Here is a 72089-nt window from a genome sequence, read left to right as displayed (position 1 = left end):
GAAATATATTAAACCATATAATTAAAGAGACCTAATACCATCCATCTACCTAGTCTACCTTGGAGAGAGTAGGTGGTAGAACTTCGAGTGGCCACAATATATACATGTTTTATCTGTATATCTGTTTTTAATTAATTGTGAGAGTAAGGCGTCTCACTGGTCCTTAGTCCTTGGGATGTAGAGGGCTAGATCCCATGCCTAATGCAGTAGTTAGCACATGTATTCCAATATTTATGCTTTTGGAGGTTTTTCTTCTCTGTCACGGATTATGTGCTTTGGCTTAGTGACTCGTTAATCTTATAAATAATTTAAAATACATAGCATAACAAATACCCATAGTGCTCTCTACTGGTATTTGATCCCATGTATACCCAATGAGATTCTAACAAGAGAAACAAAAACCTCACTTGACACAATTATGAAGAAAATATATCATAATTATTCAAATAGTTAAGGATGAACATGATCATGTATCGGTTACCAATATGCATTTACTTATGTATGAACTCTTGTAGCATGTCTATCATGTGAGCTTGATGTTTAAAGCATGATATTATGATGTAAGGAATATAAGTTTATGTGATGCGAAGCATGACTTAGGTGATTTAATGCATGATTATATATATAGGTTTGTAAATGTATGTATCATGTTCATTTAATAATCTGATTTAAATGATTATTTGTTATTCTATGTTTTAATTCTTTGTAAACATATAAGGTAATTACAGTTCTACCAAACTCGATGAGTCGAACCTCATATTTAATAACACTGTAGATGAGGAGTAGTTGCGATGGCGGGATGCATAGATTGGGAGGCCACTAAACCAAGCTCTTAGTAGTAGTAATGGTTGCATCATAAGGCTATATATAGATGTGCCTTTGAGCACGCAGCCGATCGAGTCATGAGACGTCTTGAAAAAGGATAGATAAGGATTCGTACATCAACATCTATGTGTACAAGTCTTTGGTCACTTTGTAGTACCCAATTTTTTAATGATGAAGTGGTAGGGTCTCCCTATTTGACCAAAGAATGATCGTATCAAAATGTAACATAAAAAACAAACAAGGTCTTTCACATCCAAGAAAATTAATATACGAAATAAGCAATGCTGACCTCATCCTCAACGTGCGTGCACGAGAAAGTTCATTGATACCATACGCACCTTTGCAGCAAAGACTTATCTACAGACACAATATCGGGTTAATATTTGATACTAATGAAGATGCAGAATTATTGACTAGAAATCTCCTTCTTTTCATGTTTTTTAGATCAAACCCATGGATGTAATCTACAAGGTTTGTTTAGTAGAAAAAAGTTTTGAATCAAAGTACCAAAATTTTGGGTCTCATAGCAAACACGCCATACTAAAAACATCTATATGATTTGCGTCTTTCTCTCTCTTTATATATATATATATATATATATATATATATATATATATATATATATATATATATATATATATATATATATTTGTGCGTGCCCCGGGGCACAAAAAGAATAGAAAATAAAAATAATTAAAGTTTTTCTATTTGTATGTCATTGTATTTTTCCCTCTCTAATTATTATTTCCAACATGCTACCCTTTTTTGGTTTGACAACGCAGAGGGTGAAGTGATCGTCTCCAATCCTCTCATTTGTACAGCCCCGAGTTGTCATGTCAAACAGTCCCAGTGATGCTTAAGTGGAATTAACGTATGAGGATGTTCTATTGAGAAGACAAAAAATCACATCTTATCTGTTAGATTAGACCGATTTTTTAGTGATTAATCGCAATCCAAACGCCGAGCTATAATAGTGCAGATAAGGTGATATGCCAAATCACTTTGAAAAAAATGATTCGGCATCTTCATTGTCAGAGCCGTACCTGTGTTTTATGGGGCCTGAGGCGGAGGGAAAAAATGAGCCCCTATTAATAGTAGGAGTTGGGGGCAGCGCCTCCCAATTTTTTTTTAAAGAATCAAAATAACAATAAAGAAATATAGACTTGAAGGCAGGTCATCTGTAACCTGGGGAGAATGATGCTGGAGCGAAGCTGATTGACCCGAGATCCATTGGATCATTTGAGTTCCATGTTTTTAGTTGGATATCTTGTTTCAGATCATTTGTAAAGGATATTAGATCTTGATCGGTATCCTATTTTAACAGTTTATTAGAATTAAGATGCTTTTCTAGTTAGGTGCATAACAAGATATGGATTCTGAATCATCAAGTTTGTCATCCCTTATCTATATATTAATGAGGTAGGTAGAATTTGAGGATCATAGTAGAGATGAATTAAACCCAATTAATTTCTTTCTTTCCTAGTTACTTCAATTTCTCGTTATTTTTAGTTTTCTTAAATAATTTTATAAATTCTTAGATAATTCATAGTTTGGCAGCTTTCTTCATAAATCCAGAGAATGGGTTTACCTCACAAATCCTGTTTATTTAGAGGTCATACCTATGATGAAAGACACGAGATTTACTAATATTTTGGATTTCATACCTTGAGTTAGAAGGATGAGGTTTTTTTGAGACAGCCATTAAGGGAGGGTGTGCTATTTGTCTAGGTAAGTGATCCTATGATCACCATCTTGATTTGAATTGAGGGGCATTTTTTTTAATTGCCTGGTCCGTGAGGACAGGTCGTTGATCTAGTGTAAATAAATGTTTCATTTGGCATGGGGCCAACAGAATTTTTTATTTTGTTGACGCGGCCAACATAAAATTATAAATTAGAATCCTATATCACATTCAAATTTAAGCTTACATTATATTTGTTTTCTAGAATACAAAGAAAAAAAACTCATGTTTTACACCATCTAAGCAAGATTAGAAGCCCAACCTGCTACATTCAGAGTAATGGAAATTTTTTTATTGGTTCAGAAATTCTACTACAGAACTGTAAAGTTCAACACGTCGGACTACCATGAAGCAATATTAGAACTTCAGCTGCCAAAAATGTCTAGAATTCTGCTCACTTTGGGAAACCGAACTCAATCACGTCTGAACATAGAATATTTCTTTTTATATCTATTTGTGCCCTGAGTATTGCTTGCTCATTAGAGGAGGCCTAACATAACAGAGATGGAGAAACCGAAAAGAAAGCCAGCCATGGGTGATTGGGCACCGGCGCTGCTGCAACCATTGCCTGCAAACAAACCATAAAGAGAAGCCTTCAGATGCAACTTAAGGGTAGGGTCCATGCTGTTTCAACATAGTTGGATCTTCGTCAGGCAAAACCAAGTTGGGTCAAAATGGTCCACCGAGATTTTGTAACCCTACTTGTGGTAAGTTCAGCCCCTCAACTCGCACTCTGATTTGTCATCAGGGTGATTTGATAAAGTTTTGGTAAAGTATGGCTTTTAGATAAAGGAAGAGATTTATGCATGTTTTTGCTCCACAAGAATTCGTATCCAAATTAAGATTTTGAATTAGTAAAATATGAGTTGACTTCTTTTCCATCAATTATTATAGTTTGCAGATTCACTTAAGTTTCCTATGATTTTCACTATTTTTATGAACCTTTTTATTATAATGTTCTTTACGAACTTATTAAGATACGTTTCTAAGAAGTTGCCATCTTTTTTTTTCCAACAATTGGTATCAGATATTCATTCTGCTCAATGGATAAAAAATTTGCAATCTTCATGATGATGCCTATAGATGTCAACTTTTTACTGTTGTTGAGCTAAAAGACGTTCAATAACTAATTATGTAACGATTAGTAACTTCTATTCAACAACTACAACCACAAAAATGTAAACATAGTAGTCCTTATGAGCATGTCATCGGCTGATCGATCATGAACATGTACCTCTTTGAGCACTACACCAAATAACTCCAACTTATAGCTTATCACATCGATTCAATGACTCTTTCATATTAAAAAACAAAAAAGAAAAAACACATAATAGTTAATGCAGTGGCAATTATCTTAAAACTACAGTAGCAAAAGGCAAAAAAGTGAGTGTTTGGGTGTTGCCTTGACACCTGAAGTGCGAAGCACCAATAAAGCATTAAGGTAGAAAGAAAGAAATGACGATGGAAATCAGTAGGAAATGATGAAAAAAGAACTTAAAATAATGCATTTTCTAAATGCATCATCTAGCGTTCACGTGTGGAGGTTTTCTAAGAAAAATTTAAAGTTTAAGAAAAGCACATCTTTAATATCAATCTAAAAGCAACTTCTCACAAAACTTTTAGTATATATTCGAAAAAAAAAATCTCCTTAAACTTAGAGAATTTGTGATTTCATGCTTGCAAAGCTTCTTAAGAATTGGGGTTCCGAGATTGTAGGAAGCTTCTGGTTGGAAAATATGTAAATCGTGTTCTTTTAAAGTACTTTAACATCTATGAAACGTTTATATATTTTACATTATTTCAATTAGTAGATGAAGGCACCAAATCAAACCTCACTGGCACACGGCTGTGTTCATAGCTTTCAGAGGTGGGCCACATAACGCAGGTTGGTCTTGAGACCTCACCGGGGTTTTCCTCGCTTCGGCGAGGGTTCCTCATCATGGAAAAATGCCTTACTTTACACGTTAAATTTAATAGCTAGAAAAAAAGAGCGTGTTGATCCAGCCCTGTTTGATAAGGTTCCAAGTCAATAGACTAGAGACCAGTGATTTTCAACGCTTAAATGGGGTCTGTGGTCTTCGCCGTGATACGCAAATTCTACACTAGCGTGGAAAACTTGTTGTATATACCTTCTTTTTTGTTTTGTTTTAAAGAAAAAAGTAACATCTCGGTTTTGTATGAAACTAGTACTGGCTTTTGTCTATCCCCGCCACCAACTTGCTCAATCGGATATCTGAACTGAAAGCACACCACGTCTAAGGGATGTTGGATGGATCAGTGTAGGGGTGTCAATGGGTCGTGTTTACCCAGACCAAACCCTATAAGGTCTGGGTATGGTGATAAATAAGAAAACCCTATTAAGACCCGGATCTGAACCTGAAAGTCCAATTAATACATGGATCCATGTATAGTTTGTGAAATTTAATATCAGACCCGGGCCCTGACCCGAGTTTTGATTAAGACCTGCAAATTTTCAATGTAAAAATAATAAAAATATTGAAAAAATTATACTCAGTTTCTCATAAAATGCCTAACCTTTCAAGAAACTGCTCCTATGACCGTCTAAGTTGCTTTTGGTATCTAAAATCATCTATTTACCCTTAAATTTAGTTACAAAAGCAGAGGGCCACAAAAAGTGATTTTCAATTATTTAAGGAACAAGATTCAAATTGTCATTTTTTAAAATTTGCTGGGTTAGGTAAGCAATTTTGTAAATGTTAGTCGTCTATCTAAAATATTTTGAGTTTTAGGCACCTGTTTGTAAACTACACAAACTTGCAGAGATACACTAAAGAATATCTCTCATGTCTATTCATGGAGTTACAAGTTGGGTGCAGGCATTTTCTTGACATGAATGTGATGGTTGGTGCTTTAATTTCTTCCCTAGAAGACTTCAATCAACGGACTTGGGTTATAATTTTTTAGACACTAGTCTTCCGTTCACGTGCAGTGGGCCTCAACATAGATGATGGGATGCCTTTGCCGGGTATTGACCAAGTCAACTAAAAGTCTCCACCGTGTTGTTCAGTAACAGTTTTTCATAAAATTTTAAGACAATAACGTTGATGGCACTAATTTTTATTACAATTATAATAACTAAACGCAATCTAAAAAATATAACACACTTGGCCATTTTAATGTTTTCTTGACAGTTTTTCCTTTTTGTTTGTTCGAAATTATGACACCTGATTTTTTCATGAAACAATATATCCGTCACATGATTTTTTTTTGCGACAACTTAGTTGACGCTTGATTTTTTTGAACTACGACGTACATAACACCTAATTTTTCAGTTGGCAGCTTGTACCAGTATAACTTTTCTGAGTTTTGCAGGTAATCACATTACATAAATTCAGATTGGTGTATGACCATGGGCACCAAAACGAGGTATGAATTGTATTCTTATATCATGTGTATGATTATAAAAATCTATTGTGTTATTTTGCTTGTAATGAATGGAATGAAGCATGCTGTTATTATATGTGACCATGATGTATACGCTGTCATGACATGTTGGCAATATGTGGCTATGATGTTAAGCATGATATATATATTGTTATGATATGTTGAAATGAAGCATAGTATTGATATATGTGGTCATAATGTTAAGCATGCTGTATATGCTAGTATGTTAGGATTGAATAAAACATGTTACATGTTGTTATGATGCCTAAATGCTTATAAACATGTGATGTATGTTTGTATTTGTTATCATCGCAAAATTTTACTTTTGCAAGTCAAACTGACATTTGAAAAAGATTTTGAAAATAACTCACCTATATTTTAAAATGCAAGATAATTTCGAAGAATGAGACTCGCCTGTCGGTACGAGATTCAACCGTTTCTAGCATCTTTACCAGGGGTAATCGAACCAAGGATCAAAAGTGTGCTTAGCTTTGCTCAACTTGTCTAAATCATGTTCTATTTTCTAAATGCACAAAGAATAAGACATGTGCTATGAATTTCTGAAAATACAGGCTGAAAACATGATGTTTGCTTTGAGTATTTGAAATACTTGAAAAATTCTTGGAAAATATGACTCTTTGAGAATCATGAGCCTTGTTGAGAGAACATTTCTGAGGAAAATGAAAATCGATTTATGAAGAATCTAAGTGTTTTGAGAAAATCGATTTCTAAGGAATTTTAAATAACTTTGGAAAAACTTGATTTCTCTGAGTTCAAACTTTGAAATTGAAGATATTGTGACTTGGACAATCATGATTTAAAGTTGAGAAATACTTGAAATACCACTTGAAAGCTTTTGAGTTTTAGGCACCTGTTTGTAAACTATACAAACTTGCAGAGATAAAATAAAGAATATCTATCATGTATGTTCATGGAGTTACAACTTGGGTGCAGGCATTTTCTTGACATGAATGCGATGGTTGGTGCTTTAATTTCTTCATCATCATTCTTGGAGGGTTGCTAGAAGACTTCAAGCAACGGACTTAGGTTATAATTTTTAAGAGACTAGCTAGTCTTCCGTTCACGTGTGGGCCTCAACATAGATGATGGGCTGCCTTTGCCTACTGTTGACCAAGTCAACTAAAAGTCTCCATCGTGTTGTTCAGTAACATTTTTTCATAAAATTTTAAGACAATAATTTTTATTACAATTATCATAACTAAACACGATCTAAAAAATATAACACACATTTTCTTTACAGTTTTTCCTTTTTGTTTGCTCGAAATTATGACACCTGATTTTTTTATGAAATAATTTATATGTCACGTGATTTTTTTTGGCGACAACTTAGATGATGCTTTATTTTTTTGAACTACGCTTACATAACACCTAACTTTTCAGTTGGCAACTTGTACAAGCGGTTTGACCAGTATAACTTTTCTGATTTTTGCAGGTAATCACATTACATAAATTTAGATTGGTGTATGATCATGGGAACCAAAATGAGGTATGAATTTTATTCTCATATCGTGTGTATGATTATAAAAATCTAATGTGTTATCTTGCTTGTTATGAATGAAATGAAGCATGATGTTATTATATGTGACCATGATGTATATGCTGTCATGACATGTTGAAATAAAGTATAATATTGCAATATGTGGCTATGATATGATATATATGTTGTCATGATATGTTGAAATGAAGTGTAATATTGATATATGTGGTCATAATGTTAAGCATGATGTATATGCTAGTATGTTAGGATTGAATAAAACATGTTACATGTTGTTATGGTGGCTAAATGCTTATAAACATGTGATGTATGTTCGTATTGTAAAGCATTCAAGACATGCATGTACATGTGAGGGCTCTTGAATAAGCCTTGGGTTGATGAACTCATGGGATGCGAAACATGCATCATGATATGATACATACATACATAATTTGTTGATTCATCTTCATCAATTAGAAGCTCAATTCATTTAAAGACACCAAAGCACTGATTGATGGATTATGAAATATATTAAACCATATAATTAAAGAAACTTAATACCATCCATCTACCTAGTCTACCTTGAAGAGAGTATGTGGTCGAACTTCGAGTGATCACGATATATACAGGTTTTATTTGTATATCTATTTTTAATTAATTGTAATAACAAGGCGTCTCACTGGTCCTCAGTCCTTGGAATGTAGAGGGCTAGATCCCATGCCTAATTCACATGCCTACTACAGTAGTTAGCAGATGTATTCCAATATTTATGCTTCTGCAGGTTTTTCTTCTCAGTTACGGATTATATGCTTTGGCTTAGTGAACTGTTAATCTTATGAATAATTTAAAATATGTAGCATATAAACACCCATAGTGCTCTCTCCTGGTATTTGATCCCATGTGTACCCATTGAGATTCTAACAAGAGAAACAAAAACCTCACTTGACACAATTATGAAGAAAATATATCATAATTATTCAAATACTTAAGGATGAACATGATCATGTATCGATTACCAGCATGCATTTACTTATGTATGAACTCTTGTAGCATGTCTATCATGTGATTTTGATGTTTAAAGCATGATATTATGATGTAAGGAATATAAGTTTATGTTATGTGAAGCATGACTTAGGTGATTTAATGCATGATTATATAGGTTTGTAAATGTATGTATCATGTTCATTTAATAATCTAATTTAAATGATTATTTGTTATTCTATATTTTAATTCTTTGCAAACATATGAGGTAATTACAGTCCTACCAAACTCGATGAGTCGAACCCCATATTTAATAACACTACAGATGCGGAGTAGTTGTGATGGCGGGATGCATAGATAGGGAGGCCACTGAACCACGCTCTTATTAGAGCCCACAATAGTTTTAGTTTTTTGAAGATCTTAGACTCTAAAACATTAAACATTTGATGGATATGACACTTGATGTTTTCCAATAACACTTATATGATGCTTAATTTTTTAGGGGACAACTTAGACAAGTGGTTTAACCAAGACATCTCTTTTTAAGCGACAAAAGGTAAAACCATAAAAAAAATTAGTGGCCAAATTTATGAGGTATTGAGTAGTGAATTGACCATGTTTGACATATTTCTCTAGTCTCGGCCAAAACAAAGAATTGTGCCAAAAGTGAGTGTCATTTATGTCATTGCCAGTAAAATCTTTAAGACCTTCATATACAAAGTAACTATTCATATATGCAATTTTTCCCTGAAAAAGGTCACCTCTTCATTAAAAAACAATTCTAGAAGAGAAAAAGGAATCATCACTAGCCCAAACAACTGTCAATATACGGAAGATCTAATAAAGTGTAATATTCCTCTCTTTATAGAGCAGATTTTTGTCCAAGTTAAGCTGTCAATCTCATAGCATTAAGAATTTTATACAAGTAAGATATATGAGGGTTAAATGTCCTATTTATGATGCCAATGATTGCAAAGGTGCTTTATAATAGAAATTAGAGGAGCAAAAGCAATAATATAAGTTTTTACCTGTCATATTGACAATAACCATCTCAACATTTACTGTGCTTATAACTAGCCCTAATGCACAATATAGTCACCACCTCCCACACATCAAGGGTTCATGCCATGCTACCCATGAGCATTATGGCAACCCATGTGTATAATCATCACCAACTGTTGTATAGCAAATAAGCCCATGATGTATGGCAAGTTTTCCTAGTCATTACACTTGTTTTTTATATGTATAGTAGAAACACATTCAAAGAGATATACAATTTCTGGATAATTGTGTATCAAGAATTCAGGTTGATCTAGATTGATTTTGGACTTAGATGGTGAGCTCAACAATCTCATTGGGTTGGAGCATGGTTACCACAAGCTTTTATTTATCTTTGGAAGCTCACTTCTTAGAAAGCCATTTCAAAAGCTGGAAAATAAGTGCTTCCAAAACTCAGTTCCTTTATCATGAAAACACGCTTACAAGGACATTAGATTTTTAACATGAGAAATTATTTTTTACTGAAAAAACATTATCATAGTTTGACTTATTTAAATTTAATTGAAGGGTACACTTTAATTACAATATTTTTTTTTATGAAGTCTCAAAATGTCATGAAATTATGAAAAGTTTCTTAATTCACTACTTTGATGCTTCCCACTTTATATATGTTTATAAATCCTTCATTTCTCGCTTCTGCTTTCCACACTGCTTCTTGATTCCACCTCTTTGGAAAATAGATCTTAAGGGTGCACTGTACGGTAGAGGCCCCTAACGTGTATTTATTCAATGCTTGCCTTGGTTGTGGCAGCACCTAATAAGATAAACACCAGCTCACTAATCCCCCATGATAAATCTTGGAGTTACCAGAGTTAAACTAGTCAATCTCTTAGATTGAGTTGGTTGATCTCTATAATGTAGTTATTGTGTTAACCACATGCTGAAAAATAGTTATCTGTTATGGTGTAAGCATGAAACAAAAATGCATATTTCCTTGTTTATATTTACCAGTTATAACTAACATATTACTGGATCTTTTTTAGCTTTGTAAAATGGGTAACATTTAGTTACCATCTTTATATTTAACCAATCATGCACTCACAATATACGTGAGAGAAAAAGCAAGTTTAATTTCCCTGTGTGCTGTCATCTTTTCATGGTATTGGAGCACAAATCTCCTTCGAGCTTTTCAATGGTTTCCAGTATCGTTGTAACCTAGTGGAATGTTGTCGCAAGTCTCGTATCAATCAAGTTGAATAGAGAAAACTACATTCTCTAAAGATCTCAACTAGAATGAGTTATGATAAGCCAAGTCCTTCTCAGGTTTGTTGATGGCTTATCTTCTGAACCACTTGAGTTTGTTTTTACAGAAGGCAAAAAACAAAAAGCAAATCAAGCCTTCTATATTTGGTGCAAGTTTGACCAACTTGTCTTAAGCTGGTTCAAAGCTACAGTTTTTAAATCAATGCTTAGCCAAATTATGAGAAGCAAAACAACACGAGAAGCAAAACAACACGAGAAGCCTAGGTCATGCTAGAGAAGTTCCACAGTTCTCAATTGCTACTGAGGATAATGATCCTAAAGAAGGATCATACCTTTATAAAGAAAGAAAGCATGGACATGGACACCTATCTAAACAAAATCAAATTTCTAGTTGATTTCTTAGCTACTGTAAATAATCCAGTTGAAGACATTGATCTTGTGCAAATCACTCTCAACAGCTTGCCCATTAAATATGAGAGCTTTGTTACTTCAATCACCACTGAAGCCACCTTTTACTCCTTTGATGATCTGTATGATCTCCTAATTAATCAGGAAAAAAGAGTCATCATGCATCATCCCAAATAGGTAGAGAACCAAGAATATTCTTAAACTGCCTTTATGACTTCTAGGGAAAGAGGTTGCAAGTGTGGATCCTATAGGGGTCTTTGGAATCAAGGTCAGGATCAAGGTTGTGGTCCCTCAGAAAACTTCAATCAACCTCTCACAAATCAAAACAATCAACGGGGCCCTCCCACCTATCAGTACTACGGAAAGCATGGCCATATTGCAAAAAACTGATGGAATATTCTCAAGGCATTTTTTGATATGTCATTACAACAAACTACTAATGATCATTGGTATCCTGGCATTGGTGCAACCAATCATCTGACTATGGATGACTAGTAGTTCACCAACAAATCCTCTTATCAAGGCAGTGAATCTATCACGATCAAGAATGGTAAGAAATTACCTATTTCTCACATTGGTGATTTGGTTTTATCTTCTAAAGGCTCTACATTTGGTTTAAAGAATGTCCTTCACGTGTCTGACATTGCTAAAAATTTATTATCTGTGGGTAAATTCATGAAGGATAATGATTGTGTTATGTTTGAATTTATTGTCAAGGATCGATAGACAGGCAGGATTCATCTTCAGATACCGAAAATCAACACAGGACTCTACCAATTAAAACAAAGTCTATGCTTGTATTTGGACTCTCATGGCTTTGTTATTTCTCAATCATATGCTTCTCCGTTTATTTTTCAATAGGGTGGTCTCATCATCAATATATTAGTTTATATAGACGACATCATAATCATTGGCAACTCCTCAATGGAGATCACTTGTCTGATTTCCAGTCTTGGTGTGGCCTTTTCCATTAAAGATCTTCAGCGGCAAAGTTATTTTCTTAGCATTGGGGTGTTATATTCTTCAGCTGGCGTGACTCTCTCTCAATGGTTTTACACTCTTAATCTGCTGCAGAGAGCTTGCATGGTCAACGCCAAACATGTTTATACTTCTATGAGTTCCTACTCCAAGTTATCCAAAGCGGGATTGACTTTGTTGTAGGATCCCACATTATATCGCAGCATTGTTGGTGGCTTGCAATATCTCTCTCTTACACGTCTCGACATAGCATTTACTGTCAACAAGGTATGTCAGTACATGCATCAACCAACTGATGATCACTGATTTGCAGTCAAATAAATTTTATGCTACTTGAAGGTAACTTTGCATCATGGCCTCCTACTTCAATCATCATCTTCTCTTCAGCTCAACACCTACTTTGATGCAGACTGGGTTAGCTGCCTCGATGATAGAAAATCTACAAGTGTGAAGCATTAAGCATGCCCCTTAGATTAGTTGTTAAATCCCAGTTGGGTGCGGCTGTGTGCCAAATAATGGCAAAGCATCCCCTCACAAATGTGCACCCCAGAATAGGTGCACAATCGGCTCCTCCTCTCTCTGACAAAGTGATCCCTTATTGAGGAGGATAAAACCGTGCTTTTTGAGAGTGTGTTCTGTGATCAACCTATCCAGCAAGTTGTAATCGATCCTCTAATGGGGAAAGCTTGATACCATAAATCCCGATCGGGGAGCCATTAAACATTAGTAGGCCCTAACATTATGTAACAAAAGGCGATGGTGAATTGACCAGTGAGAGAGTGTTTCCAGCAGGGGGTGTCAGGACTATTTTTAGCCTTAAGTGAAGAAAGCTTCTGCATAAACTCCATCCATTGCTCAAACGACAAAGGTGAGGTATTTCTACATTGTTTTTCTAAACCAGCCTGTGAATCCCAAAACAAGTAAATCTTCCCCTCCTTGCACGTAGCAACCTGATAAAGTGTAGGAAACTGGTCCCTTAAGCACCCATTTACATGCCAAATGTCCTTCCAAAATAGAGTTCTTGACCCGTCACCTAAGAAAACACCACATCCATGTTGCCCCTCCAATCCATCCTAAGGGGCAACTATGAAGGTTGTATTTCTGCTTGACAACGACAACCACAACCACAGTTTGTCAAGTGAGATGATCCTCCATAACCATTTGATTAGAAAAGCCTTGTTCCAATGACCCACCTTTTGAATTCCAAGATTGCCTTCGTCCTCCTTTTGCTATTTATCAGACCAAACAAAAATTTGAAAGGCTCTATTGATTAGTTTTCTTGTGTTGAATGAATTTTAAAATATTTGCACAAAATGAAATAGAAAACTTGTAAGAACGTGCTTCACAAGTGTCACCCTCCCTGCAATTGCAAGGTTGAACCTGGTGCATGAGTTTATTTTTGTTGCAACCTTGTCCTCTAAGTCCTTTCAATAGCGATCTCTAGAGACCCCATGATGGAGGAGGAGTCTCAAATACTTGAGAGGAAGCTCCTTTATCCAACAATCAAAGAGGATAGATGCGAAGGTTGCCATTACGCCCACCTCGTTAAAGGGAACAAATGATTTTTAGCCATTGATTGATAGTCCCAAAATCTCTTAAAAAATATGTAGCAATACCCACAAATTGGTGATGTTGGGCTCGGTTGCCCTACCAAAGATAAGGATATCGTCGACAAAAGGATGTGGGAGAAAGTCGAGGGTCCTGGTAAATCCACATCAAATGACAGGCCTCCTGAAATCACCGAATCAAGCATGCGGGTTAGGGCCTCCATGACAATGATGAAGAGAAGTGGTGATAGAGGGTGGCCTTGGCACAAACCCCTATGCAAGTTAAAGAACATACCTTGGCTCCCGTTATGGTAGATCATAGTTGATGTGATTTTGATGAGAGATTTAATCCAATTGCACTATTTGTCACCAAAATTCATCCTCTCCATGCAAGCAAGTAGGAAGTCCCATAAGATTGAATTGAATGGTTTGGTGAGGTCCAATTTGACTAGGAACACATTGGCTTGTGAGGAGCACATATAGTGCACAACTTCATGGGCTAGGACGAAGCCCTTGTGAAGGTTCCTACCTAAAATGAATGCAAATTGATTGTTGAAGATAATTCCATCTACCACCATTTGCAACGGCAGGGCAAACACCTTTGAGATAATCTTGTAGATGATACCACTTAGTGCAATAGGCTGAAATTATCGAGCGAGTTCCTCAAATCATTCTTTGGAATAAGCACCATAATTGATCTTCCAATCACTCCAGGGAAGGTGGCATGCATGTGGAATTCCTAAAGGAGCAAACACAAATCATCTTTGCACGCTTCCCAAAATTTTCTAAATACTTCAATAAGGAACCCATCCACATTTGGAGCCTTGCCTGAAGGCAAGGACCAAACCACCTTCTTTACTTCTCTCAGGTCGAATAGCTTGTACATGAGACTCACTTTTGCCAATTCCAGCCCCCAAAATTGCATGCTTGATAAATCTAGCATCAGCCTATCATTGCACTTTCAAATTGGTGTGTTATAGATATTAATAAATCAGCCCTTTGTGTGGTGATACTATTGTGTGATAAGGAAGAGATATAATTAAATCTTTTATAAGAGGAACTAAAAGCTTGAAAATAACATGTATTTATATCGCCTTCCCTGAGCCATTGAACCTAGACCTTTGCCTCCACCACACCTCTTGTCGAATGCCCCATTCCCTAAACTTAGATGCCAACTAGTCATGGTCCAATTTCAGCTTGGCTGCCACCTCATTGTCATTAAGGAGGGTCATCGATTCTTCAAGATATGCAAGATCACTCTCCCAAGCGCTAAGTTCTTGAAATTTTGTTTTGACCTCATTTTTTGACCATAAGTTAGGTTCTTGAAGTCAAGCTTCCTTAGTATTCTTTGTGCGATACATTTACCTTCTTGTTGGGTGATCCACTAAGATGCAATCAAAATTGGTTGTGAAGGGATGCATAACCACCACAGTTCGAACCAGAAGTGCTTCTTTAATTGTTGCTCATTGGTGTTCCAAGAAATAGTGATGGGGGCATGATCTGACACTGTAAAGTTTCCAATTGATGCATGACCATCACAGAATAGGTTGATGAAATTCCTTGAGAGGACAAACTGGTCAAGTCGCTTCATGAATGGAGGACATTGATTATTCATCCATGTGAAGGGCTCATCCTCCATAGAGATAGTGTGGAGGTCGTTTGAGAGCATGATTTTGTTGAATTTCCTCATCAACGTTTACTTGAAGTAGGTCGGTTAGAATCTGCAGTCGACAAAGTTGCATTGAAGTCACCGTCAATCACCCAAGGTAGGTTTGATTGGCTAACCAAGGCTCTTAGTTCATTCCAAAAAGATTGTTTTAGGGGCTTGTTACTGAACTGTACACAAAGGTTAGGCAAAAATTCATAAAGCTTCCTAGGTCATGGAAGTCCATTGTGATGGAAAATTACCCATGATGAACATTAGAACCAGCAATGGTATCCTTCGACATAATCAGCAGGAACCCCGAACGACCCTTTGAAGGGATGAACTCAAAGCTACAATTGTGACAAATCTTTCGGATTAACGCAGAAAATCTTTAATTGATCTTGTTTAATCCAATTAGTAAGAAAGTCCTATTTCTTGAAACTCGCGAGGCCACACAAATTCCATGCATCGACTTTCATAGATAATAGCATTTTGGTTTTTGCCGCACGTCAAGTGCTGGCTACAAGTAGTCTAGCCTAAAAGCTTGCTCCTCAATGTCGTTTATGATATTGTTGCGGCAACAGGAGGGCAGTGCAGCACCCTTGCACAATTTGAGGGAAGCGAGTGAGTTCCTTAGACATGCACGTGCCCTAGCCTGGACTTAATTGCATAGTGCCACTTTAAATAAGGGTTGTTAATTGTAAATCGACCCAGAGCTCAAAGGAGGTTGATTGGTGCGAACAATTGATATTGGAGATTGTTGGAGTCATGGTGGGGATCCTTTCTCAAGCTGGGTATGGGCCAGATTAGCAGACGTTTCCCCAAGAAGAGGGTCAAGCCCAGTAGGTCAGCAGCGAGATCTCTATGAGCAGAGTCTGACCAAGTGGGACCCCTAGTGTAGCAACAACCCAAGATGGGTCTTGACAGCGTAGACCCCAAATTAAGGACATTGGACTTGAGGAAGACTCATCCCGAGAAGGAAAGACATTAGAGGCATCAAAGTCGGCGTGACCATTGACCTCCAAATAAGGGAATTAACTGAAACGGCTGGTTGGGTGGCTTCTCAAGATAAAGATGTAGTCACCTTGCCTAAAGTGGCAGGTGGTGTGGTGTGGTGCAGAGACTTCCCATTAGTAGCTGTTGTTGGGTAAGTAATTAAAATTTTATTAAATGATCTATTGTAGCCACAAAAGTGATTGCTATTGAAAAGGAAATATCGACTTTTAAGTAGCTGCTATGATCATTTTGTAGCAGCCATAATGTAATGTTGATGCTATTTACCTTTCCAACAGTAGCTACAATGTAATGTCATTGCAATTAACATTATCAATAGACGTAATGTTTTTATACTTGCATATTTACAAAAATTCTGAGTTCTTGATTTTCAAAACTTAAAAGATCCTTCTTATACATCATAATTGGATGATCTAAGAGTCAAATTCTATAAATCCATTCATCTATATCACATCTGTATGGTGAAATTTTAGAAAAAAAATAATAATAATCTATAAAAATATTGGTGCATACCAATTTACATATTTGAGTTGCCCTAGATAAGGAAATTCAAAATATGTAAACTAACAAAATATATAAACTAGTATGAACCAAGATTTTTATAGTTTTTTTTCAAATCTAACAGTCCATTTGCTTCGAATCGACTATTGGATCATCATAATCAGATTAAGAAATTAATTTTTATGCTTGCATATTTATAAAAAAATTGAGTCATTGATCTTCAAGCCTTAGAAGATCCTTCTTACACAACATAATCAGATTATACAAGAGCCTGTTTATGTAAAACCATGCATTTAGATCACATCTGTATGATGAAATTTTAGAAAAAAAAAAACTATGAAAATCTATGTGCATACCAGTTTATATATTTTAATTAGCCTAGATCAAGGAAAACAGAAATATATAAATTAACAAAATAGGTAAATTGGTATGAACCAAGATTTTCATAGGTTTTTTCTTGCAATTCTAACTCTGCTAATGCATTTGACATGGTCAATTTGCTTAGAATAGGTTATTAGATCATCGTAATCGGATCAACAAATGTAATTTTTTATGCTTGCATATTTATAAAAATCCTTAATCATTGATTTTTAAGCCTTAAAAAGTCCTTCTTATACATTGTAATCGGCTACTTCAATAGTATGTTTCTATAAAATGTTGCATTTAGATCGCATTTGTAAGGTAAAATTTTAGAAAAAAATAAAAAAACACATAAAAATCTTGGTGCATACTAATTTACATAAGGAAAACTAGAATATGTAAACTAACAAAATATATAAATTGGTATGAACCCAGATGTTTTTAGTTTTTTTGCAAATCTAACCTTAGAGGTTGCATTTGGCATGGTGCATTTGCTTGAAATTGACTATTGGATCATCGTAATCAAATCAAGAAATGTGATTTTTTATGCTTGCATATTTATTAAAATTCTGAAACATTGATTTTCAAGCCTTAAAGGATCCATCTTATACATTATAATCCAATGATCCAAGGGTCTGTTCCTATAAAACCAGGCATCTAGATCGCATCCATATGGTCTAATTTTAAAAAATAAATTAAAAATAAACCTATAAAAATCTTGGTGCATGATAGTATACATATTTTAGTCAAGAAACTTGTGGATTAGTGATGACCTAAATCCGTCGCTAATCCATCGCTAAACAGTTTAGCTACAGATTTGCGTCGGATTAGAGACAGATAGCTTCCATCGTGAATTTTTCGACGCTAAGTAGCGACAAAACTTATTCGTCGCGAGTCTGTCACTATTTTAAATTAGCGATGGATAATATTTGTCGCGAGTCCTTCACTATTTTAAATTAGTGACGGATAATATCCGTCACTAATCTGTCGCTAAATTTAAAAAAAAAAATAAAAATTGCTCCCTGCCGGGCGGTATTCCGGCAGCAATAGACCGGACTTGGACCGATTCGTCGGCGGTGACGGAGGAGGAAGACGACCCACCACCGGATCCTAGCAAGCCGTACTCCCTTGGCCCCAAGATCTCCGATTGGGACTCGCGGAGGTCCGCAGAGGTCGGAATGGACCGATCTCGTTGTTGACGGTCATGATGGAGACGAGGCCGGTGTCAGGGCAGATGGCATCGATCGCGGAGGCGGTCGAGGTGGAGGAGGTCGTCGGAGTCGACGAAGAGGTAGGTGGCGTGGAAGCCTTCCAGCTGGAGGTGGCGGTAGGAGTCGAGGACGCACTTGTGCTCGGTCTGGGTGGTGACGACGTGTCGCTTCTTATCGCGGTAGAAGCACATGAGGCCCTTGACGAATATGTTGTTGGACTGGGTGGCGCCGGAGGTGAAGAAGATATCCTTGGGGTTGGCGCCCACAAGGGAAGCAACCTGCTCCCTGGCGCGCTCGACGGCCTCGTCCGACTCCCAGCCGTAGAGGTGAGTGCGGGAATGGAGGTTGTCGAAGCAGCCAATGAAGAAGGGCAGCATTGCCTCCAGCACACGCGGGTCCATCGACGATGTCACCTGCATGTCTTTGTACAACGGTCGCCCCGCGATCCGCACGCCCTTCATCGAGATTCCCCCGCCCTCCTCTGTTGCGTCGGAGTTGGGCGACGGCTTGACGGCCATCGCGGCGGTCGACATTGGCCAGCGGGATCGTCCGACGAGCCTTACGGTGGTGAGCATGAGGCTCTACTTCATCATCTAGTGAGGTTGCGTGTGGAGGGGGGGGAGAATGATAATACTTGAGAGGGCTCGTTTGGGAACGGTTTAAATCTCACATCAGTTTAAATTTCGAACGGGGGAGAGAGGGAAAATTTTGTGCCTTAGGTGGGACAGTTTAAATCGAAAAGTAGCGACGGAATTAGCTAATTAGCGACATAATATTTCTCTCGCTAATTCCATCGCTAAGTTGCTACAGTTTTTGCGATGAAATTTTTTTATCGTCGATCTGTCGATAATTAGCGACGGATTTGAGACAGAATTTGTACCATCACTAATTTCAAAAATATTTCAAAGATTGGTGACGGATAATGTTCTCTCGCTAATTCCGTCGCTAATTTGCAACGAAAAAAATTCATCGTAAATATTTGTCGATAATCAGGGTTTTTCTTGTAGTGAGAGAAATTGAAATATGTAAACGAACAAAATATGTAAATTTTTTATGAACCCAAAATTTTATAGGGTTTTTTGCAAATTTAACCATGAAAATGCATTCAGTGTGGTCCATTGGCTTGGAATTGACTATCAAATCATCGTAATCAGATCAAGAAAAGTATTTTTTTATGCTTGCATGTTTATGAAAATTCTGAGTCATTGATTTTCAACCCTTAAAATATTATTCTTATACATTATAATCGGATGATCCAAGAGTATGTTTCTATAAAACCATGCATCTAGATCGCATCTGTGTGGTGAAATTTAAAATAATAATAATAATAAAACTTATGAAAAATTCGGTGCATACCAGTTTACATATTTTAACAACCTTGGATCAAGAAAATCTGGAATATGTAAACTGGTATAAACCGAGACTTTCATAGTTTTTTTTGTAATTCTAACCCTGCAGATGCATTTAATATGGTCCATTTTCTTGGAATCAACTATTAGATCATCATAATTGGATCAAGAAATACAGTTTTTTATGCTTGTATATTTATAAAAATTCTCAGTTATTGAATTTCAAGTCTTAAAGGATCCATCTTATACATCGTAATAAGATGATCCAAGAGTCTGTTTCTATCAAACCATGCATCTAGATCACATTCATAGAGTAAAATTTTAGAAAAAAATATAAAAACCTATGAAAATCTTGGTGCATACCATTTTACATATTTTAGTTACCCTAGATTAAGAAAAACTGGAATATGTAAATTAGTATGAACAGAGATCTTCACTATTTTTTTTACAAATCTAACCCTGCAGATGCATTCAACATGGTCAATTTGCTTGGAATAGACTAATGGATCATCGTAATCAGATCAATAATTGTGATTTTTTATGCTTGCATATTTATGAAAATTCTGAGCCATTGACTTTCAAGCCTTTAAAATCCTTATATATCGTAATCGGATGATCCAAGTGTCTATTTCTATAAAGCCATGCATCTAGATCGCATCTACACGGTGAAAATTAAAAAAAAAAAACTATGAAAATCTCGATACAAATCATGCATCTAGTATAAATGTATATACATGTATATTTAAATAGTTGCTTTGAAGAATAAATAAATAAGTACATTTATAAATATATACATATATAGTTATATATAGCAAAAAAAATACATAGCAAATATATAGAGAGAGGGTAATGCGCAACTGCTTAAGTTGTGAGCAAACTTTTTGCTGTGGTGCCAAAAGATACCCACATATTCTATGAAGCCTGGGTTGCATTGGCAAAGTGACTTGACTGAAACCAGTCCAAATCAAGGAGTGAATAGAGAGGCTCCAAATGATTGATTCATCTGATATTCAGGTATATATGCATGTCAGATTTTCATGTGTGTCTTGCTGTCCCCGGTGCCTGCACATGAAGAATATGAGAAAGAAGAGAGAAGAGAAAGAGAGCGTAACAACTTGTGAAAGTCTCAAGTAGTGTTCTTAAAAACGTGCCTCAAGGCGTAAAAAATGCGCCTTGCCTCAAGGCGAGGGCCTTTTTGCCTTAAGGCGCAAGCCTGAGGCACACTTGCACTGTATGCCTCATATGCTATGAGGCATGCACATCACAGTTATGAGCCAAATAGCCCCCATTTGACTCAATTTTAGGGCTAAATAGCCCCAAAAATTTTTCGGGCTATCTCCCTCCTTGCTCTCTGGATCTCGTCTCTCAGTCTCCCTACGTATCTGGCAAAGAAGAAGAAGAAGAAGAAGAGAAGAAGAGGAAGGTACCTCTCTCTCTCTCCCTGCGTCTCTCGGTCTCTTCTTGCATCTCTCTCTCTCTCTCTTTCTCCTTGTTCTCACTGTGTCTCTCTGCTCTCCTTGCGTCTCTGAGTCTCTCCTTGCTTCCTCTGCGTCTCTCAGTCTCTCCCTGCATTTTTTTGAAAGGCTACTTGGGGTTAGTCAAACCCCTACTAGTTATACAACTATACCATTGGGTTTTAATCTGCAACACTCCAACACAAGGTGACGTGTACTAGCTGCTCCTACCAAACAAGTCGAGCCCCTGTTGGTTTTTTTGGCTGCTTTCTAAACATATCCAATTCATTGGATTAGATAATGCATTAACTCATTTTTTTAGGAGTGCCATGTGACTCTTTGAGTTTTTATAAATTTCTATGTTAATATATATTTTCTTATATGCATTTTTGCAGTTAAACAATGAGAAGAGATGTAGGATGAGATTATGGAGCTAAAGTTCCAAATCCCACAAAGATCCCAAACTCATAAGACATGTAATTTGCAATTAATGTCATAAAGAGACTACATGAGGCATTTACAGGCTGAAACATCACTTAGCTGGCACAAAACATGGTGTAAGCTTATGCAAAGCAGTTCCACCTGATGTGAAAAGGTTTTTTTCAGAATTATCTAAGGGATCAGAAGCAAAAGAAACAAGAGAAGGAACAAAATAAGTTCAAAATTGGGATGAGTGTTTATTTTGGATCATTAAAAGGCGATAATATAAACAAAGAAACCAGTGGATCATGTAGAGTTGCAAAAACAAGCACAACTGGTCCCATGGACCTCTATGTGAACAAAGAAGCACGACAAACCACAATACATACTACTTTCAAAAGGGATGAAAGAAAAAGCGTATGTCGTGCCATTGATAGATTTTTTTATTCCGATGCCCTATCATTTAATCTTTGCAACAATCCATATTTTGGTCTCATGGTAAAAGCTATTGCAAATTATGGGGGATGATTCAAACCACTTTCTTACCACAAGATCAGAATGTGGATTTTGAAGGATAAGGTAGACTGTATTTATGAAATTTTAAAAGGCCTACACATAATGCTTGTGCCTTGTCCATTACCATTTTTTCTCTTTGTATGGTCTTCATGTTTTGATTATTACTGATTGCATGCAGGTTTTTTGTCAAGATCATAATTTTCACTTTACTTTCCAATCTGTTATCAACTCACTGTCTTTTACCTTGTGACTATTAATCAATTCATTTTTGTATTTTGATTGACTGGTATAAAAAAATCTTCAAGTCCCAAAACAAGGAGCAGTTGCAGCTATACAAAGCCCATTCATGGTATCCTTGGAAAATTTTTAATGCTTGTGGTTATTTTAGATAAATAAATTCATAATATTATGATTAGGATAGTAGGTCCCCAAATTATATTTGTTTTGATGATATGTGATTATCAAGAGTTGATTTATCTTTGACCATTTGGTAAATCCTAATTTAATTATTGAAAAATAAATAATCTGAAGGGTGTTAGACATAATGATACAAAGTATTGATGACGTGGTATGAAACAAGACAAACCAAAGCAGAAAAAGAAAAATGTGAACTACATGGTGGTTCTACTCTTTCTTTATTTTTGAAAGCTTGACTCTGCTTGGACTGCCACAATAAAAAATATAGTATATAAGCAATAACATCGATGTTTTTGTCTGGCTGCTAATGCAAACAATAATTGGTGGCTTTATAGCATTTTTGTGCTGCTATTGCTAACTATAGCAGCCACATCAATATTGCTGCTATTGCTAAGTGACTTGTGTTGTTGCTATTGTTTGAAGCAATAGCAACCACTGAGAAAGTGGCCGTTGATAGTGCTACCAATAGCAGTGACCCAATTTTCTGGCTGCTGAAGAGCAACAAAAGCCATGTCTATGTAAGCCAAAATTGTAGTCGATTGGCTCAATAGCAGCAACAATTTTATTAATAGTAGCCACAAATGTCAGCTAAAGCCTTTTATCATTGTAGTGTCACCACCCTCTTCCTCCTCTCTCTCATTTTTTCACATTTTTTCCTATTGTTTTTCTCATGCTGCACAAACAAGCAAAAAACTTTCTTTTGAAAAACTTCTAGTATCAAAAGCTCTCATAGGCAAAACTTTTTTTTTCCTATGAGAGTTTCTCTCTTCCAAATGTTCCCTTAAGAAAAAGGTAGGGATACCAAAACCATGACACTAATAATATAGAGACCATAATAAGTGGAAGCGATAATGGAGGAGGAGGAGATTTCGACGAGGGCAGAAGAGTAGCCACCGCCAGACAAAGGTAAGTGAAAGTGCTATAGGATCGATACAACGGGCACTAGAGGGGGGTAAATAGTCTTTTAAATAGCATCTTTAGAATTTTGAAAGATTTTAAAATTCGCAAAGCAATCACACAAAGAACATAAGAATTTATCCTGGTTCGGTCTTCCAGACCTACATCCAGTTCCCAAGCAAAACCTGCTTGAAATATCTACTATCAACCTTGTTTAACTACAAAGTCATACAAACCAAATTCGGTTCCACTTTCAGTAACAAACCTATTGAAAGCAAACAACTCCTTTAAACCAAGGAGTCCTTTCCTTTTAAAAAAAATGAAATAATCAACTTACAATCAACCTACAAGCCCTTCTTATGAATGCAAATGGAATGCAATTGGCTTTTGAGGTTGTTGAAATACTCAACTCATGAATTCACTGTCTCTCAAAAGAATTTGAGTGAAAAACTGGAGTGAAAATATCAAGTGAGTGAGAAAATAAATACTTCAATGAATAGGAGTGAAAAGCAAAGAATTCGATCTTTGTAATTCGATATGATTCGATGTTTTTGAGTGTGGAATGCACTCATATTTATAGTTGAAAGATTTCATACATTGAGGGTATGAAAGGGTGTCAAAACAGTCCATTTTGAATGATCAAAACGTTTGAAAAATGAAAAGACACACCTTTTAAAAGTTACAGAAAAATGACAAAATTAGTCAACTGGAATAGTAGTTAGTCGTCTGAAATCAAATATTAGCAGACTTGCAGTTATCGTCGGTCGACTAATGTGTTTATCATAGCCATTTGAAAATCTGAAGTTTTGAAACTTAGTCGACTAAAAAAAAAGTTAGTCGACTGATAATATCATTAGTAGATTGAAAAATCTTTCAGTCGATTGTTGCTAAATTTTTCTGAAAACACACGTTCTGTCCAATCGATTGATAAAACCTTCAGTCCACTGCTGCTAAATTTTCCAGAAAACACACATTCTGTCTGGTCGACTGATAAAACCTTCGGTCGACTAATTTTACAAAAATGACATTTTTGCTTAGAAAATTTAGCACGAAAAGGTTGGTCGACTGGTGAGTCTATTGGTCGACTAATAAACATAAAAAAATAAGTAAAGAGTTTTCTAAAATGATTTTCATGAGGGGTTCTTTTAGAAAAGTTTTTCTAAAGACTTTTTAGGTGAAATGCAATCGAAATATGCACTCTAAGTAAGGCTCTTACAAGAATCTAAGACTTTTAATGAATTTTACATTTGTACAATAGTCTTCAAAGATTCTTCATTGAATTCTTCAATTCTTGTCATCTTTCTTCATTGTCTTAGCTGAAATGCAGTTGATTCACTTGTTCATCATCAAAACCTTGTACTTGAAGTATTGTGTATGACTTCATTGTCGTAACAGTAAGCCGGATGGAAACTACATGGATGTCGTGGAAGCATGTCCTGAAAATGCTATGGGCCTGGCTAATGCATAATTATGGGTTAACTTTGTAACCAAAGGGTGCTCAACAAAATCAGGCTCTCGAAGCTTTTCAGGCAAGTGATACTGACCTCTGTCCAAGGGTCAGAATCCCAACTGAAAGATATCCACACTTCCTCTAACCAATGGGCCTCACTGTGCTCGCAGGATTTCTTGGAGGGCTTATCGATAATCAGATGAAATACCAGTACATGATTGAGGCGCTTAAGCGTCAATGAACACAATTGGAAGGGGTGACCTTCTCGACATTTAAGGATGACCTATTCCTCATAACGACATCCAGTGCGAAACATCTACAACACATCTCCAAAAAAGGTGCATGGTAGGGTGGTGGCTCGCAACGCTCGTTGCGAACCCCTAGAAGCTAGGTATGCCAATGAAGTTAGAAGTTCAGATGACAGTGCCCATATGGATCTGCTTACCAGAACTTTCAGCAAAACTATGGTTGACAGACGTGTTTAAGGCCATCGCTAATGCCTTGGGTGCGGTCTCTGTGGAAACCAATTACTATATGTGAACAAAAGAACGACTATATTATGCGCAAATGAAATGCGAAGTAACCTTGGACTTCTAACCATCCTCGTTCGCAGAGATTGAGATTGAACATGGGCACCTCATACAACAAGAAATCACATATGAGAGTAGGATTTAGTAGTGTGCACATTGAAGTGCTTTTACACACTCATCGGATCGGTCTCATGTGTTGGAGAGGAGAAAAGACAATATGACAGAGGATAAAAAAATAGAGCATATACATTATGGATAATATGATATAGCTAAAAGAGGTATTTTTTATTCACCCTTTTGATTTCAGCATGATACAATTTAAAAGAAAAAGAAAAACACGATGCCAGTGCCACTAAACCACATCACCACAAACCATAATTTTAACAACCACTCTCATAAATAAAAGAAACTAACACATGTTGGACACCATTTTTAAAAAAGTAAAATTACTCCATATAACTTAGGAAACCTCTTTCCCAAGACTAAGGCAGTCTCCTAAACATCAGAAACACATCTCCAACACCTTAATCATTATCTCACATTTCTCCTCCTTGATGTAAAATCTCAACAACACCCAAGGATGATATGAACACAACAAACTTTTCATACGAGAGAGGTTTTGTAAATCCATCAGCAACCTGTTCGGTGGTAGAGCATTGCTTTAACACGATCTCTCCACTTGCAACAATATCTCTGATAAAATGATGTATGAGCTCTATATGCTTAGTTCTACCATGAAATAGATGATTTTTAGCCATTGAAATTATTGAGATCTTGGTAGGTTGACATTGATCTAAGTGTAAGTTCTTCAGAATTCATCTCATCTGGATTGCTTGGCATGTTGCTACTGTAGCAGGAATGTATTCTGCTTCTGACAATGACAAAGTTATTGAGCTTTACTTTTTTGAGCTCCATGACATGACTCCTGGTACTCTTATGATCATCAACAAAACATGCCCAAACACGGGCAAGGAAACCAACCAATTCAAAGTTAGTAACAGGTTTATACACAATTCCATAACCCATGGTCACACGAATGTAAATCAAAATTCTCTTTGTTGCACTCGAATGGATTGTGCATAAATCTTGAGATTAAGCTGACTAAAAACAAGATATCTGACTGGGTGTGAGTCAAATACATGAGTTCATCGACTAAGCTTCTAAAATGTCTCTCATTTGCTTTAGTTGTACCATCATTCATAGTTAACTTCTAATATGCATTCATGGGAGTTGAACATACCTTACAACTGAGCATATTAAAGTTTTTTTAGAAGATCAAATGCATATTTTTCTTATGAGACAAAAATCCCTGCACAAGTTTGCATTACTTGATGCCCAAGAAAATAAATCATCAGTCTTAAATCTAACATTTCAAATTCTTGCAACATGCTTCTCTTGAATTCCATAATAAGCTCACTTAAGGACCTAGTGTAGATGATATCATCTACATAAACACTCGCCAAAATCATGTCTTGACCTTTTTTTTTACATATAATGTGAGCTCATTGCTACTCCTTTCAAAATTGGTTTGACGAAGGTAATCATCAAGTCAATTTTACCAAGGTATAGGAGCTTGTTTAAAACCATATATGGCCGCCTTCAATTTATAAACCTTTTCTTCTTTTTCATCAATAGTAAAACCCTGCGAGTATAAACCTCTTCGTTCAGGTAGTCATTCAAAAATGTTGATTTAACATCAAAATAATACACATACCAATTGAATTGAGGATAAAAAAAACAAAGTATACTAAAAAACTGTATTTTTTTCATTCACCCTTTTCATTTTAGTATGTAACAATTTAAAGAAAATGACAAACAGGATACCACTAAGTCACATTACCACAATCCATAATTTTTAGCAACAGTAAATTGAACACCACTTTTAGAAAAGTAAAACTACTCCTGTAACTTAGGAAACCTCCTTCACCCGAAGGATGAACCGACGTGGCTTGGAGGGATTGAAAAAGAATTATTCAGACTGGTTCAGCCCTCTCTGAGGCTAAGGAGGAGGGTGCGACCATGAAGGAGGAAAACGGTGATTCGCTGAGCAGGAACCCTGGGACACATCATGAGGCTACCAGGGTGAAGGAGCAGCTTCAGATGATCCACCGTGAAGGGCACACATGAGGAGGAACCTGGCCAATGCAGACCAGCAGCTCGAGCCAAGGTCGTCACAGTGCTGGCGTCAGAAAAACCCATGGCCGAAAGGATGCAGGCTCACCAACGCAGAAGAAACGTCACGACCGTGATAGGGTGATGGCAGCACAGGCACACAACAGAGATGGAGGACGAGTCCCAGTGAGGAAGGACACGGGACACGATGATGAGGAGAGATGCGTACTACAGGCCAGCTATAAAATGCAGGCAATGGGCAGGTAGGAAGCAAAAGGTTGCAGGGGTAGGACCTAGGTCTGTCAGATGACAGAACACAACCAATTACACTTGTCGGTGCATAGTCCTCAGCACAAAAGGTGGTCCCTGATGTCTCCATGGAGGAATCCCAAGGTACATACCTGATACCCCTCCTTTCGTTTTTTTATTACCTCCTAGAGACGCGTTCCAACGGAATGAGTGGGGATGTCTAATATCGGATATGTCCCCAGGCTTTACCCTTTCTCCCAACAATACAATAACCGGGTAGAGTCAGGATTGGATTCAGACCACAAAATCCAGTCTAGTCCAAAAGGAAAAAGACAGGTTTAGGGAAGGAAAATAGAGGACTTCTCAAGGGTCCCAAACCGACTATCAAGAAGAAAACAATGTTGAATCGACGAGAGGTGTTTAAAGATTCGACCGATATGAAGGGGGAGCAGGGCGTTTAAGCCAACAGGCCTAAGTCTGCGTGTAAGCTGGGAACCAACCTCTGGTAAGGTGAAGGGTCTGCATGGAAGGAGGAGAGGCTCAAAGAGAGGGAGGACCTTGTGGTCGACCCAGAGACTCTGAATACCCCCCAAACCCCCATCCATGAAAGTAATGTACTCTTAATTGGAATGTTAGAGGGTTAGGGAGAAGGTGCTCCCGCAAGCACATATATAGCGGGGGTGGTCAAGGATCAAGGAATCAATCTTGTTTTCATGCTGGAAACCAAAACAACAATGAATACAATGCTGGTCATGCAAAAATAATTTCTGGATCTTTGCATGGTAGGAAATTTTGAGGCGATAGTGAATAGTAGAATTATATGCATGTGGGACCCAAGGAAAATCTCAGTGAAAGTAGTTTGGGTAACATACAAGATTGTATCTCTTTTGGTGGTTCATGAGAATGACACGTTATTGGTTATGGGTGTGTATGGTGTGAATAGCCAGACTATTAGAACAACACCCTGAAAATGAACCATGGGAAGTCCTGGGAGATTGGAAAGGGCAAGAGAGGAAAGAAGAGGATCCCACACAAGATACCCAGACTCGGCCCGATTTAATGAGATGATTGGCCAGTGTGGTATAGCAGAGGTCGGGCACTCTGGCCCCCTATTTACAAAGCAAAATGGCCAATAGGGCAGCTAGTTTTGAGCTAGCCGGTTACATAGAGCCTTGGTGAATGAATGCTTGATCAACATATTTCCCAATACCACGGTGAGAATCTTGACCCGATCCATATTTGATCACAACGAACTGCTTTTAAGCGAATTAGCATCACCCTTCAAATTTTTAACCTATAAAATAAGATGCCAAGTAGTAAAGTCAAACTGGTAAACGAGGGTGGTTGGCAACACAATATACAAATTGATATCCCAAGTTAGAGCCAATGAAAATAGGCCTCAATAAATGGGCCAGAGAAAATATCAGTCATAATCCTTCTGGAATCAAAACAATTGGGGAAGAATTAAAGAAGAAGCGGATACAGGAGATGAAGACTCTATAAGGAAGGAGTTACAGTTGAGAGATGAGCTCCAACTTTTACACCAAATGGAAGAAGAAATATGGAAGCAAAAGTGGTGATGTAAATGGCTTAAAGAAGGGGACCATAACACGATCTTCTTCCATGCTATGGTTAACAAAAATATTATGAGGAAGAACATTTATGTTATTTTAAAAGAGGATGGTGTAGAGGTGTAGGGTAAAGAGGATATCAAGAGAGTCTTCAGCTTACTTTGCAGAAATATGTAAAGGAGAGGACCTACCTCCCAAAATCATAGAATGGATAGACAGAACTGAGGGTGTCAGAAGCTGACAATGCTATATTGATAACGGAGGTTGAAGAGAAGGAAATTAAGTAGGCAGTCTTTGAACTTGACCCAGAGAGTACTCCAAGCCTAAATGACTTCTCAGGCATGTTTTTTAAAAATACTGGAGGATATTCGGGGTGATGTATATAGAGCAATGAGGAACTTCTTCAAGACTCGAAGGATGCTCAAAAGAATCAATTACACTAATATAGTTTTGATTTGGAAGGTGAAAGGAGCCAATAAGTTTAACCAATTTAGACCGATTAGACTATGTAATTTTGTGTACAAGGTAATAACTAAAATAGTGGTTAAGAGGATGCTAGGGATATTAGAAACAATAATCAGCTACAACCAAAGAGATTTCCTGAGAGGTAAGTTCATCCAAGACAATATTCTACTTGCTCATGAGATGATAGACTCTATGTCCAGCGGGAAAAAAAAGAGTGTCGTGTTCAAAACAGACTTAGCCAAAGCTTATGACAGGGTTGGGTGGCAGTTTTTAGAAGACACTCTTAAAGTGTTTGGGTTCTCTGAAGGTTGAATTGAAACTATCATGCAGTATGTCAAAACCCCTCATTTTGCAGTGATCATCAGACAAGGGACACCATGTCACCATACTTATTTCTCATGGTAATGAAAATATTATCTAAGCTAATGTGGGGTCACTTGGTTGGGTCTGCAAAAATAAGTCCCGAGTAGTCTAATTTTTTAATTTAATATGATACAAATAAATCAATCATAAAAATGAGAGTTTTACCTTGCAAAATGGTGTTCTCTTTCTTCCTTCCTCTCTCTCTTACTCTAGACTCTCACAATTCCATGCTTTTCAAGGTTAATAAGTAGTCACCGGCCCATAAACAGATGCAAGCACACAGTCCCCAGAGTTACCCATGTTTTGGAATTTATCATGAGAAACTTTCAGAATGAATAAGCTTGCGCTCATCCCACAACACCAAAATCCTATCTGCTCGACCATTAGAAGGATTCAAAGAAAAATGCCATCCCCGCCAAATCCGATGAATTGTGAGAATATTCACCATAGCTAATTTGGTCTTTGTTATACAAACAATAGAAAATCCTTGCTCTTTAAATTGGTTGCCAAGATAGATCTATTTATCCGGTGTTCCCTGACCTTTAATGTTCTATAAAGGCAATTTTTATCGAGCTAAGTTTGAGGATGATACCGGTGAAAAAAAGCTTCACTAATCAGTCTCTTTGAATCTCATGAGGATAGCACCCTTTTTTGCTACAAATTCTGCTTCAATTTTTATCAAGGCTATGTTTGGGAGCCTTGCAATTGGATGGAAACACGGTTTCAGTGTGTTGCCAAAATATTGCTTTGCTTATTTTGCCAATGTCTGATGGTGAGAGATGGAGTTGCTAAAAATATCATCATGGAAGGTGTTGAAATGTGGTGTTGGGGCTGCCAACACCATTCCCCATGCACTATTTCAGCAGGGCCACTGCTCCCAATCAACGAACAACCAGAGAGTATGATGGCATGGCTAAAACCACAACACAACCTCCAATTCAAGCCTCCCAAACATAGCCTAAGAGTCATTAAGGAGTTGAACTCTCAAACTATGGACATCTCGAAGAGGCAACCCATCAAAATAAAGCAGTCCGTCTCCCATGTCAACCCCCAAATCACTATTACAAGAATCAAACTGTGTTGACTATAGTTGCATGCTTGGAGGTGGTAATTCCAGATTAGAGATTCCCACCGGAAGCCTCGCAAAGGATGTTGCTCTTCATTGTCATCATCAGCCACCGAAGACCTCTGAGGATGCTTGTCAAGCCACAAGGAATGTCATCAAGTATTGGTCGCAGAAAAAATCAATTACAAGTCTCCGCGGGCGTATTGGACCCATGATCCAGTTAATTCCAAATTGTGAACCCGGCCTAACAAAATTTACTTGCCCAGCCAATGAAGAAAATAAAGTAGGTATGAGATGAGAGAGGAAAGGGGCTTGAGTTCCACGTTTGCATCCTGGACTGGCCCACAACGTTGGGCTGCAATCACCGCCCTAGATGCCATATTCCCACTTCTTTGATAAATTTTTCATATGGGAAATAGGCCCAGTGAGGTTGAACAAAGTGAGCCTCTCTTGTGTTCAGAATATTCCAGCGAAGAGTCCGATCAATAAAGAGGTCAACTGAAGGTTGTTGATTATCATTTGTGATAATCATTATAAAAAATGATAATTTTAGAGCTATCGGTGTTCCATGTACGTAAACCATTCTACATTGTTCAACTTATAAATAGCCTAGGCTATCTCTAAAGTAATGCAATACACAAACTTTTTCTTCTCTCTATTGTAGTTTTTTCAGAGTCAACATGATAGGAGATGTAGGTGCGGTTACGAGACGAATCAAGACATAGACAACCCTTTGTGGTGGAAGGCATATCCAAGAAAGATGCAGAGGGCGAAATTTAGTGGTGAGATACGGTGTTAACAAGGGATAGTAGTGGGCACCAAAAATAAAAAGATGATCATAAGTAGGTAGTTTATTAAAAAGTAGCTCGTGAGAAGTTTTACGATGAAGGACTAAGATGGGGAGATAATTAATGATATAGACGATAGTACGAAAAACTTTGACCCAGAAAAAGTGGCAAAGATGAAGAATGAATTAGGCTCAAGCCGATTTCAACATGTCGATGTTTCTGTTCAACGAGACCGTTTTACTTGAAAGTATGCAGGCATGAAAATCGATGTAGTATGCCATGGTCTCGTAAGAAGTTTTCAAACTCACGACTGGTGAAATCTCTTCCATTATCAGATTGAAAGGTGCGGATGAAGGTTTGCAGTTGCTTTTCAATAACAAACTTAAAGGCTTTAAAGCATTCAAAAACTTGTGACTTAGTGAGCAAAGAAAAAAACTATGAAAATCGAGAAAAATCATCAACAATAAAGAGATAAAAGCGAAAATCTCCATGTGAGTTGACTGTAGCTGGTTCCTAGACATCGACGTGAAGAAGTTTGAGGGGAGATTGTGTGGATAAAGTTGAGTGTCTAAAAGACAGTTTATGAGCTTTGCTAATAAGATAACTTTCACACACCTTTATTTTGTTATTTCTATTGACGAAAATAACATGACTAGAATGTAAATGAGAGATAATCTTTTTGTTTGCATTACTCAAACGTTTGTGCCAAATGTCAAATGAAGCTACTTTGCCTGCATATGCTACCACTTGTGTATGAGGATCTGGTTTAAGTGAGTAGAGCCTCGCATAGGATTTTGATCCCCGTAGATGAATTTTACCTGTCTGACGATCCTTGACAAGAAATTCAAAAGGAGTAAATTTAAAAATATAGTCATTATCTTCAGTAAACTTCTCCACAGATAAAAGATTCTTTGTAATAGCCGAAGGATATAAAGATTATCTTGCCATTACCTGCTCACTACGATGATAATGCGTTTTTTGAGAAAATTGTTGATCATCCATGGTTAGATGATTTGTAGTACCTGTATCAAGATACCAGTAAGCATCATTGAATTGCTAAAGAGACATGGCAGAAAAGGCTTTAGGAATATCCCAATAGGTTTTAGCAGTATGTTATCATTTTTCACAAAACTGACAGGTTATGGTGCCATGCTCGCCTTGATAACCGGGGTCATTATTATTATTGGTCATGTTGGGAGAATGACTTCTTCCTTGACCCCTCCCACAACCTCTATTAAAATTATGGCTTCGGCCTCGACCTCTAAAAGTGGTGAAGGTCGTTTGCTAGGATTCAGATGTTTAGGAATCTTGATATGTGATAAAAACACATGTTTTTCGTGATTAAGAAGCAGATCATATAAATCCCTAAATGAGTATGATACTGAATTAGTTGTAACAGATGTCACAAAGCTCTCATATTCATGAGGGAGACCGTTCAATGTAATTTAGATTAATTCTTCATCGTCTACGGGGTGATTTACGATGGCGAGTAAGTTGGCTAGAAATTTGATGCGGTCCAAATAGGACAACATATCTAGACTTTCTTTCTTAATGAAAGTTAAGTCTTTCTTCAGAATCATGAGTCCTAAAAGAGATTGAGACTCATGATTTTTCTGAAGTAAATCAAGCCTCACATGATGTTTTGGTTCTTATAATTTGACCAATAATAGTTTCTAAAATGGTAGCTTTTATCCAACTAAGTGCCACTTGGTCGAAGTGAGTCCAAATAGGATAACTTGGATTCTCTGTCTTACCTCCGTCTGGCATAGCAATAAGAAGCTCTGGTTGAGGAGACAACCCATAAACAAATTTAATAAGGTCCTGGCTGATCATGACTGACTCGAGCTGAGATCTCCACAGTAAATAATTGTCTCAATTAAGCTTAATCGAGATGAGACTTGCAATAGCGTTCCACTGGGTCATAGAGTAACTAGGGAAGAGACGACGAGGAGACCATATCAAGCTTGATGAAGAGTCATGGCTCTAATACCATAAAGAACTACAACAGAGAGAAGAAAACGTCTGTGTATTGTATTACTTTGGAGATAGCCGAGTAGGTTATTTATAAGCTAAACAATGAACAATAGTTTACATGCATGGAACAATGATAACTCTGAAATTATCATTTTTTATTATGATTATCACAAATGATAATCAGTAACCTTTAGTTGAACTCTTCATTGACCAGACTCTTCGTATGCTGAAATATTTTGAACACAGGAGAGGTTCACTTGGTTTTGAAGTGTACCTGTCTACCATATCCTTATCACACCTCACAATCATTGGGAGGAGATCCAGTGTTTGGGGGCAGCCATGCCCCACAATCACTCGGGGCAGATCCAATGTTGGGATCCAACAACTTATAAGGTGTTTTTACCCAACCATGGGGAGCCACTTAGAGGCTGCCCTCTTATTAAAAAAGCAGTGCGCCCCCAGTGTATTTATAAAGTGTTCGCTTATAGGTGTCAGCCCCCCAGCACAGAACCACACCTCACAATCATTAGGTCCTTGGACAAGGAATGGTCAGTTGGGCAGACTTGAGTCCCTTGTTGACGAGTCAGAAGCATGACCTGGCTCTTGAACGGGCTAGGCTTAGGGCAGGTTCAGGGTTTCCAAGTAGCATTGGCTCTTGAACGGGCTAGTCTTGGGCTGCAAAAATTGACTACCATCCAATATCCGGATGTATTGAACTTAATTTGGGGCTTCTTTCTTCAAAATCCACCAGTAATTTTCCTTGTTTGCGTGGGCTACAACATGGTTAATGCACATCCAAATTAGCTGGCATTTCCGTGTTACAAGGAGTTTTGTATGTGCAGGAAACAATTACTTAGTTTGGCATGAACGCACACGCTCAGAATTCAGGGTTTTGAATGATCTTGATCTTTTACATGAATGCAACCACGAGCAAGTTATCCCGAGATGTACTGCAAAAGTTCCAACACCAAATAGAGACATCCCATTTCAACAAGCAAGTTGTCCCGCGATGTACTGCATCGTTTGCTAATTTAAAATTGCAGCAGCTACATTCAAAGTATCCATTGTTCCAGCTTCATCGATCTCAAGTACTGTATCTTGATATAAATTAAATGACAGAAGATATACAATTTTTCATATAGTATAATCACCAAGACACAATTTTGATGCCTCAATATATAATCACCACCACAACGACAAAACAACAAAAAAAAGCCTTATTCCAATCTGCAAGGCGGTGGTTTGGGTAAGAGTATCTGAATAGTTTCCGTGCCAAATGTATTTCCTAAAATGTTTGATTGAGTAGGAAATATTTGTTCCCAAGGCGCAGTTTACCTTGGAAAAGCTTCAGTATTGGTAACCATATTGGCAGAAATATTGCTGCCACTTGTTGACGGTTGGTTGGACTCGGTCATAGTTCTTCGAGTAGAGAATATGGGCTCTGTGGGTACTTGGAGTGGCAAAGACTCGCTTCCAAGCATGTGAATGACGGATGACATCGTTGGTCTTTGTGCAGCAGCATCCTGAAGGCATAGGAAACCGATGTGGATGCATTTTAGCACTTCACCTGTCAGAGCAGAGTCCCCAAGCATTGGATCCATAAAGTCCATACCATCCCCTCGACACCACAAACTCCACGCCTGTTGGTCAATTTCATTTTAAGAGAAACAGAGCTTCTTGTTTAGTATATGGAGTTCATCACGCGCTGACCAAGATGAAAGTTCAAGCTGAGGTAACTTGATTTAAAAAGAAAACTGGAACCAAGACAAAATAAAGCATCCAAGTTGAAGGGTTGTGTGCGTGTGTTTGTGTTATGTTTAATTATGTCCATTCAAAATTTGAACAAAAATCAAAGTTAAAAATTGAAATACATGTAATTAACGGCACCTTGTTAAATAAAAGATGCAAGTAACTGTAACATAAAGAAGAATATGTTGATACAAGAATAAAGATAGATACATGATGTTGAAGGCACCCAACAAAGGTTGAATGTCATGGCATGTTCACTGTCGTGTTGTGTCAACAAAAAAACACATTCTAGGTGAAATGGCCGTGTGATGAGAAATATCTTGAGTACTAATTTCATGATTTCCTTGAGAGCGCATTTGATTCTTGGGACAAGACCCAGTGGGGGCAAAGGGACCCCACTCCAGACTTGTCCTGCATTTGAAACGAGGGGACAAAATTCTGCAAAATCATATGATGGACATTTAAGAGGTGTGCATGGCCTGAAGGAACAAGGCCTCTTCCTGCATGAATCATCACCGCTGATCATGATGGATATTTTGAGAAAATCTACTTAGCATACTTAGGGGAAGCTGATAGAAGTCTATCCTAATCCAAAATCTGCTTAATATATATCTACGACTCATGCTTAACAATGTTCATTGAAATCTTAACATGGTGTAAAGAGAATATATATCGGGGTTGAGAAGAGGGGCCACAATCTAGCCCGGGGCTTTTCAACAGGGTGGATCCTATTTGTCCATCTTTGACGGGGTTTGGGAAGCAGGACTCCTACTTATGTAGTGCTACGACAAACTTTGTGGCATTTACCTGAACAATGTTGCCTGACTATAACCAACGTACAACCAATAGTTCACTATGATGATCATAACTTTGAGCCCATCCTGGTGAGCTAAGTCACAGGGATTCGGCCAACCAGGTGCCGCACCCACGTCGACGCGATGTGGGTGCACGTGCAGGTGCGGGTGTGGCACCTGGTGCGGTCAACGCACCTAGGGTCATTTTCGTTCAATTTTCAGACTTTAAAAAAAAAAAATGCCCGATGAAAAGAGCTGTGAAGAGAAGGAATCCTCCCTTCCTCTCCTCCCGACCTCTCCGCCGGACCCCGACGCAGGTCGACCTCTCCGCCGGACCCCGACACCACCGAAGAGGAGGAATCCTCCCTCCTCTCTTCTCTCTGACTCTTTCTCTCTCACTCGCTCGGTCTCTCGTCTATGTCTGTGTAGATTTATTTTGCTTTGTTCTTGTACTTATATGGATTGATCAAGCATACAACTTGTGTTGTTCTTATGCTTATACCGATTTGGGTTTTCATGTATAGATTTTCTTTTCATTGTTTATGCATTGATTTTTTTTATTCTGCATGTTCGATCCATGATAAAATTTTCTTGAGGATTAAACTGAATTGAAATCGGTTTAGAGGGTTCAGAACCTGCTGAACTTAGGGATCAGTTTGGACTGAGTTCTTGCTAGGTATGATTAAACTCAAGGGCTTGTCCGGAACCCAAATGTACAATGGGTTTGGATTTTGGTCTACCGATTTGTTGAAAGGGTTCCTGAGTGAGTCCCAGGATCTGTCCCAACCCTATATCACGTCATGATGGATTAAGCAGAAAAATATATATACATTTTACTTCAATCCATGCATTCTGAACTTTTTTTGTTTGTCGCTTTCACCCTTATGATCTGAATTTTTCCTGTTTGGCGCATTCACCTTATGATCTGAATTTTTTTTATTTAGGTTCATTTAATTGCGGTGTTAGTTTTTGTGATGTAGAATAAAATTGTAGATTGTTAATTTGATTAATTGCATGCATGATGAATGTTATGACAATGTTAACTGTTAAAACTTCAAAATTATATATATATATATATAATATATATATAATATATATAATTTTTTATATTTTTGCCCTGCCACACCCCACACCCAAGGTTTTTTAAAGTGTCGCATCCTCGCACCTGCACCCACACCCATGTGACAGCTGGTGAGAGACTAGGGCCATGCTTGCTTTGGTCACAGGTGAGAAAGTAAGCTTGAAAAAGTGTAAGTTGTGATTGTTGGTCATAAGGCTAACTTTCACAAGATTAAGACAAAACAAAGAAAGAACAATCACAGCTCACAATCATTGTACCTTTTCATGTTTCACCAACCCTGAGAAAGTATTATGATTGTAATTTACAATCATAGGATCCAAGACTCACAAGGGATTGCAAACATGCCCTAGGTCAGCAGAATGGTGTTTTTGCCTAAAATGCTGACTCAAGATAGGCATGTCAACCTTGACGAAGAGAATTTTGTTCCCAGACTCGGTGATAAGCTCCAGTCTACGTAATAACACAGTCCTGTGCTTGCTTCACACAATAGCATGTTAAAAGGGTACAAAACATTATGCAAGGCTTTTGATTTTATAATTCATCTTCTCTTTTTGGTGTGAAAAGCCATCACTTGACTTTTAGTATAAAAATCACCCAAACAAACATACATATATACATGCATGCAGAGAGAGAGAGAGAGAGAGAGAGAGTCCTTGGTAGTAGTAAACTTACATGTCCAACAAGGCTGTGAGATAGTTGGGACAGATGAAATCCACTGTTCAATTCGCCACTAACAATCTCCAATAGTAGAACACCAAAGCTATAGACGTCAGATTTTATAGAGAATAGCCCGTCCATAGCATACTCTGGTGCCATGTATCCACTACAAGAAAAAGTTGCAACGCCATTGGTTGATTTTCGTAGTAATTATGCCATGCAATAAATGATATTGGATTTAGAGAATTTGTTATATAATTGTAGGTTAAAGCAAATTGTGGAAAGGCATAAATATATTGTTTGACATTTAGCATGCCTGATAATGGCATCTTAATCCAAAACTTCAAACAATGAAAAGATAAATTGCACAAAGTAATTAATCTTATACTCACTATGTTCCCACAATAACGTTGGTATTTGCCTGACCCTGATTTTCAATAAAAATCCTTGCCATTCCAAAGTCAGATATTTTTGGATTCAACTGCTCATCCAACAAGACGTTCCCTGCTTTGAGATCCCTATGGATGATGTTGAGTCGAGAATCTTGATGGAGATAAAGCATGCCCCTGGCAATCCCCATGATGATATTGAACCGCTTCCCCCAATCCAGCAGTGTACGCTTCTTTGGATCTAAACATCATTTCAATAAAATTGTTTAATGACCTGTGTGTGTATGTGTGTGTGTGTGTGTGCATGAATGCATGTGTATGAGCAAGAGATACAACCATAAAGAAAGAAATTAAGGCTTTTGTTTGGCATATATTCATATATGAGCAGCTTCTCTCCCCTATCCATGCAGCAACCCAAGAGTCTGACTAAGTTTTTGTGTTGAAGCTTTGCAATCAAGTTGACTTCATTCTTAAACTCTTTTAATCCTTGCCCAGATCTTTGTGAAAGCCTTTTCACTGCAATCTCTTGTCCATTAGGAAGCCTTCCCTGATTGAAGTACCGCCCCATGAGTTAAATTCGAAAAAGCCTCTCTCAAAAAAAAGGAAAAAAAGAAAATGAAAAAGCCATGGGTAATGCGTTTATGTACCCTGTAAACAGGTCCATATCCACCTTGTCCCAGCTTATTCTCCTCACTGAATTTGCTTGTTGCATCTTGGATGATGCTTAGGCTGATTTGTGGTAACTCCTGGCTTTCCTCCTGCTTGCTGGGGCTACCGATATCAAGTAGGGAGATCTCATTGTTATATCTTCTCTTCTCTATCATATAAATAAGATTATAGATAGGAACACACAGTAAGTTACTTTTTAGTAAGAGAATAAAATTGACATTAAGAACTGAAGCAAGATAGAACAAGTTAAAGTAAGCTACAAATATACAAATAACATTGGATACCTATATGTCTTTGCCGCTTGAGGAAGACAAATATGGCACAAGCTATAGAGAGAAGTCCACACGTTGCGGAGGTGATGATAATAACAATTGTTAAGGAACTCAACTTATGGCCTGCATTGAAAGTTAACCGTCATCATATTGTCAGAGGCGTAGCTACAGCCCAGTCCTGCCTCCCGAAACAGTTACTTTTTTTTTTTTAAAGCCCAGTCCTAGCCCAGCCCTGATTTCATATGAAATAGATTTTTATCCATTTTTTAGCCCAGCCCTGACTGCAGCAAATAGTTTGATTTGTCCAAATGAAATAGATTTTTATTAATAATTGTAGCCATTTTTTTTATCTAAAAAAAAAGTTTTCGGGGGTGCTGCCCCCGAACCCCAAACTATCACACAATTTTTTTTTCTACACCCCTGTTTGCCCCCCCCCCCCCCCCCCCCCTCGCATGAATCCTAGCTACGCCCCTGCATATTGTCAAATGAAGTTCTTTTTTAAAAAAGAGAGAACTATTGATGTTCTTGTGAGTGAGAGGTAAAGGCACTACTAGTATTTATGATTGTCAGAATGCGCAACTTTAGATTAGAAAATAATAGATACTAGGTCACAAAATTGATGCAACAAGAATATGAAATTTTATATATATATATATATCAATTGAGGTCCTAATTGTCGTCACTTGGGTTTCAATCACACATTTTTTTAATTTACAACCCGAAGAATGGCACTCGACACAAAGACCTAGTCACGCTGTCTTAGCTTGCCATACCTACAGTCATTGGGCCGGATGCATAAAACTCCAAGGCTAGGACCCCTGCCTCCAGGGTTTATGCTATGCATTGACTTGCACAAAGAGGTAACGCCCATGAAAATTGAACCTTGACTGCCCGTCTAGCAGCAAAGGCCCCACTCGACTATCCCAACCCCCCTTGGGGCATTTCGATCACACTTGATCAGGCAGTTTAAGATTTTGTCTCTCTCCCTATAAGAGCGCGGTTTCAAGTGTGCTAAACAGGTGCCACGCAAAAGTCAAATGGAGCACTTAATGCTCTAAAGGTTTTCAACTTGTATACCAAAAAGTGTATGCCTCTAAGGACACTGAAAGAGTTTGCAGCTGAAGACCGGTGGTTTATTTCTTCTTTTTGTTATGACAATAAAACCGGGTGATTTAGGCCCGTTCTTTTTATTGAGTGGAATTACAATGGAACAAAATGATTACTGCCCGAATTTTAGAAGATAGTGAAGATCTCGTGCCTAGAATCCAATCCTTCAAAGGTTAATGGGGATCAACCAACATAGCGTGTCCCATGATAAAGACGTGACAGCTGACATGGCTTGCCTAATGATTGACAAGTCAAAGATCCAGAGTCTCAGTAAAAAGCAGAAGTCGAACACTTGTCAAGACCCCAAGACATGATAATTAAGAGCTAGGTCTACCTAGTGGGCTTGTGATGCTAAAGAATCATAGAGGACATCTCCTAGTTCTAGAAAATTAATTAGAGTTACTTAATTATAAGATAGTCTTTTAGTTGTTGGGTTCTTTTGAGTAGTCATTTGGTAAGGAGTACTAATCTAGTTGGTTTTTTTATGTAAATAGGACTCAACCCAAGCTCCATCTATATAAGGAGGTTTCGTAAAATCATATGAATAATTGATTAATGCATTGAGTTTTCTCATAAAGCCTTGTTGTCCTCCTCTCTTTTTCCTTCTGTCTCTTTGGCATCTCAATCCTTAGACGCCTTGTTTTCTCTCTCCTCCCTCTTAGATATCCCTACTTCTCTAACGTCTTCTTCTTATCTCTCCCTCTGATCTCATTTGGCACCACATGTGTGGTGGTGGATTCAGCCTATACAAAAGGCTCAAGCCCTTCACTAGTTTCTTTTAGAAATTCTAAGAAGGCTATATTATCCGAAAAAGCTATTTCAAGCCTCAACAGCTATGGTTCTGCTATACCGACGTCTTCGAAGCCTAACTCAAGCATTTATTCCCTTAACCTTCTGATATTAGATTTTTAGACATATAACTAGACCCTAGATTGCATTAGTTTGCTTCTTATAGCCTTAGAACCAAAACTGCATCTACCTGATTAACCTGAAAGGCCCTGATTTTATTGTTCGATCTTTTCAGCCTTCTAATGACCTATTTTATAATTTCTTAACCTATAGCAGTCTATTATAACCCTAACGCATCCCTAGGTGACCAACAAACCCTTGATCTAGTCTATCCTAACGCTATCACTCTCTTCTGATTGTCCTCTAGGGCCATTTTTTACCCAATTTTCTCATTTCTATAGGCCTTTTCCCAAAATCACCCAAAACCTTCACTATGATTGCCCTTAGACCACTGCTCCATTATGTCCAATAGAAAGTGCACCTCAAACATATTCATCCCAGCCTCAGAGGGCCAAGAACTTCAAGTTTGATCTCTCACTTGTGTTGGGCTCAAACTAGAGTACCTATCTCTTGCTAGCCCAGGACAAACTTTTGGTCCAAACTCCATACCGATCAAAATGGTCCTTGAGAAGCACCTAATAAAGTGGTATCAAAGCGAAGAACATACCAAAGAGCGATCTCAATCCCTCTGTGATGATAAACTTGAAGAGATTCACTGACATGCCAAAAATGCCCAGGGATTGTCGAGCGAACCCAATTCGAGATGTGTTGATGAAGGCAAGAGAGTGCCAAAAAAATAACTTCTTGGAGCACATTGAGAGGGTCGTAGAAGCCCAAGGAGATCGGTTGGACTCTCTCCACAAGTGAAAGCATGGCACTGATCAGGGTGTTGACTTCAATGGTAATCAAAAGGGACACCTGATCGAACTCATTCCTAGGAGCCACTTTAGTTCGCTTGAAGAATGGGTAAGAAACCTCACCTTGAAGTCTATACCTTTAAGGGTGAAAATGTGTTATAGCAGATTTTTAAACTCAAGCGCTTCTTTATCTGCCATAACATACTCCTGAAGGCACGTGTTGTCGAAGAAGTAGCCCACCGTGAAGGTGGCAACCTTCGATGGTATAAGTCAGTTGATCTCATACATGGGAAGCTCATATGAGATGATTTTGATGACCAAATCATAGGGAGATTCGATATCTACGATAGTTGTTATTGGAGGCTCCAATCCCTTCGTGACAGTTCTACACAATTGAATACTTTGGTGACAAACTTGCCACCGATGGTGATTCCTTTCTCAGGAAGGCCATCAGCGATGTCACAACAATGCACCATGCACTACAAGAAAATCATGGATTAGCGATGGACTATATCCATCGCTAATCCGTCGCTAAACAATTTAGCGACGGATTAGCGATGGATAGAGGCCATCGCGAATTTTTGCTCGCTAATTAGCGAAAAAATTTATCTGCCGTTAATTCCGTCGCTAATTTGCGACAGCGTAGCGACAGACATTATCCGTCGCTAATCTGTCGCTAAATTTAAAAATAAAAAATAAAAAAAATTGATCCTTGTCGGGCGGTATTCCGGCAGCAATAAGCCGGACTTATACCGTACCCGACAGGCATTGCATAGAAGCGGTGCTCTCTGGCGTCGCCGTCCTCCGTGAACCGACGTCATCGTCCTCCGTGAACCATCCTCCGTGAACCGGCGTTGTCATCCTCCGTGAACCGGCGTCGTCATCCTCCGTGAACCAGCGTCGCCGTCCTCCAGTGAACTGTCTGCCTCGTCGCCGTCCTTCGTGAAACAGCGTCCTCCGACGTCGCTGTCCTCCATGAAACTGCCTTGTCGCCGTCTTTTGTGAATCGGCGTCGTCGTCCTCTGTGAACCGGCGACGTCGTCCTCCAGCGAACCGTCTGCCTCATCTCCGTCCTCCGTGAAACGGCGTCGTCGTCCTCTGTGAAACTGCCTCATCGCCGACATGCTGCATCGTCGTCTTTCGTGAACCGGTGTCATCGTCCTCCGTGAACCGGCGACGCCGTCCTTCAGCGAACTGTCTGCCTCATCGCCGTCCTCCGTGAAACGGAGGTCCTCCGGCATCGCCGTCCTCCGGCATCGCCGTCCTCCGTGAAATTGCCTCGTCGTCGCCCGACGTCGCCGTCCTCCGAAGAAGTCGGTTTAAATCGAGCGCGATCGATTTAAATTTCGAACAGGGAGAGAGGGAAAATTTTGCGCTCGGTTTAAATCGAAAATTAGCGAGGGAATTAATGAGGGAATTTTTCCCTCGCTAAAATGTTTTTCTTGTATGGAGAATTAGCGACGGAAAAATTGTTGTTGTTAAGTAGCGACAGATTAGAGACGGAACAACTATCATCACTAATCCGTTGCTAATTAGAGACGGATGCATGAAGAAAGTTTTCTCTAGCTAATCTATCGCAAATTTGCGACGGAAAAAATTCGTCGCAAATTTCTGTCGCTAATTAACATTTTTCTTGTAGTGATGGATCAAGAGAATATCCAATCAAACCAGACACCCCAGCCTGCTAAGAACACCCTAATGAGCAGCAGTAAACCCGCCCACCAATAAACTTGTTCAGAAATCAGTTAGTGAGTTGACATTGTCGAACGAAGAATTGGCTACTATTGAGGGCACAAAGATGGAATCACCTCACACCCTCTCCTATGATACTCTCATGAGCATAACACCAAATTCTATGTAGATCCATCATAAGGTGCAAAGTCACAGGGTGGATACACTTGTTTCTAGGGGAGCAAAAAAGGTTTTGTTCAGAAAAATGTTACTGGGGTCATTACAAAGAGCACCTTGAATTAGATCATATGTGGTCATAAAGCCCTAAAGAACGAGACTTATGCCAGATCCATATCAGGTTCCCACCTTGAAAGTTTGTGCAGAATTCAGAGTCCATGTATATTTGATCTAGGAGAAAATCGGCATTAAGTGTGCCACTTAATAGAGGAAGTACCTACTATCATATTGGAACTTTTTCCTTGCAAATCGTGAGCTAGCAAACAAGAAAATCTTGTTATAAGTGCTGCCAAGGACTCATTTGAGGTTTATCGTGCAGTCGATCAAAACCTCGTGTTTGATCTTGAAGGAGTAGCCTATTTGTAAGATCCATAAATTTTATGAATTTTTAATCAATATAAAATAATTATATAGCAATTTCAATCTGTATTAATTGAGAATTTTAGTCAATTATAGTGGCATAGTGTTATCATCGCAAAATTTTTCCCCTCCCTTGCGAGAGAGAAACGAATTTCGCGAGTCAAACTTGACCAAAGTTTTGAAAATGGTTTTGAAAATTACTCGCCTCCGTTTTGAAAATTTGCGGGAAAATTCCGTGGAATGGGATCCGCCTGTCGGTACGAGGTTCAACCGTTCCTGGCGCCTTTACCAGGGGTAATTAAACCAAGGACCAATTATGTGCTTTAACTCGACTCAAATATCTAAATTATGCTTTATTTTTCCTAGAATGCATAAAGAATCAGGCTTGTGCTATGAAATTTTGAAAATAATGCAAGTTTGAGAAACATGATGTTTGCTTTGGAAAATTGAAATATGCTGGAAAAATGATTGGAAAAGTACTTGAAATTGGGATTCCTGGGAAAATCATTGAAGTTCATTGAAAATCAGAAATTTGCATTGGAAAGTGATTTCTCAGGAAAACTTGAACTTTGGAAAATCGATTTTGAAATTTGGAATTGCTTTTCTGAGAAAATGGATTTGAGAATTCTGAGAAAATCTAAGAAATTCATTGGAAAATGACTTTTGAAATGGAAAATGAATTCTCAGGAAAACTGAAAAATATGAGAAAATCGATTTCTGAAAACTTGGGATTTTGAAATTTGAGAATTTGAAAACATAGGAAAATCTTGATTTGAACTTGGGAAATGCCTTGAAATCTCATTTGAAAATTTGGAATTCTGAGAAAATCCAATCCTGAGAAACTTGGAAATTTTTGGGAAAACTGATTTATCTAAAATTGAAATTGGAAAATGAATTTGAAAATAATGCAATTTGAATGATATGAATGAATGAATATGAGTTTAAAAGAGAATTTCAATTGAGGAATTGGAAAATCCTTTTAAAACTTTGAAAAATGTAGTGCATTTTGAAGTTAGCCTAAGTGTGTAGGCTGAATGTGGCTAATACGAAGATCATAAATCTTGATTTTCTTCGTATTCTGACTATGGCCATAAATACGAATCCCACCGAGTTTATAAACTCCATAAAAGCTTGTGCACGTGCCATTCGTGTAAACCATAGTGGATTTGAAATAAATGCACATGAATCATACATCAAATATCAAAATTTACATAAATTAAACTATATGCAATGCAGCCCTATTCTAAGCAGAAAAGTAACTCTTATTCCAAATTATTACATTTGAGGTTACATTGAATTGAAATAAAAAAAAAATAAAATCTAAGTCTTCTTCTTGAATGTTCCTGCAAAACTAGAAAACAAGGTTAGCACAAAAATGTAGGTTATTCTGAATTTATCCGAAAATATGAGAAATTATCGGATAGTATTCAGATATAAACCCAAATTCATACCCCCCTTTGATATAAACATAATAAATAATGAATAAATTTGGAAAATAAACTTGAAAATTCGAAATTGGGGTTCAAAATGACCAAAATACCCCTGATGACCTTAAAATCAGGGTTTTATGAAAAAATTTTTGTAAATTTTGGAATTTTGAAAATAAAATGAAATAAATCAAACATAATATGATAAAATATGATGATATGCATGAAATTTTGGAGAATTAGTAATTGAAATTTCGAAATTTAGGTCAAAATGACCAAAATACCCCCGATAACAAGACTATGGCCTTGAAACCAGGGTTTTCTGAAATAAATTTTGCAAAATTGAAAAATATGAATTACAAAGGAGATTTAAATTCACCCTAATATGATTCTACATGCTTATGTACATGATAAAAACCCTAAAATGACGAAAATATCATAAAATATCAAATTTAACCTGATTTTCGCCTGATTTTCGCTTCTGAATTTAAAGATAAACTAACACATGGAGCAAATGAACTTGGAATTAAACCAAATTTGGCATGGACAACTAAAATAACCCTATAAACATAATGGATCTCTAAAATATATTTTTTTTGTATTTTTAAATATGGAAATTCAAATAAAAACCCTAAATTTTATGATTTTTGCCTAAAATATTGATTCTAAAGGGGATTTAGGATATCAAACTTCCATAAAAATTTCCCAAATTTTATGGGATGACATAGGACAGTAAGGCAAGGATTTTTGCCTTTTACACCTTCTGTTTTTGACCTATGGTCGGAGCTGTACCACTCCGGCAAATCGGATCGGAATCCGGCGACTCTAGTAAATGAAGGAAACAGACAGGTTTCGGTAGAAAATGTGGTAAAAATGGCAGACAGATGGTAAAATGGCTGAAATTATGGTAAAATGCCCCTAACAAACATAGTAAGATTTTATCTTTTGACACTATTGGGATTCGGGTTACGGTTTGGAAAAGACCACACTGTTATCAGAGACCTAAATCTCTGGAATTTCTGGACATTGGAATCTGTTAGACAGAAAGAGAAAATCCGGGAAAATAATGAAACAGATCCAAAAATTCCCAAATTTTGAGAAATGACAGGAAATCATGTTAGGAACAACTTTCATGTTGAAAGTTTTTGCAGACGGACTACAGATTTGGAGGAGTCGGTGCATTAGGGTCTGTCTATACCCTGACAAAGGAAAATCAAGATTTTCCCAGGCGGCTGGGAAATCTGATTTTTGAAAGAGGACAAAACTAACTGTAAAAACTTCAAAATTTCCAGATCATCAGTAGATTCGATTATGAATACACTGTGATTTTTGAAGGACAATCTGAATCTTCCACAAGGGTGGTGCCGGAGGTTTTTGTCTGCTAAAGCAGAAATTGAAAATTCAGAGAAGTCCAAAATCCCAGCTTGGGATTTGATTTTTTTGATAAGGTTCCAAAACTCAAACGGATCTAAATTTCTAACATGAGATCTTGGACAAATAAACCTAACTACAAATATTTTTTTTTTGGATTTATTGAAATGAAAATCTATGTAAAATAATGACTGCAACTTATGCTGAAATTAACATCTACAAGTTTTAATACGAATCTTAAGGACATTAAATAAACTACTAATAAAATACTAAAACTAAATTAATGAGATGCCTAAAATGCATATTTAACATAAATATAATGTTTAAAATGAAGAAAAAAAAAAAAAACCGAGGATGTACGAAGTTGACTTGATATTGGCTATTAGTGAGAGATCCAGTCCATCAAAGGGATGGATCATCTCACCTATGTAGCCTTATCATAGAAAATAAGAACTTTCAACCACGCAAAACCTGTCCTAAAATCTGTGTTTTCATATGGGATTCAACATCTTAAAGGGGTAAATATTTTAGAGGAGATCGTTCAACACAAATGGGGAACATAGCCTTACCTTGCGCTCACTTTGATTGGTAGTTGGACTTGAAGAGGCTGCGTGGGAGTTTGGAAGAGCGTTGGGGCTTGAAACGAGGGGCTGAAGGTAGCAAGCTGGAGCAATGGAGACCTGGAGTGGGAGAAGATTCTGATCGCCCAGGGGCTGTTGCTGGGCTGTGGTGAATGAGGATTGTAGCTGGATGGAGGTCCGGCTGGTGGTGGCGCCTTGCTGCAAAGGAGGTGGAGCTGCCACTTGGTGGCTGCCGGCTAGAGTAGTTGATGCTGCTATGGAGGAGAGGATGGTAGCAAAGGGTGATCAAGGAGCCTCTTGATGTGGCTGAAGCAAAGGGGGAGCTGGGCTTTAAGGTGGCTGAACCGGCTGGGAGGAATGGCTAGAGGAAGGAGGTCCGGCTGGTGAAGGTGGTTGTGTTGCTGTCAAAGTGTGGTTGACACAGGTGGCTGGAGAAGGCTGCTGCTGTGGAGAGCTTGAAGTTTGAAGGTGCTTCAACGATGGAAGTTGGAGCTAATGATGATAGTATGTTGTTGCTGCCTTGATTAGGGAGGAGCTTGCTGGAACTTGAAGATGAAGCTGCTGTGCTGTGGTGAAAGATGGGCTGCATCAAGTGTAGGTGGTGCTGTCAAGGAAGGAGAGGTGGAGAAGCTGCTGTGGATGTTGCAGCAATGGTGAGGAGCTGCTACAAGGAGGATGGCTGTTGTGGCTGCAACAGCCAAGAGAGAAGGAGAGAGCTCAAGGGAGAGAGAGAGAGAAAGAGAAAGAGAAAGAGAAAGAGAGAGACGTGAATTCAGCTTGGGAGGCCAGCCGTTCTTTTTTTCCTTTTGTTTTTGATTGGTAACTTAGGAAAGATGATATCTTTTCCTAAGTTACCATTGATTAATGAAGAAGGCTGTGTAATGCCCAAGGCTACAGCCGTATGGCTTTGGAGGAAGAAAGGAGTAAGGAAGGGAAGAAGGAAAAGGAAAAGGAAAAGGAAAGAAGAGGGGAGAAAGAAAAGGAAAGAAAGGGAGGAAAAGGAGAGGGAAAGAGGAAGAGAAGGGGCTGGATAGGGTATACGTGAGTGGCTGGGAGAGGAAAGAAAGGAGGAAAGAAAGAAAAAGAAAGAAGAAAGAAAGAAAAGAAAGAAAAGAAAGAAAAAAGGAAAGTAAAAAAAAATAAAAATAAAAATAAAAAAGAAAATGGAGGAAGAAAGAAAGGAAATGGGCTAGGGTGGTCGACCCCCTTGTGAGTCCCACCTTAGGAAAATAAAATAATAAAAAAAAATAAAACAAACAAAAAAAATAAAGAAAAAGGTAAATTTTTTTTCTTTTTTTATAAATTAAAACAGAAAATGCAAATGGATGGGCCATCTCAGAGTGGGTCCAATTTCCACTTTTGAAATTCATTTTGACGATTAAAGGGGTAAAATAGTCTTTTCAGAAACTTTCCAGATGAAACGAGTTATTTTTGGCAGTTTTTGAAACGAGCTCGGATTTTGAAGTTCAATACCTCGTTGCGTAGCAAATCCAATGTAGAATTTAAAAATTTAATTTTGGAAGAAATCCAAATTGTTTTTGTTGAGAAAATGCTTCCAAATCTATTTTCAGACAAAACGAGCTATTTTTGGCAGTTTTTGAAACGAGCTCGGATTTTGAAGTTCAATACCCCATTGCAAAGCAAATCCAATGTAGAATTTAAAAATGTAATTTTGAAAGAAATCCAGATTGTTTTTCTCGAGAAAATATTTCCAAACGAAATGAGCTATTTTTGGCAGTTTTTGAAACGAGCTCAGATTTTGAAGTTCAATAGCTCATTGCAAAGCAAATCCAGTGTAAAACTTGAAATTTTGATTTTGAAAGAAATCCAGATTATTTTTCTTGAGAAAATATTTCCAAATTTAGACTCCCGGGGTGAAAATGTCAATTTTGGAAACCCAGGGTTTCAAATTGATTTCTAAAAGCTTTTAAAACTCAATCTGGATTGAAATTTGTAAAACTGGAGTTCTGGACTTCGAAAATGAAATGAAATGTGATGAAATGATATGAAATGATGAGAAATGACATGAAATGTTATGCGAAATGCTAACCTTGAATAAAGAATTTTGGATGTCAGACCCCGATTGACACTTGTACCAGTTTAAAAAGCATTAAAATTGATAAAATTTGCAAAATAGCTCAAGAAATGGTTTTCGGGACTCTACTGGGTCAGAGTGACACTGAAAATTGGGGTTCGAGCTGGATTGAACTGAAGTGAGCTGGATTGAGCTGGGTTTTAGAGTTTCAGAACTCAAATGAACAGACCAGGCACTGACTCAACTGACCTTTCCGATTGAATTTTCAAGAAAAGCTGCCATTTTTAGAGAAATGGTACGGAATGATCACTAGAGTGAAGTGAATTACGAACTTGAACTGACTTTGAGCTAAGAAAAAGGTCAATAATACTGACGTGAACTAAAATCGAAGCTCGAACACTAGCTCAATTGACTGAACTCAACTCAATTTCAGCTGAAAGAGCTAAAATGGACTAAAATGGGCTCCTAGACACTTGGAAATGGTTTTGAACTGAAACTGGAGCGCTTGAACTCCTGGTGAGCTCAAGTTAGACTCTGAGGAACATGACTAACTGGGAATGACTGACTCGGAGGCGATTGGCATAAATTCGAGTGAGAAATGAGCTCATTTTTGAAGAAATGATCCCATTTTGGCAGGAATGGTCAGAAATGAAAATGGTCTGTTCATTGTGAGCTCAGATGAGCTTGAGATGACTGATATTCTAACTGTCTTGAACTGACCAATGAGCTTGGTTGACTCCGACTGACTGGGGTCCGGGATGACCTAGGGGTAAAATGGTAATTTTCCTAATGAAAATGGGTAAAATGTTGATTTTTTGAAACTGACTCAGGGTTTGACTCCTACACTGACCTACAGGGTTGGCACTACACGAGGAGGGATTTTTAAGAATAGATGAGGAAAATTTGGGGTGTTTACACATAGTAATTGCTTGGCTAACTATAATTAATTAGCATTTAATTGGTCAATATTACGCATTCATTTACTAATTAGAATTAAATTAGAGTTTAATTCCTAATTAACTAGCATTTAGATGAAACTATGCTTAATTAGCATTAAGTGGATTATTATATATGATTTATAAATTAAATTTGGAATTTAATGTAATGTATAATTTTTACAAGTATTTAAAAATAAAAAAATATGCTTTTTTCCTTTTTGGAGTTGGATCCAAGTTGGGATGGATTTTACCCAACCGGATTTGGATCCAAATGTGGGGCCCACATGGAAGTCGACTTTTGTGTAGTGGACTAAGTAAAAAAAATTATAATAAATAATAAAAACAAAAGAATTTGGAAAAATAGAGTTAATTTTTTAAATCCCAAGGAGCCTTCTTCTCAAGATTTGTCCATAAATGGATCACACAAAGCCGACTTTCAAAAAGTTGTTTTTCCATCTTGTTGAAAGAAGAAAAGTCTCTCTTTGGGACTTGAAAAAGTAAGTGGGTTTGAACTTGTGTCACATGGGTGCGGGTGCGGGGGTGCAGCACTTTAAAAAAACTTGGGTGCGGGGGTGCGGCACAAATATAAAAAATTATATATATATAAAGTCCAAAAGTTGGACATAAATGACCCTGGGTACGTTGACTGCACCCAGGGTCAGGTTGACCGCATCGGGTGCGGGTGTGGCACCTAGTTGGAGAGTCCCTGTGACATAGGTTTGAACCATCTCCACTCTCCATCTCCCTACAACCACTCTCCACCCTCCATCTTTGTCCAACCCTAATCTCGCTCTATGAAAACTCGATTTTGGAGGAGGGGGTCAAGCATCCCCCTCCCCATTTTAATATTTGGCTCTCTCTCGTTCTCCTATTCTCTCCCTCCCTGTCCATATTGTTTTTCTTTGATAGCCATTAAAGCTTGGCATGTGTAAAGGCAATGACACCCCTTTCTCCTAAAGTGTAGGGTTGGGTGCCATTGGAACTCCACTCTACACGGACTAAAAATAGATTTCTCATATCTTAGCGTTGTGCTTGTGTTCGTCTTCAAGGTAGGGTCTAAACACTTCTCATATGGATTTTATAAAATATAATGTTTATTTTATATATAAGAATGGAGTTTCCAAATGTGCATCCATGTATAATTTTTTATAATGCATATATGTATAATTTGTACTTATGTTAATAGTTGAAATGCAAGTATGATCTTCAACAATGCATATATGTATTATTTGTACCTATGTTAATTATCAAAATGCATGAATGATGTTTAAAATGCATATATATACATTATGTATTTATGTTAATGATTCAAAATACATGAATGATGTTTAAGATGCATATATGTACATTATGTAGATATCTTAATGGTTTAAATACATGTATTATGTTTAAAAATGCAAATAAGTATGTTATGTAACTATGTTAATTGTTCAAATGCATATAATATATTAAAAATATATATATGAGTATGTTATGTAACTATGGTCATAGTACAAATGCATATGGTATGTTAAAAAATGCATATGATTATGATATATAACTATGTTGATGGTTTAAATGCATGCAATATGTTAAAAAATACATACGTAATGTAACAATGTTGATGGTTCAAATGCATATAGTATATTTTAAAAAATGTATATGAGTATGTTATGTAACTATGTTTATAGTTCAAATGCATATAGTATGTTAAAAAATACATGAGTATGTAATGTAACTATGTGATAGTTCGAATGCATGTAGTATGTTTGAAAAAATGCAAATAAATAATTATGTTGATAATACAAATACATGTAGTATATACAAAAATGCATATAAGTTTAAATGCATCTAATACATTAGAAATACATGAGTATATTATATAACTATGTTGATAGTTTAAATGCATATAGTATGTTAAAAAATACATGAATATGTTATGTTCAAAAATGCATATGAGCATGCTAAAATGCATGTATTATGCTTTAAAAAATGCATATGAGATGCTATATAATTATGTTGATGTTTCAAATGCATGTAGTATGTTAAAAAATGCACATGAGTATGTTATGTAATTATGTTGATGGTTGAAATGCATATAGTATATTTGAAAAAATGCATATGAGTAACATGTTGTTAGTATAAATGAATGTAGTATACCAAAAAAATATATATGAGTATGTTATGTACGTATGTTGATGGTTTAAATGAATATAGTATGTAAAAAATATATATATGAGTATGTTAGGTAACTATGTTGATTGTTCAAATGCATGTACTATATTAAAAAATATACATGAGTATGTTATGTAACTATGTTGATAGTACAAATGCATGTAGTATAAATATATATATATATATATATATATGAGTATGTTATGTAACTATGTTTATGATTTAAATGCATATAGTATGTTAAAAAATACATATGAGCATCTATGTCACATGGGTGCGGGTGCGAGGATGCGGCACTTTAAAAAACCTTGAGTGCGGGGGTGCGGCAGGGCAAAAATGTAAAAAATTATATATATATATATATATATATATATATATATATATATATATATATATATATATATATATATATATCAGAGTCGGTTGAAAAGAAGAAATATTGCGAGAATTCATTCCAAGCAATAAGCAAGTTGCAAACATGTTCACAAAGCCATTGCCCGCTAAGAAGTTTAATAGGTTTAGATCCATTTTAGAAATTATAAAGAGAATGTTAAAAATGTAATTTGTAATTAGATGTGGATCTAATATACATCCAAAATCCAAGATTCATATCTAGCCAAGTAAATCAGCAACTTGTATGCGAGATTTAGGTGAGTCAATTTTGGTGAATAGCAAAAATAAGTACGACGGTTGATTGAGAGAAGAGAGAGTCAGAGTCAGAAACAACGAGTGTGAGAGAGAGAGAGACGGAGAGAAGTGAGACCGAGAGAGAGACGGAGAGAGAGAGACCGAGAGAAGTGAGACTAAGAGTGAGAGACAGAGAGAAGAGAGACTTAAGTGAGTGAGAGAGCGTACCTGAGGAAAGGTCGGCGGAGGCAGAGTCCGGCAAAGAGGTGGATCGATGTCGGGGTTCGGCTGCGAAGTCGAGAGGAGAGGAAGGATTAGGGCAAAAAAAATTTGCCCTAATCCTCTCTTCACAGCCCTTTTGATCTGGCGATTTTTTTTTTAAGTTTGAAAATTGGACCAAAATGATCCTAGGTGCGTTGACCGTACTCAAGTTCGGGTTGACCGCATCAGGTGCCGCACGCGCACCCGCGTCGCGTCGACGCGAGTGCAACAACTAGTTTGCCAAATCCCTGTGACTTAGATGAGCATGCTATGTAACTATGTTGATGGTCCAAATGTATATAGTATATTTCAAAAAATACATATGAGTATGTTATGTAATAATATTGATGGCTCAAATACAGTTAGTATGTTAAAAAATGCACATAAGTATGTTATGTAATAATATGATAAATCAAATGCATGTAGTATGTTTCAACAAATGTATATGAGTAACTATGTTGATAGTACAAATTCATGTAGTATGTTATATAATTATGTTGATAGTTTAAATGCATGTAGTATGTTAAAAAATAATATAAGTATGTTATATAACTATGTTGATGGCTCAAATTTATATAACATGTTAAAAAATGCATATAAGTATGTTATGTGACTATGTAATAGTTCAAATGTATTTGTATATTTGAAAAATTGCATACGACTATATTGTGTAACTATGTTGATGGTTCAAATACATGTAGTATGATAAAAAATGCATATGAGTATGCAATATAATTATATTGATGGTTCAAATTCATGTAGTATGTTTGAAAAATACATATGAGTAACTATGTTGAGAGTACAAATGGATGTAGTATGTTAAAAAATGCATATGAGTATGCTATGTAACTATGTTGATAGTTTAAATGCATGTAGTGTTTTAAAATATATATATATATATATATATATATATATATATATATGAGTATGTTGATGCTTCAAATGCATGTAGTATATTAGAAAATACATACGAGTATGTTATATAACTATTGATAGCACAAATGCATGTAGTATGTTAAAAATATATATGAGTATGTTATGTAACTATGATAGTTTAAATGCACGTAGTATGTTAAAAATACATATAAGTATATTATGTAAATATATTGATGGCTCAAATGCATGTAATATGTTTCAAAAAAGGCATAAGTATGTTATATAACTATGTTGATAGTTCAAATGCATGTAACATGTTCAAAAATACAAATAAGTATGATATGTAACTACGTGATAGTTGAAATACATGTAGTATGCTTAAAAAAATTCATATGAGTAACTATGTTGATAGTACAAATGCATGTAATATGTTAAAAAATGCATATGAGTATGTGATATAACTATGTTGATGATTTAAAAGCATATAGTATGTTAAAAAATACATATGAGTATATTATGTAACTATGTTGATAGATTAAATGCATGTAATATGTTAAAAAATGATATGAATATATTATTTAACTATGTAGATGGTTTAAATTTATATAATATGTTCAAAAATGCATATGAGTATGCTATATGATTATGTGATAGTTCAAATGCATGTAGTATATTTGAAAAAATGCATATGAGGATGTTGTATAACTATGTTGATGGTTCAAATACATGTAGTATGTCAAAAAAATGCATGTAAGTATGTTATCTAGTTATATTGATGGTTCAAATGCATGTAGTATGTTTGAAAAATGCATATGAGTAGCTATGTTGAGAGTACAAATGCAAGTAGTATGTTAAAAAATGCATATGAGTATACTATATAACTATGTTGATGGTTTAAATGCATGTAGTATTTTTAAAAATGTATATGAGTATACTATGTAAGTATGTTGATGGTTCAAATGCATATAGTACATTAAAAAATGCATACGAGTTTGTTATGTAATTATGATGATAGTACAAATGCATGTAGTATATTAAAAAATGCATATGAGTATGTTATGTAACTATGATGATGATTTAAATGCATGTAGTATGTTAAAAAAATATATATGAGTATATTATGTAACTATATTGATGGTTCAAATGCATATAGTATGTTTCAAAAAATGCACATAAGTATGCTATATAACTATGTTGATGGTTCAGATGCATTTAATATGTTAAAAAATGCATGAGTATATTATGTAACTATGAGATAGTTGAAATGCATGTAGTATGCTTAAAAAAATGTATATGAGTAACTATGTTGATAATACAAATGCATGTAGTATGTTAAAAAATATATATGAGTATGTTATGTAACTAAGTTGATGGTTTAAAAACATTTTATATATTAAAAAATGCATATGAGTATGTTATGTAACTAAGTTGATGGTTTAAAAGCATTTTATATATTAAAAAATGCATATGAGTATGTTATGTAACTATGTTGATGGTTCAAATGTATATTGTATATTAAAAAATACAGACGAGTATGTGATAGTGTGAACACCCCAAATTTTTCATAATTTCAAAAAATACCATTTTGCCCTTGGCCCCCATCTTCTGAATAATTGGGTCAACTTCTAATCATTTCTCAGATTCATTTGGAGATTCGAAATCCAATTTTATCTTTTGTGGTTGATTCAACCACAGATCCAGATCGAATATCTAAATCCAATTCTGAGCTAGAATCCCCTATTTTCAAAATTTAAAAATACAAAATCAATTTTCTGAATATCTCAGACATTTCATCTAGATCCGATATCCATTTGGATCCACTCATCTCTTTTCCTCAATTCGAGATACAAAACTAAAATATCTATTCATAATCTTGGATCCAAATCCATTTTTGAAACTCAATTTCTAAAATTAATTTTGTTATTTCAGAAAACTCTTTTTCAAAAAAATTGTTAAATTTTAAAGCAAAAATATTTTATAAATTTTCTTAAAAGCCTCATCTGGATCCTCTCTTTCGAATTTTTAAGATTTTTCCTTCAAAAACTTAAAAAGAAAAATTTTCAGAAAGTGGTTCAGTCCTCTTTTTGAAAAAATTCTTACTATAACCCTCCTTTTGAAAAAATTCTTGTCACAACCATCTTTTTGAAAAATTTTAAAAAAATGAAGGACCCATTTTGAAATTTTCCGAATGGCTCTCTTCTATATAACAAGCGCAAGGGTCGATCGATTTTTTTTATCCACGAAGCCCCATCATCCATTTTCCTCTCTCGATCATCCATTCCATCGAGCCCTCTACCTCTCGCATACTTTTTCCTCTTCTCCTTCTTCCTCTTTCCCCTTTTCCTTCCTCCTTTCCTTATTCTCTTCTCTTACCTGGTGAAGAAGCCCAACCACTGCAGCAGTAGCATTCAGAAGAAGCACTTCCCTCCTCTCAGCCTCTGTCGATCCACAGTAAGAATCACCTTCCCCCATTTGCTCTTTTGTAAATCTGCCTCTCCCCTCTTCTTTCTCTTGGAATTTCCTTTTGGTTTTTCTATATCTTTTTTGTTGAAGCAACATATGCAATATTGATCTGCCTATGGGTTACATCTCTTTCGTTGTTGGTTTATGCATTTTGAATTTCTACATCTTCACTATGTGTTTTCATTATATGTTAGTTGTAGCTGGATCACTGCATTTCGTTGGATTTAATTTTTGAAATCGTGATGTCGCTGCATTTCATTCAGGATTGTTGTTTTATTATCTACATTTTGCAATTGGCATCTGTTTCACCTTCACTTCATTTCATCCCATCAATATCATGGCACACGGTATCATGTCTTTCTTTGTGCTAATTTGAAATCTCCCTCTGAGTTCATGGTCCAGTGGACCCAATCTGCTATGCATTGGGCAGAGGTTTGGTGTGTTGAGCAATAGAACAAGTGGGGATCATTTTGCTTTAGGATATGCATCAAGAGAGGTTTCTATCAATTTTCAATCACATTCATAGAATAAGTGGGGATTAATGTGAACCTCAACAGGGTACAATCAAGTTCAGCGTTCTGAATGATCTCATTTGTACACATTGCATCTATTGCATTGTCTGATAAGCCACATTGACCATTGTCTTTCATTTTGTATATAATGGAAATTGCATTAATAAAGTAAGTTGCAGGGACATTAGCAGTCCAGGGTCAATCTCCTGCTTTATCACAGCAATAGCATGGATTTTTCTGTGATTTGCTTAGAATGTTTGTTCTGGACTTGAATAAGAATTCGTATGCTCTACAATTTTGATTTCACTATTCATATCATAGGTTTTTCATCAGGTCGTATTTTCTGCAAAATGAATTATATTCATCATATCACAGTTCACTTAGACATGTTACTTACCTGTGTTTCTTGTGCTCTATTACCTCATCTCATGTATTACACTACATACAATTTTTCATATACATTCAGTCACGACATACACCACTCGTATTGATGGTCTATGTAAAAATGGTTGCTTAGAAGAGGCAACAAGGTTGCTTGATGAAATGCTAGCAAGGGGCTTGGCTCCCGATAAAGTCACTTATACATCTCTTGTTGATGGTAACATGAAGCACGGAAATCTTCAAGAAGCCTTCATTCTTGGGGATAAGATGATAAAAATGGTCTTGATCTTGACCTTCATGCATACACGGTCATTAATTTGGGGCTTTTGTTCCAAATGCCTCATGCTGCAGGCAATGGATCTTTTTGCAGAGATAATTGAGAAGGGTATACAACCAGATGCGTCTATTTATGACTGTTTGATAACCAAGAACCAGGACAACTTGATGATGTCTTAGAATTTCAACCTGATATGATGAGAAGAGGTCTAATAAGTGTTGGGCCTTGTTCTGTTGTTTCCAACAAACGTGGTATGTGAAGCATTCATGTCTACAGTGTATATCCCTTGAAAGACACATTATAATGTTCCAGAATCAGATCTTGATATGGTATTGACTAACCTATCCAAATTGTGTGTTGTAAGAAACTAAGATGTTTAAAATCAAAATGTTGAACAGTTGCATTACTCAGGCCTAAATCTCAGAGATCCCCTTCTTGAGGACATTGGTCAGTGGTAGCTTCTCAGAGCTCTGCTTTAAGAGGGTCACAAAAGGAGGAGGTACGGAAAATGGAAAACGTTCTTGTTATTTGCTAATTATCCAGGTTTTGATATCAATTGATGAATGATCCTATTGTGCTGATAATATTTTGTTACACATTCAATTGGTGAGAATTGGGGGATCTGCATATTCTTTTAACACGTTGGTGGCAGATGTATTAGTTGATACAACATAGGAACTCCCAAAGAACGTCAAGCCTGTATAATCACTTGTTTGATTAGTTGGCACGATCCCCTCCCTTCCTCATCTTTGATGTTGTTGCTGCATATACAGTAGCTCACGAGCTGTTGTGGCCGCACAACAACTCCTGAGTTGCTGGATCTTCACACCATACTTCACTTCTTCACAAGAATTCCATCTGATTCGATGTATCTCTGTAATCTGACGTCAATGATTGTGCATTTGCATCCATGTTTCTTAGCATTCATGTGTTGATTCAATGTGAGCATCAACCTCATCGCTCACCATTGCCATTGGGCTGTTGTTTGCATAGCACAGCAGCCCAATGGCTGTTGTGGCTTCCTGTACTTTCATAGCATAGCAACCTTGTGGGTTGTTGTAGCTTCTTGTGTTTTCATAGCACAGCAACCCTATGGCTGCTGTAGCTTCCTGTGTTTACATAGCACAATAGCCCAATGACTGTTGTGCCTTCTTGTACCTTCATAGTACAGCAGCCCTGTGGGATGTTGTAGCTTTCTGTGTTTTCATAGCATAACAGCCCTAAGGCTGTTGTAGCTTCCTATGGCTTCATACTTCCCACAACAGTTCTAATTCAATGAACTGCTGTGATGCCACATCTTCTCATTAGCTTAGTGCATTACATATGCATTCAAATATACATTTTCTCATTAGCTTAGTGCATTACATATGCATTTTAATATACATTTTCTCTTTAGCAAGAACATTGCATATGCATTCCTATATGTATTTTTTCATTAGTATGAGAATTGTCCTTAGATATGTCGCATGAAATACAACTAGGACTTGTACCAACTAGATGTAAAAAATGCCTTCTTACAAGGCAGCCTCAAGGAAGAAATCTATATGAACCAATAATGCATGAAGTTGAGGGATACTTAGATGCAAATTGGGTAGGAAGTCACAAAAACAAAAAATCTACCAATGAGTACTATATATTGATGGGGGGAAATCTAATTTTTTGGAAAAGCAAGAAACAAAGTGTCATTTCTCACTCTAAGGCTGAAGCAAAATATTGTGTAATAGCCACCACCACCTGCGAACTCATGAACAAAATCTCTACTTAAAGAGATGAGATTTGAGGTCAGCATGTCAATGACAATGCATTGTGACAATCAGACAACCATAAAAATAGTGGCCAATTAAGTTTTTCTTAAAAGGACCAAGCACATAGAAATAGACTTTCACTATATTAGAGAGAAAGTCCAGGCTAAGGAGATATACACCATTCACTAAAAGCTCAGATCAACTTTTGCGGATATCTTTACAAAGATTGTTACCAAAGCTCGACTCTATGTTGTGCTAAGTCAACCAAGTTGGGTTCGGTCCTCTATCTTCTCTCCAACTTGAGGGGGAGTGTTGGATAACCCTCACTGACCTCGGCAAGGTAATCATTTCCTACGGATTGTTCCTTTCAGCCTTATCCTCCATCCAGGAGGATAAAGAAAGTATCACCTATCTCAGGCAAGTCACCACACTAATGAAGGAAACAATTCTCGGCTAATGAAGGTATTGTAATTGCTTATTTTGTATGGCCTATCTTATCATGGGCTATAAATACAGGCTGTGTTCCCAGCCTCCACCTATCATTCTCTGGTTCATAGTGAGAGTTGTGGGTTTCTACCGTGGAGGCCGCAATGGCCTAACCACGTTAAACTTTCCTTCTTCTTCCCTCATACTCTCCCTTGTTCCTGATTTTAACAATGGTCTAAATACACAAGGCAAATAACAGGACATGATACCATATTTTACTTCTCTATGCAAGAAATAGGACTTGAATGTTGTAAAATAAAGTGGAGAATCGCCATTGGTGTCAGAAGACTAATCCATACCTCCTCCAGTTGACGAAGGAACCGTTGTTGATGGTGGTGGCGGACTTGCTGCTGGTGACGGTGTTGCTGGCGGTGGAGGTGATGGCACCGCCTGACCTAGAGGGTATGTCTCATGCCGTATGACACAGCTGCCGGTCAGAATTCGAGCACCCAGTCTATCATGGCAACATTTTGAGAGAGAGGAGATGGAATTGTTTAAACATGAATTGCAGGCCCTTAAAGACAAGTCTCTGGTGCACATCACCAGGCAATAAATTGTGACGCTTTCCGTATATGGAGTGCTATCCACAGCATACATGAGACCAGACCCATTCGATGTAACTAATGCAGTAAGATTTTCTAACAGTGAGATCACCAACTGATGATATCGCCCTGGACTAGCGATCGTCTCAGAGCTCACCAGCGCCATTATGTTTTCAGTGTCCACAACTCCAAAGAAATTTACATCAGAGTAGCGTACAATGCACTGAACATACCAAATAACTGCTGATCTTTTGTTGGGGCAGGCTTGGATGATCTGATCGTTAGCAACCTTAATGCAGTTCCGGCAATCGTCGAGCAAGACGTCTCCTTTACAGATGGCGAGCCCGTAGACTTTATCCGAGCCCTGGCCTTCAGTGGTGTTGGCAAAACCATTGTTGACGAAAGAGTCAGCAGCCAGAGAGGCAAAGAGTTGGTTCAGGTTCTTCCAGAAGGTGCTGTTAGAAGCGTAGGATGCAGAGCCGGGGCAGCGGTAGTAAGGATCTTGGGCCTTGGAAAGATTAATCAATGCAAGTATAAGAAAGATGATCTTAACGGCCTCACCCATCATCTAAAACTAATTGATTCAACAAATTAAAGATGTCAGTAAAGGGAGAAAAGCAGAGGGATAAGAGGTAAGGAAGATAGCAAAAACATGCATAAAGAAAGCCCCTTCTTTTCCTGTTTTTTAAAAATCTTAACCGCTGAATCCCTCAGTCTAACGGCGTTATTACCGTCTCTTATGTTTCCAACAACGAAATAAAATATAAAAAAGAAACTCCCGAAAGTCGTATCTTCCCTTCTTCCCAAAGTCCTCTCTCTCACACACACAGTCAATATTTTGACAAAGTATTGCATTATAATATAGGAGTTTGATGCTTGCTGGTCCCACATATGAGTTTGACAACTACCAAACTCGGCCCAAAAGAAGGGCCTATTAAAAGCGCGTTGAATTTGTGGGCACAAAGTAATTTCCCATTTCGGGCACCCTTTTTTACTTAATTTTAAATATGGCCCTCACATTTCTAAAATTGCAAATATGAGCCTTTATTTTTCTGAAAACTGTCGGACAAGGACCTACATTTATTAGTATCCTTTTGCTTAGGTCACAAGTGGAATTGGAACAGTAACCTTTGTCGAGTTCAAACGGTTTACTTTTTCCTTTTTATGAAAATGAATGGCAAGTAGCCAGGTCTGGTTCATATAGTTCTTATAGGATTCAGGTATGATTTCTCTTATGGTGGGTCTGATTAGATCTGGGTTCGAAGGCGATGCCATCATATTAAATCAGGTCTAAGTTTGGCCAAACCCAATCCGTTGACACTCCCATAAAAGAGTAATTTACACGATACCAAAAAAGAATCACGTTTTTTTCATGATGATAAGTTGACCTGAGATCCTTATCTGACTGTTTTCATGAAAAGTTTAACCCAGATTTAAAACTTATTTGTAATTAGGGGAAAAGGTTGTGCCATAAATTATTATCTACTTTGCACCATGAAAAACAGTAAAGAGTTAAATATGATCAAGTCAGCCTGAATACCCTGAAATGCAGCTTGAAGAGAGGGACCGTAACTTATTTGTATTTCACTGACGATCTTAGGCCACAGGCCATTAACGTACATTAAGAAGGATCAAAAGGGATTTACATCAAGACAAAAGGTGTCAACATGGCGGGCTGGAACATAGGCAATATACTAACGTTCATGACACGACAAACTTATAAAATCCATGTGGGCAGGTAAGAATCGTTTGATTGGCATGGTTTGCTAATTTAATTTCAGCATCAGATTGAAAGTGTCTATCATGCTTCCCCCTAATTCAAAAGGGCCAAAGCCAAACACATTAACAAGCCTCGTAATAAAGGATGGGTTGATTTCCACAATCAATGCAACACCAACGCAATTAAAAAAAAGAAAAGAAAACCTTGTAAACAATTCGAGATATGGTCAGAATTGACGGATGAAATAAAAATTTATCGAGGCTTCTGTTGGCTACATATTCATAGACGAGAATCTTCTCTTCTCCTTCCAGGCAACAACCAAGATGCCGAGCCAGGTTCCTGTGTTGAAGCTTTGCAACCAACGGTACCTCGTTCTTGAACTCATTTGTTCCTTGCCCTGAATTGCTAGACAGCCTTTTCACCGCTATTTCTTGACCGTCTGGCAACTGGCCCTGTAAAACCCCACATAGTGCTCATATCTCACTGAAATTTGCATCACAGATAAAGGGATAGGAGAGAACCATTACCTGGTAAAGAGAACCGTACCCCCCTTCTCCAAGCTTGTTGGCAGCTTGAATGCAATGAAAACACACTTACGGCTCTTTTTTCAAGCTTATTTCGAAATTTGTTTTGAATATGAACAAAGTACTTACATCCAAACACTTTCAAATGTTGAATGAAAATGTTATGGCTTCTCAACTTTTTCATTGGAATACCATTTTCCAAACTAGAACTTGCAGTGTGATTTATGATGGGCAGTGGCTAAAACATCTGCCCAATATGGCTGAGGAATGTTTATATGAAACATGAGAGACCAGACAATATTGAGTAACTGATGATTCTTTCTTTCAGCGACTCTGTTTTATTGAGTCATCCCTGCACACGTATTTTGGGGCATATTACCTTGCTGCTTCAGAAAATCATCAACGACTTCATTTACATATTCATCTCCATTATCGGACCTCAGGAGTTTGATCTTATGTCCATATTGAGTGAGCACAATATCATAAAAGTTTTTAAAAACTGTGGCCACTTCTTTTTTCTGTTTCAGAAAATACACCCAAGTAACCCAAGATTTATCTTCAATGAAAGTAACATAATATTTGAAACCAAAAATCGCGTCACCCCACACATCAGAATGCACTAATTCAAATAAACTGTTACTTTTAGTGGACAACTTTTGAAAAGGGAGTCTAGAGGACTTGGCAAACTTGTAAGCATTACAAGACAAGTTGTCATTTATGGCCCACCTATGAAAGAAAAATGAAACCTCCAACAGTGTACAAAATGAACTTTGTAGCGAGGTACTGACGTTTCTTTTATCTTGGATAGAAGTATATGAACACGCCATGTGCCCAATCAAGTTTAATATGATGCCTTAAGCACTGTGGCGGTACAATTAAGAGTATTGTTGTAATTAATAAATAACAAAATATTCAAAAAATCACACTTAAATTTTTTCTATAATTTTGATACATGCCAACATATTGAAAGATTTTAAAAGAGCTTCAAAGTTTTGGTTTTGTAAATCAAAACTTAACTTTTTTTTAAATTTACACATAATAACTTAAGTGGTACTCACTTTTGACACCATGAATACTATGGATGTATATTATGAATATCTAATTAAATGGACAATGTTATAATTAATGTTAGTTTTGTAGACTCATCATGTATTGTGATATATGCACTTTTACGAGTCTAACATGTTATCCGCCTTTAAATTCAATATAATCATTTTTGTATAGAAGATAACTCATCTAAGTATTGAACCAAAGTTAAAAAAAAATTGTTGATAATTATTCAATAAAAAAATTAAATTTTATGTGCTTTTTTACCAGTACTTAAAAATCTCAAAGCATTAATTACAAGTGACATCATGAGAAGATTAGTACAAACTTAGTTGCGGGGACCATAACCATGTCATTGTCAAGCGGCCTTAGAATGATTGATCTTGGCAAATCAAGACTTCAAGATACATGGCTTGCTGCCCCCATGGAGTTGGGCGTGGTGGAGGGGGCTTAGGTACTTAGATCAGTGGTCAACGTTTCATTGTCATGAGTGTCAAGAAGATAGCTTTCGCTTGGAAAATAAAATCACTTTGGGACAAATTAGTGGGACTCACTCGTGACATCTTCAAGTGGTTGTTGGCCACAATAAAGGGTGTTTGCAAAACGCAAACAAATCAGGTTTGGCAAATCACTTGATCGCCGTAAAAACTTTTTTTAAAATTTTACCGATAATAACTCACTTTTGGCAGCATGATTAGAAGAATATCTCAAACATAGCCAATTCATTAACTAAAATATGTCAAAAACAGGCATGGGAAAAAAAATAGACATCATATAAGTGCCGCTTGAAAAAATAAATGAGGTGTGGTCCAAGGGACATCAGGATGAGATGGTCTGGAGCATGAACCCACAAGGAGCCCAAATGATCTGGAACGAGGAGTCCTTTCCTATTTATGGAGATTTTAACTAGATCCTTTGAGCTCAAGATTTAGATCTAATATTAATTTAAAAAAATATCATTTTGATTGGTTAGGTTGGAATTAACAGTTTAATCAGATTGGCCGGTCCTGGAGGTGGGGGGAGTAGATTGGCTAAGCAGATTAAATAAATTCCAAGACTTTTGGAAAGCCCATTAATCTAAAAACTCCTTTCATCTAGGCATGCATTCATACCCTTCATCCAACATGGGTACCCCTTGATGAGTTGTGGAGCCTGATTCACTGTTTTTGCCCTTGCAGGACGGTGGGTCCGGGGGCTCCCTGCTGCGCGGTCAGCGGGCGAGGGCCTAGGGGGGGTGCCCCTGTCGGGGGGTTATAGGGGGGCAGCGCCCCCTTGAAGAAAATTTTTTGGGGACTTATGTTTGGGACCCGGTTTTCAGTGGATCCGACCCGATTTGGTTAGGGTTAGGGTTGTCACCCTTGCCTTGTTTATATTCTCGCTTTTCTTTTCACAGCTTGTAACTGTCTGTTAAGAGTAATAATATTTCTCTCTGGGCGGCCGTGGTTTTTTACTCTCTCTCGGATTTGAGGAGAGGTTTTTCCACGTAAACCTGTGTTCTTCTTGTGTTTTGTTTGATCGTTCTTGTTCTTTGTTTCCTTTTGGTTGTCTCTTGCTCGTGGTTTACCTAACACCCCTGACCTGATGAGAGCTTCATTAAGTTTAAAGAGGAAAACATCAGGGCCTCAAATAACTAGAATCAGTCATATTATTATTATTATTATTATTATTATTATTTTATAGTTTAAGGAAAAAGACCTCCACCATGCAAATTAGTTGGAAAAATCCTTGAGTTGAGGTTCCCTGCCTATCGAGAATACACCCAGCTTCAACCTTGCGGCAAGGGACACCACCGAAAAGTTTGGGAACTTATGTAAAATTATGCAACATAAATAACCACAGGTCACCGTGCATTCCACATAACATAAGGATAGGTGAGGTGATAAGCATTAGTGGAGATCCATGTTGGATGCACCAAAAAGCTAAAAAAAAAATATATATATATATATATATATATAATAAAAAGAAAAAATCTTGTAGTGTATGGCTTATTAGATTCTTAGTTCTAACCTCATTCCTGCAATCACAAATAACCGCCTCATATGGTTTTACCACTGTAACTTGCTAAACGAACCAAAATGTCCCTCCGAGTAGGAATATTCATTGAAAATGCAAGAATCAAGGCATCTCATTCTACTCAAGCTCCTAAAAAGAAAGTATTTGCCAACTTTGCATTTGAGAGCAAAGACGGAAAAGGTAAATGCCATAGCTATACTTCCTCAACTCCTTAAATGCCTCCTAAACAACCATTTTTAAATGAATTTAAGCCAATTCTTTAACTTCTCTTAGAGTAAGAAAAAGTCATAATTGAAAGAACTAAGCTCCTCCAAGGTGAGGAGTCACCTTGTTAAAGACCTGCAGAACCTGCACAGCCGAATAACAGGGGACACATGGAAAGCACAAAGACACAAATATAAAACAAAGAAAGACTGAATCAAGACTTCGCGATGAAACCACCCGAATCTTCACGCTTCCCACCAAAATCTTTGGGTCGTAACATTGAACAGCATAAAATCTGGAGTACCTTGAAATTCCATCAGGCAAAACCCAACACTCGATAGATCAAAACTTTCTCAGAAGAACACGTACACAGACTGTGCGAGGCCCGTTAATTGCCGCCTCTATTCGTCTGAATTGTACAGCAACATGCAACTGTAACCAGAAAAAACACAAAAATCAAGTATGAAGTCTGCTAAGGGGTTAACAGCCATGTCTTCCGCACAGGACAAAGTCTTTGTGGAACCAAAATGCATCCAGCCATTTTGCAGCAACAAAGAGAAACTTAGTAGAATTAAATTATTTGCTCCTGTCATTGAGAAAAAGAGCATGCGAAAACCTTAGGTTTATACCACATAGTTATGAAAACTTCTTAGATAGGTGGAAAGTGGCTTCTCAAAAACTCTTTTCCGGAGAGCAATATTTTTTGTTTCTAAAACTTTATGAGAACCTCAATTCCCCACACTTCTTCTATGTTTTTCACATGCTTGGTCTATTCTTTTTATATGTTTTTTTACTCAACTTTTCATGTTTTTTTATTTGCATTCTTTCACTCTTCTCACTAACTTCCATGTGCTCTTTAAATTGGCAGTCATCATTTTTGGATTTTGTTTAACATTTAATTCTTACACAAAAAAATTATAAAATTTAATATAATTCCTTTTATTTTAGTTTTTATTTATGTTTCATTTTGATTCTCATTCAATTCTTATATTTATTTTTTTATTCCTTGCTATCCGTTTCCTATACATTTTAAAATTAGCTTCAGGTTTCGTATAGTTTCCCGCTTCTGCTTCTTATTTTGGCAACCTTGGTTACTAGCCAAGAGAGCTTATTCCTCTTAATTAAAAATTTTGGGTGGATGAGGCATTGCATAGCCTTGATTGTATTGATTTTATCAACCTTGGCTGCTCTCGCACCTGTCTATGGGGCTGTAGGAATAAAAAACATAACACCAGAATGATTTTTCTTTTTAATTTCTTTACGAATCACGAATACTCTAAGAAAAGAAGGGATCTTCCAATCTCTACTATCCTCCTATTATGGGAAGAACATGAGCCTTTTTGCAACATCTTGGCCGTTCATTTTGTATTTGAAAAGTTAAAAAGTCAACGGAACAGTTATAGGCTAAGTGGCATTCATCCAAAATGCAAACAGACGGCCACGATGGTGGCATGAGCAAAAAGCTCATGTTCAACACGACATAATCTGCTTCCCCTATTATGTGCTTGAAAGATGGGATTTTCATACTTGCTAGTGGGGTTAAGCACCACCGAAAAGTTTGGGAGTTAGTGGGGTATTAGTGAGATTTAGATGGGAACTCCTCGTTAGTGTCAAACAGGGTCACACTATGGGTTAGACCCAAACCCAATTGTTCAACATTCTCCCACTTCACCCATTACACTAAAATGGTACTAAATCGAAGTTTATACCATTATCTCAGCTTAATTCATCATGTAGGTTAAGATGTTATCCTGTATTACAAGAATGAATCATATGAGTCATGGTGATGCTCACCTTTTTATGAAATATCATATTTCTATGTACGATAATACAATTCATTTTCAGTGCTTTAGCATGTTAAGATTACCTTTATGAATAGGTTGGTCTCTAATCTATTCTATTAGTCTTTTTAATATTGTTATTTTGCTATTTTATCTAACTATATGAGAGATTTTTTATGCAAATTCAACAATACACAAAGCTATAAAGAATCAATTCTTTTTCAAAAATATGATCACATAATGTATCGTCATACATCAGATGGGATAAAAAAGACTCACCCCCTTTACATGTTGGGACTACAATCTCGATGTTAGTCCTTTAGTAAGGGGATCCACAGTCATTTTCTTCTTACCCATTGCATCAATACATACCAGATGATTCTCAGTCATTTCTTTAACAAAAAAGTAATTTAACTTCATGTGTCGACACGAGGTTGAGTTCTTGTTATTATTTAAAAAAATATGGCTGCTTCATTATCACAAAAGATCTTTAGTGGTCTCTCAATAGAGTCCACATTCTCAAGATTCATAATAAAGTTTCTTATTTAAATGGCTTGAAACAAAATCTCGTATAAAATCAATATTTTCTGTCCCAATGGATTTTAAAAATTACTTCATTATCCTGCAGTGAGAGATTATACCTCGAATATTCTAAGTCACTCACAATTGCAAAAGTAATAGGCTAAGAATATTCAAACACTCCCACTTTTCATGGGCATCCATTTAAGCGCTCCTACTTCTCATAGACAACCTTAAGAGTGGTTGCTCTATTCTTCGTATGAGTGAAAGGTTAATCACTATATACGAGATTTATATTGAAAAGGTAAATGTGAGACCCCTTATTATTCACCTTTTTTGAGACAAGCATAATTAAGTCATTATCGTTTTACTTTAGTAGAAACGATAATACTTATAGTTGATTTGTCTCCTCAATTCACAAAAAAATGACTTTAGTTGGTGAAACTAGCATATCATGTAACCAAAGGTAATTCAGTATTGTATATTTTGGGTACGAACATACTTTATGGGCTGAAATACATATCTACTATTACACCCTGTATGAATTTGGAACACAACGACCTACCTTTTGATAGAATCGTCATTTCATAAAGACACACACGATCATAATATTGAATCTTAATACGGTCCAAAGAAACCTTAATCAACACAACTCAGATCACTTTGGTGATTGCATGAGTCAGTCAATCAAGATATTTTATCGAAATATATTCATATTATGGAGCATGCTCATGCACATATGTTAATGCATGTATATTCATGTCAAAATATTCATTATATCATCAAAATACAAACTCATGCTTAAACTTATATGCATAAACTAATTTTGATGATAACACATTAAAAAATGTTATGAATTTAATCATAATTCATATTCAAAAACATTATGCATAACCTAAACAATATAAAACACATATATTAACATGCATAAGTCATGCTTCCTTAATAATAAACACTTATAAAGCATGAAAAATAACAAAAACATACTCATATGGGTAAAACTCACAGTCCTCGAGCAGGAACTGGTCTAGAAATACCTAAAACCGGTCTGAAACACCTCTGAATCGATCATCTAAGGGTCTTAACTGATTATAGACCTAATGAACCAGTGCAAAACATGAACAAAAGCTCATAAAACCATATAGTCGAAAGAAAAAATCATTGTCTTTTCATAGATTCATGAAAACATGATCTCTACTTCTCGAAACTAGTGAAAAATTATAGGAATCGATAAAAAATTACTCTGAACCAATCCTGAAAGGTGTCGTATTAGTCACAAAACTCATTAAGGTGTAAATAGTATATAGACCTATTTTGGATCTGATTTGATCCAATCCGGATCCAAATCCAGTTAGAACGGATATCAGGTAAGATACCCCTTGTTTGAATCGAGACCCATAACGATCGGTTCTCAGATTGGATCGAATGATCCAAAACTGATCTGAACCCAGATCTGATCCATAATAGGACACAGATCGGGTTCAAAAACCATACCCAGATCTGTTTGAGACCAGATCTAGTTGGGTGTGGATCTTAACCCGGTCTTAACAATATTAGATCAGACCTAGTTCAAATCCAGATCCGATGAACTTCAGATCAAGACCTAGTACGTCTGGATCAGACCAAACTTGGAACCTAAATGGATCCGATTCTGATCCAACTGGGCCAGATCCGGTCACTGACCCGATATTCAGATCAGACCGAGATCTGGTTGGAACTGAATCCAACACATTATTCGTATCAGACCTAAACCCTGAACCATAATAGATCTAGGTCTGGTCTGAACCCTCATAATGGATCTGGTTCTCTAGCAGATTAGGTGTTGTGTTGTAGATCCAGGTTCTCCAGATCATACGTAGAACCAAAACCCAAATGGGTCTGAGCTTGGGACAAAACCGATCCGATGAGATTCGAGCAGACTTGATCCACCTATAATGGGTCTGGATTGGGCTTCCACCGAGTCAAAAAGTAAGGCAAACCTGATCCATCGGATTAGACCCTAAACCCAAATGGGTTTGGTCCAATTTAAGAAACATGTATAGACCTGATCCATCGAATTCGTTACAAATTCGGATCTGGATTGACTCCTCACTGGGTCGGTTGGAGACCTGGTACTTTTGGATCAGACCATACCTAGAATCCAAATGGGTCTGATTCTGATCCCACCAGGTTGAATCCGATCACCAACCCGAATATTTGGATCAAACCCAAATGTTCAGCTGAAAGCCTCTGTTCTCGTAATTCCCATTTGGGTTCAAGGTCCTGCTCACCATCAACTTGAAGGTCTGGGGTCATCGTGCGCATCGATAGGTTGAGGAGAATGTCGAGCACCTACATGTCACATCGATCATGGCATCTATCGATATGTGTTTATTCTAGTTTTAGTTTTAAAGTATATGCCAACATTGGGTTATGGACCCACCACGTAGTGGAAGCATGGTGGGCTCATAACCCAATGTTGGCGTATACTTTAAAATTAGAATTTGAATGAACACATACTGGTAGATGCCATGATCGATGTGACGTACAAGTGCTCGAGGTTCTCCTCAGCCTATTGACGCCCACGATGAGCCCAGGCCTTCAAGTCGATGGTGAGCAAGACCCTGAACCCAAATCAGAATTATGAGGACACAGGCTTTCAACTGAAGTCTACTCTCACCACATAGTCAATCCCTGTATTTATAGTGGAGGATAAAGGAGGGGGTGGGGGGTTAGAATGTCAACCTCTTCATATTCTTGTAACCCATACCCTATTAAATCCCAAACTAATAGGCCACTAATAGTCCACTAACCCTTAGTGTCAAACCGGGTCATACTATGGGTTGAACTCAAACCCAAATGTCCAAGATTCTCCCACTTGACCCATTAACACCAAAAGGGTATTAAATCTAGGTTTATACCATTATTTCGACCTAATTATTTATGTGGGTTCACATGCTATCTTGTATCATAAGAATGAATTATATGAGTCATGGAGAT

At 37.1% G+C, this 72089-nt stretch overlaps 1 protein-coding gene and 1 pseudogene across 1 annotated transcript; both read right to left on the bottom strand.

The window, feature by feature from the left end:
* Window positions 1-18387: 18387 nt before the first annotated feature.
* On the bottom strand, window positions 18388-18891 carry LOC149830793 (cysteine desulfurase, mitochondrial pseudogene; annotated as a pseudogene).
* Window positions 18892-35275: 16384 nt separating this feature from the next.
* Window positions 35276-61948, bottom strand: LOC149830792 (cysteine-rich receptor-like protein kinase 6). Its single transcript, XM_090011878.1, has 7 exons — window positions 61060-61948; window positions 39618-39728; window positions 39312-39481; window positions 39001-39211; window positions 38668-38905; window positions 38291-38441; window positions 35276-35634 (listed from the first exon to the last, which is right to left on the bottom strand). The coding sequence occupies exons 1-7, from the start codon at window positions 61868-61870 to the stop codon at window positions 35326-35328; spliced, it is 2001 nt and encodes a 666-aa protein (XP_089868004.1). The 5' UTR covers window positions 61871-61948; the 3' UTR covers window positions 35276-35325.
* Between the last annotated feature and the right edge of the window lie 10141 nt (window positions 61949-72089).

This window comes from Nuphar pumila, chromosome 7 (assembly GCF_984573655.1).
Source record: "Nuphar pumila chromosome 7, dmNupPumi1.hap1.1, whole genome shotgun sequence".
NCBI lineage: Eukaryota > Viridiplantae > Streptophyta > Magnoliopsida > Nymphaeales > Nymphaeaceae > Nuphar > Nuphar pumila.
The sequence above is the reverse complement of the archived record's forward strand: the minus strand, read 5'-3'. Positions and strand labels throughout refer to the sequence as shown.

Coding starts and splice junctions, on each gene's coding strand:
- LOC149830792 (XM_090011878.1), bottom strand. CDS start 61,870: ATGATGGGTGAGGCCGTTAAGATCATCTTTCTTATACTTGCATTGATT. Junction 39,212..39,311: donor GATATGGACCTGTTTACAGG/GTACATAAACGC, acceptor TACTTCAATCAG/GGAAGGCTTCCTAATGGACA. Junction 38,906..39,000: donor CCTTAATTTCTTTCTTTATG/GTTGTATCTCTT, acceptor AATGATGTTTAG/ATCCAAAGAAGCGTACACTG.